At 42.9% G+C, this 67124-nt stretch overlaps 2 protein-coding genes across 2 annotated transcripts in view; one reads left to right on the plus strand and one right to left on the minus strand.

Moving 5' to 3' along the window:
• Positions 1–5369: 5369 nt before the first annotated feature.
• ITPKA (inositol-trisphosphate 3-kinase A) lies at positions 5370–41751 on the plus strand (the record flags this gene model as incomplete). Its single annotated transcript, XM_082282853.1, has 7 exons — positions 5370–5873; positions 29872–29968; positions 32132–32345; positions 33934–34138; positions 39187–39288; positions 40358–40429; positions 41330–41751. The coding sequence occupies 7 exons, from the start codon at positions 5370–5372 to the stop codon at positions 41531–41533; spliced, it is 1398 nt and encodes a 465-aa protein (XP_082138979.1). The 3' UTR covers positions 41534–41751.
• Positions 41752–50932: 9181 nt separating this feature from the next.
• The window catches only part of LTK (leukocyte receptor tyrosine kinase), a gene marked incomplete at both ends in the record, with an annotated part of 90165 nt that continues 73973 nt past the window's right edge, over positions 50933–67124 (minus strand). The window contains 14 exons of the mRNA XM_082284214.1: positions 50933–51706; positions 52335–52425; positions 52774–52908; positions 54813–54914; positions 55512–55604; positions 57915–58012; positions 59248–59377; positions 61367–61431; positions 62674–62764; positions 63470–63656; positions 64306–64416; positions 65160–65312; positions 65818–65916; positions 66421–66663. Of these exons, the coding sequence (XP_082140340.1) occupies positions 50933–51706; positions 52335–52425; positions 52774–52908; positions 54813–54914; positions 55512–55604; positions 57915–58012; positions 59248–59377; positions 61367–61431; positions 62674–62764; positions 63470–63656; positions 64306–64416; positions 65160–65312; positions 65818–65916; positions 66421–66663 (2372 nt within the window). The remainder of the gene's footprint in view (positions 51707–52334; positions 52426–52773; positions 52909–54812; positions 54915–55511; positions 55605–57914; positions 58013–59247; positions 59378–61366; positions 61432–62673; positions 62765–63469; positions 63657–64305; positions 64417–65159; positions 65313–65817; positions 65917–66420; positions 66664–67124) is intronic.

Here is a 67124-nt window from a genome sequence, read left to right on the forward strand (position 1 = left end):
TTCACAGGGAACTAAGAGGAACATGTTTGTTAGGGAGTGTTACCTGTAATCATCTCAAACACATGACAGCAAGAATTCCTTTTATTTTGTTACAACATTTTTGTGTGGATTTTCTGCTAAAATGCCAGCTGTGGAAGATAAATCCTTTATTTAAGGCAAGAACAGGGAAAACATAAGCAGAAACCATGAGAGAATCTCAGATGCTCTTCTGCGGATCTACGGGGACTTTGAGGAGGGAGCACACAATTCACATGCCAAACCAACAACCTGCAGCCAGTGATGCTGCTACCTGGTTGCTCCTTTCAGCACAGGTTTCCCATCATGAATACTATACCTGGGGCCCTTTCTCCTTACCCATTTTACTTTATTCCCTGGATATGTTGGCCCCCAGGCCAGCGGTAAGAATGTGAGGGATGAAAGTAGTGAGAGGGAAGTGAGAAGAAAAGGCCTTTCTCTTCCTCTTTCATGGTGAAGAACAGCAACTGCCTGCAGCACCAGCTGGTGCAGATGTGGGAGAAAAATATTTTTTCTCCCAAGTTTTCCCTCTGTTGTAATCTTCACCTCCTGTGTAGCTGTTTCTTCCCAGAGTACTTCCCTATCCTTCCTTATAGAGTAACCCTGTGCTCTATACACCAGCAGACCACTGTGAGTCATTTGTTGAGTGTGCTGTGCACACTCCTTCCTCCCCTCCAGCCTCGTCCTTTGTGTCTTTTCTCACTGATACGGTGCTATCACCTCATGATCTCAAACACTTGCAACCATTTTTCCCCGGGGGCAGTGGAATCTGGCTGTACCTGAGGTGTGTTGTCTCCCTCTCTTCGGTTTAAGTATGTGAGGCAGCTGAATAGTCGGGGGTACTTTGTGCAGGCATGACTTGGAAATGTAATTTTAATTCCAGCCACGAGGGGACCTTCATAGTTTATTGTCTCTTTCCTGCAGGTTCGTCTGATCCTTAGATCAGTTAAACTTAGATCAGTTAATGTTTTGCTGCTTCTTAGGTAAAAAGACATTCTTTTTTTTTTTTTTTTTTTTTTTTTTAATATGGCTTTCATTTCTTAGGTGACGAGAATTAATATCAAAAAGACCCCATGCCTTGCACAGAGAAATTTGGCAAATAACCTACAAAAATTAATCCCAGAAATAAGGAGCTCCCACTTATTGCAGCAATTGTTTTCACATCATATGACCCGTGTTTGGAGTCTCCTCTTGCATGCAGCAGCTGAGTACTTGAATAATTTGATCTGGCTGTGTTTGTATGACAAAAAGAGGATGTGATTGTAACATGCACTAACTTGCTCACTTAGCAAGGAGCAGCAAAGAGAGAACAACTAAAACACACAGCCAGGATTCCCAGCCCCTTTGGAGCTGGTGTTGAGCCTCTGAAGCTGCCTGCTGTCCCTGCTGCTGCTCCTCTGCCAGCTCCACTGGGCTGGCCACCCCATCACCTGCTCTGCTCCCACCTCCTCTGTGCAGAGAAGCAACATCCCTCGGCACAGCTGCTCCTGACACCACTCCTGAGAGGCAGCCCACCCACCGCTTTCCCTCTTGGCTTCCCAGGAAGAGATGTGCTCTTCTTCTCAGCCACGGAGGGGAACCTCTGCCTCAGGCATGAAGGGCTGTGGGTGAGTTGGGATCTTGCCTTAGGCACAGCCAGCACTCGGGCCATGTGCCTTTCTTCCAGTTTTGGGAAAAGGGCCTTCCTGTATAAAAACACACCCAACTCCTTTTCCCCCCAGTTATATGTCTTTCAGAGATATTACACCTAGGAATAAATGCTTGTGTTTGTTGCATCCAAGAGAGACTTGCAAATTGCAGCTCTCCAGTACTTCCTAGGCATTCTGAGGTCATGCTCAGCACAGAATTCAAGAAGGTGGCGCTTCTCAGCTGTCATGCTCTAAGGTCTCCAAGAAATCTCATGTGGGTGGTGAACAACTATGTATGTACTGCACAGGCCAAGTTAAACCCAAAGCCCCCCTCTAGATCATATTTAAACTGCTGTCTTCGTGAAATCTTTCTAATCTGTTTAGAATTGTCCATCGCATCTTTGCCTCCGTATTGTCAAGGCTTAGACACCCTATGGGAATGCAAACTGAAAGGAAGTAGAAATAAGCAATATGTTAAGGATAAGAATGTTTAGAAAGGGATTTCATGGGAATGAAATAGACCTTTATTTTTGCCAATATAAATAAAGGCAGAAAGCTGTTTTTGTAGCAGGCGTGTGTGAAATGTGAAACCCTGGCAGTGCGCAGCAGTACCGATATGAATCAGAATGACTGCGATAAGCAAAACGCTTCACCCCTGGAGCTGGGAAAGTGATCTGGCAGTTACAGTAGCACAGAGAAAATTCGAAGCTCCCCGTTCCTGCCCCTGACTAGCTGTATGTCTGTAGCCAACTCATGTATTGTCTATCAGTTTACCCACCTGTAAAACAGGGACATACTTATCTGTATCTTATCAGAGCCAACTCTTGGCAAGCATCACTAGTGGACGCTGGCAGCCCTGTCCTGTCAGGAGTGCAGGATTTCACAAGTGAAAAGTACAAGTCACTAGCACTTTGCTGGGACACACAGTACCATTCCTTTTGTTAAAACAGCTGTACACTTAAAAGGAAATTTGGTGATACTGACTGAAGAATCTCTTTATTTTCCAGGTAGCCTTGAAAGACTTTGAGTTAGATCTTATGCGGACTTCAGAGGTCAGTAGCTCTCTACAGCTGCTATGCTATAAAAGAAGTCAATTATACCTATCTAATCTTATCCAAGCAATCATCACTAATCAATATTATTAAAAGAACAAATTTTATACATATATTTATTAAAACAAAAATGCATTGCATGTTTTTGTTTCCATCTTCATTAGTTGAAAGTAAAATCTTAAAAATGGTATTTTATAACTGAACTGAGTTGGTAGTCCCAGAACCGTTGCCAAGGTTAAGGTTTCCTAAATAAGGTTTCTTAATCATAGACCACATATAATCTTGTAATTGCAGAATCAGCAGACAGAGCAACGGCTAAAAGAGACTGGAAACTGAAATGTCCTTCCACATGCAGCAGGGCTCTCCTGGAGGGTTCCTGTTTGACATGTGAAAGCTCATACGTAACCCCTCTCCTGTGAATAAATATATTTTTCCAGCTTGCTTATCTAGAGATAGAAGCTGCCACAGTGACATAAATGAGTTGTGTGGGTCCAACCCGTGTGTGTGCATATAATCTTGGATACCCATTTAAAAATGCCCCCTGCATTTTCTGTTCTATCTATAAATTTATCACTGAGTATTCTTATTAAACCATCAATTATAAAGTCATGGTTTTGATTAAACAGTTATGACTTTAGGTATATACTAGGTCTAATCAATTTTCATGTTTTGAGACTGTCTTTCTGCTACGTGTAATTTGAAACTAATTGCAAAAACTAATAATAAAAGTGCTGACTATCTTCTTTCAGAAAGGACTTAAATCCATTACAGTCTACCATGAAGGAATACCCTCCTACAGGTGCTTTGGTTTTCTCTCTGCCTGTTGGAGAAAAGTTGCACTGCCAACCATTTTACTCTGCACTTTACTGGTTGTGTTTTCACATATTTGGCAGCAGCTGTCAGCCCTGCCTTCCCCGCCACCTTGGGAGAACTCCCACAACTGCTTCTACACAAGACTACGTCCACCACAAGAATGGGCCATTTCAGCTGAAATTTCAGACTGCCCAAACTCCTGTCTAGGCACCACTTAATTCCAGAAAAGTATCCAAAGGTGACTGATTATTTATTAAGTTTCCCAGCTGCCTTCCTGTCTGCTCCTGAACATTCACAAGCTGTGGGCCCCGTGAGAGGCACAGCAGCCACCTCAGGAGAAGGCGTGTTGTGTGGTGCCTTTTGGAACAGGCTTTTTCAAAGGTAACCTGCAACATCAGGCTCTAAAATAATCAGCTGCAGTCAAATAATCTGACCGAATCACAAAACAGGTTAACAAATTATTTATAGCATCACCAGAGGGAGGAGTCCCAGCCGTGGCTGGGACTGTGTTGCGTGTGGAGCTCCACAGCCCCTTCTCCAAGGAGCTCCCAACCCAAGCACCAGGCAAGAGAGAGCAGATGGTGAGAGGCAGATGGGAGAGTACAAGGAAACAATGAGATAAATGAGCAAAAACTCAGCTGAAGACTTTAGCATTTGGTTCCAAAATTATTAATTTTAGTAATCATTTCAACTGATGTAATCCTACGGTAGAACGCCTTTCCTGTTCCAAAGGTCTTAATAGCTACAATTACAACACATGCCGCAGCCCAGCACGGGTTGCATTTTAGGTAAAGAGTGGGAGTTAAGCAGGCAAGAAGTACCAAGGCAGGGGGTGTCAAACGCTGAAATTCATTCGTAGAGGGGGCTGGGGTATCGCAGCAACCGGCGGCTTAAGGCAACCTGATTAAGGACTGCTCAGTAGGTGTGACGGACAAGTCGGGCTTTCCGAGAGGCCCCAAGCCCCTGTCACACGCTCTCGCAGCCCGCCGGGGATGCTACAGCGAGGCGTGGGGACGCCCAGCGCGGCCGGGGGAACACCCTCAGCTGCTGGCACCGCGAGGTCACTCACGCACTGCCACCCGGTCCCCGCGGGCTGGTGACAGCCCAGTCACACCCCCGCGCCCGCGGGGTGCGCCGAGCCACCCCGGGATGCCGCGGTCCCGCGACGGCAGTCCCGGAGGCCTGGAGGTGCCCCCCGGTGTCACGCGAACGGAGGGGAGGGTCACACACGGCCCCCACAACGCCACGGGCAGCCCTGAGGGGGTCGAGATCCCCAGACAGCACCAAAGGCCACCTCCCCCGCGTCCCAGCCGGGGCTGGGCTGGGCGGACCGCGCCGCCCCTCCGGCCCGCGGGCGGCCGGGGCGCGCCGCGCTGCGCAGCCGCCGTGCCCGGGGAGCCGCGGCCCGGCGAGGGGCGGCGGGCGGGAGCGGCGGCGTGCCGAGGTAAGGCGGGCGCGGGCGCCGGCGCCACACCCGGGCACGCACCGGGACACCCCCAGGCCGCTCCCAGGGGGCCGCCGCAGGGAAAGCGAAACCAAAAGGGTGGTGGCGGTGGCGACAGCGGGAAGGGGCGGGCAGGGGCTCCCGCGGCGCGGCTCGACTCTATTCGCTCCTCCCCTCAGCGCCGAGGCGGAGCGGGGCGGTGGCGGCGGGCGGGCGATCGGGCGGGCTCAGCGCGCCCCCATGGCCCTGGCGCCCGGTCAGCGGGCACGGTAGCAGCCTCGGGCTGTCGCCGCGGGTGACTCAGAGCTGCCCGGGCAGGGCGGGCTGGAGATGCGCCTCTCCGCCGGGCTCCGGGCAGCCGCGGGAGACTGACTGAGCCACAAAGAAGTTTCCCCGGCGGCGGCGCGGCGCTCCCCCATGCACGCCTCCGGCCGCCGGTCCTGGAGCGCTACTCGGCAGGAGCCCGGCGCCGAGCCCGCCATGGAGCCCCGCGCGGGGCTACACAGCAGCCCGGAGCTCAGCCGGGCCAAGCGGCTGACCGTGGGGGAGCTCTGCTCCCTCTTCGAGGCTCGCTGCGCCGCCGTCGCCGCCGCCGCCGCCCGTCAGCTGCCCGACCGGCCGAAGAGGGGCTGCCGACCCCCGAACGGGGTTCTGCCGCCCGTCATCCCCCGGCTCACCGTCACCGCCGAGGAGAGCGAGGAGGCGCAGGGCAGCCCCCAGGCGCGGCCGGCGCGGCCGGAGGGCGGCGGGCTGAGGACGGGCAGCTCGCTGCACCTGCAGTCCCGCAGGCTGTCTAACTCCTCGGTCTCCTCTACCGGCTCCTCGTCCCTCCTGGAGGACTCGGAGGACGATGTGCTGAGCGACACGGAGTGTAGGAGCCAGGGCATCGTGCACTTGGAGCACGGCGAGGACACCAGCCAGGTAGGGGCGCGGGGTGAGCGGTTCGCCCGGGACGCACTGCCCCCTCCCCGGGCCAGCCTGGCCGGGCAGCTGGGCTCCTGCGGGGCTCCTCAGGGGCCACTAGTTGCTCCTACTTGGAGTGAGGTTTCTGTGACCCAACTCCACGCAAACTCCGGGAAACTCCTGTCCTGGGTCGGCAGCAGTGCGCTGCGGTGCACAGGCTGCTGCGCCTGTTGGAAAAGCGCGTCTGCACGTGGGCTCCTCAAAAACCCGGCCAGGTGTGCGCTATTTCTTTCTGCTGTGGAATTGTACTTGATGTCCCAGGAATATGGGGAGATGTTTTTTGGTCATAAGTGGGTTGTTTTTTCTTTTTTCCAGTCTCCTGTGTCAGATGCTCAAAATAAAAATTTTCCAGGCATTTCCCAGCAGGTATTTTTTGTCTCTTTCAGTCCTGAGTCTGTGGTTGTCAAGTTTTGAGCCGCTTCTTGCTGTGAGCATGACAGGAGATGGGGAGGAGCTTGGAATGGATAGAATGCATGCTTTTGTCCATTCTGGCAGCAGCACATTCTTCTCAGTAAATCCCCTCTGTAATTTGGCTGCTTTCATCCACGAAGTGGATGAAAGGCATATGCTTAGTTGCTTTTTCGTGATCTTTGATGTGTATTTGCCTGACTCCATTCAGCGTGCTTCTCAGGCTTTTGTACCTGAAAAATGTAGCTTTAGTGAATTCCCCCTCCCACCTTCATTGACACCGCAGCTTAAATTGTTGTTCTACTGCCAACTCATTGGTGCTGAATTGTTTTCAAGCAGAACATATGTTTTGATAAAAAATGTATAATGAAGACGTAATGCAACTTGTAGGTGATACCTCCAGCTGGACTTTTCTCATGGTAATTGTGGGTTTGCTACTTTAGAGGACACATGGTACAGGAACTAAAATGCTGTGCACAATATTGGTTTTGTTTGCATCAACTTGTGGCCTCATTTTGGTAGAGAAGAAAACTCCAAGGTTTTGTACTTCGTCATGTTGAGTATCAAGAAACCTGTAATAATAATACTTAATTTGTACTTTTGATTCTGAGATAGAATCTGGTTTTCAGGGGAAAAAATTACTGGTTTTTTTGCTTTCTTTTCTAAAATATATGCTATGGAATTTTGCGGAAATAGCAGGAGAATAGAAATTAAAGATAATAAAGGGCCATAGGATCATTTTATTCAATATCCCTGCTATTGCATTATGTTTGCTTAATGGGGAGCAAGAATTAAGTGATGACACTTCAGCAGTAAGAGAACTCTGAGGTGGCATCATGGCATCTGATTAAACTGTGAATATAGACTGAAGCAAAACTGATTCTTCAGATAAGAAGCTGTGCTATCTCAAAGATTATGCTTCTGCGTCTTTGAAGTCATTGGTACTGAGGGCAATATTGAGACCTAAATGATTGGGAGTGTATCCTTCCCTGTAGTCTGACATGCATGTATGTAATACAGCATAAGTGGATGTGAGTGGTACTCCTTTCTTTTAGGAGGTCTTTATAGCCACCTTTTAATTACAAGAAAATAAAATATTAAAATAAGAAGATCTTTAACACTGATTTATAGACAAACTAAAAATACCTGTATTATAAATGTTTTAAACTCTGAGAGACTGTCCTGTTCATTTAGGTGCGTGTGAAATTGAGAACTTTGATAGTATTGTAATAACTCAGTTTTTGAAAAGGTTTTTGCAGTTTTCTAAAGTTTAGTGCAGGACTGGTTAATGCCTCCTTGGTAAAGTAGGTATTCCCTCAACTCAAGTAAAATACTTGATGTTTTAAAAGGCTGAGTTACATTTTCATACCTGCAGTGTAGGGGAAGATGGGGCAAACTTGCATTCTTGCATTCTGACTGATTTTCTTTACCTCATTATCCCTTCTCTGGCAAGTTGTCAAACCGGAGCAGGGACTGGTACCTAGGACTCCAAACCAGCAGAATTTCATGGCACTACCTAATAAATTAAGTGGGCTCACCTGCTCAGTGACTGCTTATGTGGTTCATCCCTCCCTTCCTTTCTGCATTACCCACCAAGAGCTCAAATCCCAGGAATCTGCTGTTTCTCCTGTGGTCAGGTGCTCTGCCTGTCATCTCAGGTGGCCGCACTGTTTGCTCCCCAATGCCTGGAGGCATCCAGGACAGTTCTTGTGATTGATGTCTTTTGTTACTGGGCAAGGCTGTGACCCCTGCACTCAGCTGTCCACGCTTGTTTCTTTAGCAAAGCAGTGACTTCATACCATGCCAAAGTTGGAGTCTATGCTTTGAAACTCTGGGGGTTCAGCTTTACAGGATGTGTCCTTTCAGCTTGTAAATCTTGAGGCAGGATGAATGTTTAGTTTAGAATGGAAGGCTTTGGGTTCAAGGTAGGCACATGCAAGTGAAAGTAACTGCAAATTTTAGGATAACCTAAGGAACGGTTTTATATTTTGAAGATTTTATTTAGAGGCAATTTGGAACATTTTGTTCATATTTATTGTTTTCAGTGTATTTTAATAGTTGAAGGCTTGTTCAAAGAATGGAACAAAAAGGATAGAGACTTTTCTGAAGGAAACTGAAATCAGAGGTGGGCCAAAGTTACTGTTTCCTAATTCATGGGAAATTTTGACATTTTAAAATTTCTCTTCTGTTGGGGAATTCCCTGAGACTTTTCTCTGGAAATGTTAGAAGTTAATTTGGAGCCTGGCACCTTACGATTAAGCTCAGACCAGTGCTCAGAGAACTGCTGGGCTGTCAAGCCTGCCAGGCTCCCCAGTGCCTACCAGGGACCTTGGAAACTTGCCCAGGTCTTCAACTGTGGGAGTAGAAGTTCTGATAATGTTCCTGTTATCAGAGCTTCAAGGCTTCCATCTGGAGACCCAGGAACCTGAGACCTAAGCTGAAGAAGGCCCTCCCAGGCCTCTCTGCTGTTGACCTGGAGATCAAGACCCAGGTGAGTCTGAAATATTGTGGGCTCTCAAGCTACCTGTGCAGGACTGTGTGTGAGATGGGAAGCTCAGGAGCCTCTGTGTTCAGGGCTTGCTGCCCTGGAGTTCTCAAGCCTTAAACCCCAGGATGGTGCCTGGGTGTGCTGTCTCTCTGACTGTATTCCTTGGAGGACAGTTCTCCTTGGCAGTTCACCTGGCAAACAACTTTCCCAGAGGATGAGTGATTCAGTTAAGTGTTTCACAGAGCATTCTGGGTTGGATGGATTGACACTTCATGACAATGTTAAATTTTTGTTTCTTTTTGAGCACAGTACGTGGGCATGTCCCTTGAGTGTTAGGGCCCGTGTGGGGGCAGTGAATACCTTGGGACCGATGGCTGACGGTGTGACAGCGCAGTCCCAGCCTGGCTCCGCTGGGACCGCGTGCCGTTTGCATCTGGGCAGGCCCACCTTTGAGAGAAGCTCAGTGGGTGGTGTTCCAGTTTCTCTGCATAAGTTATTCATGCCATTTTGCAGTAATTAGCAGAGGCTTGGAAATTGGGCTGTCCTGGCTTTCCTGAAGGAAGCCCCTTCCAACAATGAAGGGATAGAAGTATGAGAGAAGCCTATTCTGCTGCTGTCCTGTTTGTTCAGCTTGGGGTTCAGTGAAAACCAGTTGTGCAAAGCTGTGCTAATGGAAATGCCTTATTTGGAGCTCTGTAAATCTTGGCAGTTAACTTAAAAGAAAAAATATTGGTTATTTTTTAAATAGCCGATTGACAGAATAGATTTTACCCTATGGCAAAAGCTAACATTCCTGCCTTCGCTTGCATTTAAATGGGAAGCACTTCTGTAGCCTTGCTTCATGCCATCTGGGAGGTGTATATACACAGCTGAATCTTGCAGTGAAAACACCAGTGGTGCGTTTATAGTAATGGAGAGAGTACAAGAGTTACATATTTTTGTCTTCACTCTGTGAATGAGCAGTTTTAAGAAACACGAAGTCTGGTTAGCACCTTCTTTGTTGGGACAGAGGCTTTAAAAAGTGATTTTCACAGAGAATGAACACACTGATAATGTACAGCAGCCTCTTGTCCTCTTTATAGGAGAATGTTATTTACTAGATAGAAAGATGCCAAATAAGTCTACTCATTTTCATAACTGTGACCTGTCATTCCAAATTCCTAGAACTGTAACCATGAGAACAGCTGACAGTTTGCTAGAGAAAAAGCAGTTCAGTTCTTGCCTGCAATGATACCAGTCTGGTAACTTTGGGGGGATATTCATTAATGAAGTGCATTTGGTTTGGTTTCACTGATCTTCTTGATGTTATTTTTCGTAACATCAAGTACCTTAAAATGGACAAGTGTGTAGAAAGGCACACACACTTAATAGCTAACTAGCTAAATAATTTAATAAATACAGAATGAAAGTTTCAACTACTTTGGCTCAGGGGTGGGTTACATAAGCTAATGCAGTAGAATAAAACCGTTATTTTTAAATGAAGAATAGGAATGACGGGATGACATAAGTAAGACTGTTAATGGGATTTTAGCCTACTCTACAAAGGAAAGAAAGCTTGTGTAATCACTCTATCAATTCCATTTCAACAGCTTTAGTAGGTTTCAGCCAAATTTGGCAATGGCATAGACATCTCAAAGTTTCTTCAAGAGCTCTTTAAAGTTTCACAAAGGTCAGACTGGGTGGGAGAGAGGAAACCAAAATAAGTGCCTACCACTTCTTCTCTGGGGGAGAAGGTGCCAGAGGAGCTAAACAGCTGTCTTCTGTTTTGTGTGTTGACTGGAAAATTGGCATGTGCATACTGGCTAGTCCATAGGTGCTTCCATGCTGCATCGAGCTGCAGTAGGTAGTGTCTCCTGTCCTGAGGGTAATTAGGAGAAAGTGTACAGTGCTGTGGGCTGGTGAGGTTAGGGAATGTGGAAGGCACTAGCTGAGGCACAGGGGAGAAAGGGAGGAATTTATGAAGAGGTGTGGAAATATTAGGGAGGTTGGAGGGCTTTTGGAATGAGTTTATAGAGGACAGTGGCAAGCTGTGGATACTCTGATAAAGAGTGCAGGGATACCAGTCATGTAGAAACAAAGCTTCACTAGTGTGCTGCTCATGAAACAGCTGCTTTTAATGGAATACATTTTATGCTTCTAAAAACATGCAGATTTATAATGACAGTCCCAAATAGTGAAGTCCTCCTATTGTATACTGAACAAATTTGAGGTGAACAGCAGTAATGTTCCACTTCTGCACAGTTCTTGGAACAAAACTCTGAACTGGGAGCCTTCTCTCAGTTTGAGGATGAATTCTTCACCACTGTACATTGCAATGGTGGAGTATATCAAAACATCAGCAGTATCAGGTCTAATGGTGAATGTTTATTAGTAATGTGGATTCTTGTCTGTAAGGAAATTACTTAGCTCTTTCCAAATCAGTTGAGAGGCAATTAAATGTCTTATCAGATAAGAGTTTCTAATCCTGGATATATCTGAAATGGTGACTTAGAGGTTACAAGATTCTTCTTTTCTGAATCAATTTCACTCTGATAGTTTTCATTTTTCATATGTTAAAGGACATGTTGTTTGGGCATACAGTCTAAAATTGAAAGAACCCTGTGATAACTTTTTCCTTATGGACTTGTATTTCCTGCTGTATTGGGTGTGTTGTAGAAGTTTTTCTGTATGTGCATTTTTATAATGCTTGTTACAACTGGAAGGGTGGGAAAAAAGTAACAGCCAACTCCTCATCACTGGGTGATGCATATTTAAAGAGGTCATACCTAAGTATATTTTTCTCAAGCTGTCATTCTCTCACCAGATTTATTTGTGAAAACCCATGTCAGTCTCAAAAGGAATAAGGGTAATGGCTGGAGCAACAGTTTGGAAATTTTGCATGTCTGTATATTTTTTGGGTGCTGATACTGTTACCCTGTTAGACTGGCTTGATTAGAGTGAATATTTTTTAATTTATTAATTTAATTACCACGTGTAATTAATGTGGTAGTTAACATATTCAAAAATTACCTCAACTCACATCTAAAGTTTATTATAAATGGAGTGTGTTAAAGTGGACCAGTTTGATTAACTGCTCACAATGTGGTGCAATTTAATGTTGGAAGCTGAGAATGCACTGTATTTATGTGGTAAATAGCTGTTTTGTTTAGCAGTGGCTGAGAGAAAAACTAAGGATCATCAAATGGCATTTTGTAGTGATTATCTGCAAAATGTGGTGGCAAAAAAAGTAATGTTAACCTTACACATTTTGGAAGGAAAAAGTGATCTTATGTACAGCAGCAGTCGGGTCTGTCTCTCTTCTTCCTTCTCAGTCAGCGTAGTTCTTGCACCAAAATTGGCTTGTCAGTCCATGTTAATTTGGATCTTGCATAGTGTAGGTTTAAATTGAATTTTTAAGTGCTTTTCTCTACCAGCAGAGCTTCATCTCAAAAGCTCACAAGTTGGGTAAGACGGCATTGTCTGTCCAAAGCATAGCATACCTGGGGAAAAATATCACAAAAAAAAGGAGGGGAGTGGGAGCAGGTGTTACACTCCATCAACTCATTCTGAACAATAGGGAAGGGGGAGAGGCTACCTGCTCATCCAGTGTCAGACTAGCAAATACTTTGGCATGTTGTTTCCAGTGCTTAACTGATTCATTCCTGTCAGTAATGGAGAATGCTTTCTGGGATAACACATAACCAGCAGCATTTGAGTGGGTTTTTGTACTGATGAATGGTGAGCTTCTCACAAGGGATGAAATCTTTTACATTCCAAAACACGGGGGTGTGAGACTGATACTATAGAAACCTGCCCTGAACCCATCAGGCCTGGCTATTGTTGCTCCTTAGCAAATCTTCTATTCCTTGGGAAGAAGTTAGCCAAAGACAAATTGACAGTCATTTGAAGCAGTGATCATAGACTTGGCGTGATCCAGATTTAGAGCTTGGGACAGACTCTCCAAGCCAGAGTGACTGTAGGAAGCATGACACAAACACTACTTTATGGGAGCTTGGCATTAACCCAGAATCCAGGAACACTCCATATTCACAGGCTGAAGTATCCAAGTAAGGTGATGCAGTGATGCAAACACTTTAAACTGTTTATGTCAGCCCACTAATACCACCTTTATTTTACTCACATTCAACTTCAGTCTGCCATTCTTATTCAGCCTTCTGACCTCATCTGTAACATGAGCCACATTTGTAACGGAGGTGTGGTTACAGGTGATAAAGAATACGTATAGAAACATGTTATGTCTGTCATTGGTACTGAAATGTGTCTGATTCATCCAGAGGATTAACAGGAAGCTGGGATGTTGCTGAACTCTGTAAGTTAGTGGGAATGGCACAGTTCACTTGGGATGTATCAGCAGAAACTGCTTCATACAGCTTCATACATACTTCATACAGTGATAGTAGAAAATCATCATTCATTATCAATATAACTGATTTTGTCTCCTGGTCTCTGCCACATCCCAGCATAAAGTGATTCACTCTTAGTTATAGCTGCATTCACTACTCTGAGCTGCTACAGAGAACACAGCTTTCTTTGTGTCTCAGCTCTTTTCAAGCAGCTCCATACAGTTGAGAACACTGCAGCGGTTCTTTCTAGTGATGTTCACTCGAGACAGCACATCTTTTCTGTGCTCTACTTTGTTTGCTTCCTGTGGTGGAGTGCTGAATCAAATGCAGGCTTCTACTTCTCACCTTTGAAGTGCTGGTGCTAGTCAAAGTCTGTGTTGTGGGCACACAAGGGATCAGTGGAGCTCAGCTGGAAGGGATGTGTGCAGCCATCCCACTCCAGGCGCAGGAGGTGAGCTTGAGGAGGCTCAGCTGTGCACGAGGCAGCTGTGAACTGGGTTTTGCCATACAAGAAGGCATTTCTCACCAGCACCAGCCAGTGCTGGCTCACTCTGCAGCACACACTTTGGAAATGGAGGGAGCATCGTTGCCATGTGTCAGCACCTTCCACTACTGGAACCTCTTCAGATGCTCTGAAATCACCACTCTGCTGAAAAATCTTCAAAGATCCTCTGAGCACGTGGCACAGGTAGTGGTACTGTCTGGTGCTTTCAGATGACCAGTCTTATGGGTACACACATTGCAAAGGGTAGCTGCAAGCTTCTAATGCAGGCTACTCAAGGGCAAAACTTTGGAGAGGAGGGAAGTAAGAGGATTGTGATAGGTACAGGTTATGTACAGGCAGACAGAAGGGGAGTGGCTGGGAGTGGTTGGGAAGGCTACTGGAAATGCAAGAGGAAGGACTAGAGGGAAGAGCAAAACTTAATGGGCAAGCAGACTATTGCTTTAAAAGTCAAGGAAAATACATTCTCAAAAAAGCAGGAGAACATGTGACAACTGTGTTAAGAAATCATCAGTCAAACACTGAAAGTATATGTAATGAAAGAACTCGCGTGCCTGCAGTGTGGGTATGTTAATGTTCTGCTGTCTTTCATTACAAGCAGGCATAGCACTTGATGCACAGAATTAATGACTTTCAACTGTTTTATATTTCCAATCAACTCAAAGGACAAGTTACAGTTCCACAGTGACTGATGATATGTATTGCAGAACCTCTGTTTATTCATAGATAGCTCTGCAGCAGATCACAGGAAGGGGAAGACTGGCTTCCCAATTTAATGCTGCTGAATGCCGATGTGGAGAACTGCTGCCTTTCAGAGTTTCACAGTCCCTCTTTGCCTGGGAAGAGCCTAGGCAAGTTATTTATGCAGACTTTCACCATAGAAAATAACGTATTTTTCTCATTTTCCTTTTGACTGACTTGAAAGTGAGCCTTACTAGCAGAAACACGGAACATTTGTACATGCAACCAAAGTTAATGGGAGCTGTTCTACAACACTGTTCTATAGTATTGTATAACACTGGGTATTAGGAAAAGCAAAAATCGACACCTTAGATTAAGCTTTCAAAATTAGTGGGTACTTTTCATATTAACCTATCTTTCCTTCAGTATTTTTCCCTGTAAGATATGACTAAAACACTTCACTTAACAGGTTGTGAAAACAAATTCACTAAAATTTGGAAAACAGTCTATTACTGCAGTAACGGTTGCCTTTAAGTTTATCCCAAAAACTTCAATTCTGAAAATTCCTAACTTCTGAGTACTCAGTTTTGCATTTAAGACATTATTAAAGATCCATCACAGATGTAATTTTGGATCTGAACGTGTTCCAGGGCGGAAGGCACTGACATCTGGCAGTGATGTTTCATCCTCTCTCTGTTCCCAAAGTGCTTGCTGTGGAGCAAGGTGGCACTGCCTGACCTGGGTAGTGTGCCAGTGCTAGAGAGGGCACTCACAGGAAGGCTGCACTTGGACAGGCTCTGCAGGCCCTGTGACAGGTGTCCTCTGGTATGGGGAAAACCTGGTTCACAGCTGAGCCTCCTCGAGCTTATCTCCTGTGTATGGCTGAACACATCCCTCACAGCTGAGCTACACTGATCCCTTGTGTGTGCTGTATCCAGCAGTCTCCACAGAAGGTAATTAAATCCTAACGTGATTCTACTGCAAATTAATTTGAGGTTCTTACAATTTGCTAGACTTTGTCAGGTTGACTTCTGCTCTTCCCATTGCTTACTCCTCCTTTGAAAACTCTCCTCTTCCTAGATTTCGGGTTCCTTCCTCAAAACTCAAGGTTAAAAAGCTTTTGAGAGGATTCATTAGAAATTTTGTTGTGGGGTCAATATGAATCTTCTTCTAGCCTTGGGAACAGCTCAAGTTTTGTTAGAGTTGTTCAATCTGAAGCAAACCAAACAGTTTTAGATCTTTTTTGAGGTGGGTAACTTAGAGCAAATCACCAGAGAATGAAACATATAAAGAATTCTGGTGCTTTGGTGGTTTTGCAGGAAATCTGGGTTTTGAGACCCTGATCTTCTGAAAGAGGCAGGGCTGGAGCAAGCCTGTATGGCCTTTGTACTCTTCTCCATCGTTGTATGCTTACGTGATGCAGCAGAAAGGATAAAAATCTGTGTGAACAGTGTTTTTGCATGCAGATCAGCTGTTATCTTGTGCAGGGTTTGAGTGGGTTGTTGGCTAAGTGCACTTGACCTGAATATTCTAATCATGATAAGCTCTGCTTGGTGTGGGCTCCCTCCTTTGCCACCCGTGTATGTTCTGTAGGAACAGCATCGCTGACCCCACAAAGGGTCAGCTTTGTTTAGAGGAAAATGTAATCTGAAGAAACTAAGAAACCTTCCTATGCTTCAGCTCTCACTTTTAATAGTGCAGAATCCTGAGTATCAGAATTTTGAGCTGATGATTTGATACAGTTTGTATTGTCTTGCTCTGTGGAATTTAAAGAAGGACCCTGTTTGCCTTCTTTGTACCAACCCAGAAGGAGTAAGCAATTAAATCCTGAGGTACTCATTTCAGGACAGATCTTGCCATTCTGTTGAAAAATCTATGGAAGGATTTTAAAATAGAGACTCCTGACTTTCAGGTGCTTTTGCCTTTAACTTGCTCATGCTGCCAGCAGGATTACCAAAGGCAGTCAGTATTAGAAATCATGAAGCCATATTTTATATGTTAGGAAGAAGTAAGCCTCTAGAGTTCTTTCTGGCCTAATGGTCTGCCTGGATTTGGGCACTAATCGGGCCCCTATAACAGTTTCATGAGTTGTTTTCCAAAAATTTTTAGCAAGACCAAAGAGAATTATGTGCCTTCAGCAAAGACACCAAGAAAGGGAGCAAGTCCTGAGCTCTCTAACAGTCCAGTGCTTATTAATCACTATGCCAACAGTCTCCAAGTCTTTTTCCAGTGTAGGACTGGCTGATATCTTGAGTATGGTTTCTCATTCCAATATTAAAACTGGAGTGACAGATAACTAATCATCTTTCTTCTGTCCCTGTTTATACATTGGGGTTTTCTGCGTCATCTCTAGAAATATGTCCTCTTCCATTGCTGTAGTTCTGTGTCTTGATCCTAGTCTGCTTTTTCAGTCCTCTGATTTTATAGCCAACAGTCCTGTCTGGGACTATAGGATGAATGTAGCCAAGTCACCAATATTCTTTTTACATTGCATTCTTGAAGAAAAAGAGTAGATGGGCAGCAAAATCAGTCTTGGCTTGTGAAGTAACTTCTCTACATGACCTGCATAGGTCATCACCCATCTGCAAATGACATTTCAATGTCTGTCTTCTCTTTGTTGAGCCCTGGTAAATGGATATTGGTCGCTCTTGGTTTTGCTACCTATGTCCAATCTGGCACGGAAGCTGCTGCCTGCTCCATATTTCAGGAGGCTGGTGTAGGTGGTTGTGCAAGATACGGGAATGTGGCTTGCAGTTCTGTTGCTAGGAGCCAACAGTATGAAGTTCTTTGAAGTTTTATGGGGGTTTTTTATCTCTTTTACTATGAGATAAAAATTTTGGTAGATAAATTGTCTTTATAAACTACACCCTGTTCATTTTACTTTATTTTTAGGCGGGTTTGCATCTTAATAATTGGCAATTGAGGTTTGTGCTTCTACAGAGGTGGAATCTCCAGTATCCTGATGGAGAACACACGTTTACCTTCAGGGCAGAGGAAACATGCTCCATAAAACACATACACTATTGTTCAAACACCCACAGCTCTTCAGGAAGACAGATGCCTTGTTTCAGTTTCAGTCTTTAGTTGAGTCACTCATGCTTATGTAAGGTCTGAATTTGGTTCCCTTTCTTAAGGCTACATTATGGAAATTAAAATCTTAAATAATCCTTTGTCTCTGGGACTACCTGCTACTGATACAGAGGAGGAATTCAGCTCGCCTCTCTTATCTTGCTGTTAACAGAAAGTCTTTTTTGAGCCTGTAGTTTTGCTCAAGGGATAAGTCATCTTTTCTCTGGATTCCTTACATAGTTCTTAGGGCTGACTTGGGGAAGGACGAGTTTCTCTAATCTTAGGTTTGCTTCAAAAACAAACAACTACCTTGTAAGCCTCTCACTCCAGTGGGATAAGGTGAAGGGTACTCATTTCCATAGAAGTACAGGTTTCTTCATCATTCCATTAATAGGAGTGTGGGTTTTTGTTTGGTTGGGGTTGTTATTTTTTTGTTTATTTGTTTCAAAATCCTTTCAACAGAGTGGTTTGGAATAATCTCATGGTTACCAGGTTGAAGCTCGGAGGTACTAAAGTGGTTGAAGGATGTGGCTTTCCCCTAGGTAAATACCACACCCCGCTCAGTAACAGTGCCTGTCGCATGTTGACACTTGCATTCCTTTGCAAGGGGTGGGCCCTGTTTGAACAGTGCAATGCACCACAGGTGAAGCAGTCACTCCTTATGCTTCTTTAGAGGATAATGGAAGAGGCAGTTCAGAGGAAACAAGGAAGGAGAGGTGGACTACTGGACTTTGTCTTGTGATAGATAGAAGAACAGATGGCAAACTGCTACCAGTTTATGTCCAGTCTGTTTTTTACATGACATATTTTTAGACTCTAATAATCTGTTTCACTTAACACTGTATTACTGCTTGACTGTCTTATTTGAGTGCCTCGAATTTAGTTTACAAGCACTAATTACTTAAATTATTCAGCAGTGTTCTGAAGTAGAGTTGTTACAACCTGCAGTTGTGGGAACTGGAGCAGAGAAAGGGCACATATCTGGACCTAGATTCCATACTGAAGCAGTGAAATTTGCTCAGATCTTCAGCAAGTGAGTGGCTGACAGTTTAGGATGTTAGAAGCTAAATTATCATGGTAGGAAAGAAAAGTTATGTAAAAACATTTCTAAAATCAATACCTGTCAGTAACCTCTCTCTATATATGTAGATATATACCTGCATGTGTACAATAATTTTAGAAACCCTGATTTGCAGACAAGTATTGGTATGAGGAACTTAATTTTCTAATAGAATGTTTTAATATTTTTAGGAAATGGAAATACAGAGCAAAAAGGGTTCATGTAACTTTCTTCACAGTCCTGCAGGACTTTAGTGTCATAAGACCATTGATGATGAGCCATCTTGGTGCTTATGACAAGGACTCCTTTAAAAGTATTGCAGCTCACTGACAGTGGGAGCAGCCCACTTCTGTCTTGCTGGCAGGTCTCTCCTGTGACTGAGTTAGACCATGATTTTACACTCATTTGTCAAGCTTGTTTTAAAACTCATTGATACCTCAGAAAGCCCTTTTCTTAAACCTTGCCTGAATATTTTGGGTTTGTTGCAAATAAAAGCCATTTGTTCTTGTCCTTCCCAGTGGTCATGGAGAACAATTGACTGCTCTTATAATTATGAAACCTTGTTGCGTGTTAGAAGACAGTTGCCATGCTCTCAGGATAAACAGTTATTTTTACCTCAGCAATATATTTGTTATTTGTCCCTGAATTTTCCCTCAGTATGTCCAAACTTTCTTGGAAGAGTGACTAAAATGGAGCACAATCATCTCAGGTAACCAATAGGTACTTACAGCAACTTTAATTCTGTCCTTGTTCTTCCTATCCTTTTCTATAGAAAAACTGAATTACCATGTAGTAGTCTTCTGCTGTTACATTTCTTTCAGGCAGAATCTCAAAGCTGTGTGGGATGCAGCTCCTGGGGCCCTTATACGAGGATGTATTGAAAGCAGGGTAGGCTTTCAACGTGTCCACTAACTCAAACTGCCAGGGATATGAAGAGAGGGGTCTTTGACCAGTTAGTAGAAAACAATTTTGCAATTTCTGTTGGATGGTAGTGGTTTCTGGAAAATAGGAAAGTGTAAAAAGGGATAAGCATTAAAATTTTCTTTATTTCTCTTTGTCTGTTCAGACTGGAGATTCTGCTGTGGCCACTGAGTCACTGGGATGTTAAAGTGGTGGTAAGCCGAGCCCTGAACTGCTGGGCAGAGCTGTGTCTCCAGGTAACAGACTGCACCACCATTGCAAATAAGATGAAGCACATGCTCAGCTTCCTTCCCAAGTTCACTCTCGGGAGATTAGCTTCTTGAAGTTATTTCCTGGCTTCTTGCCAGAACACAGTCTCACTTGATGTTATGCAGAAACCACACCTGATGTAAATGGATTGGCACTTGGCAATACATTTGGATTTGAGGTCATGTACAGTTCACAAATGACACATTCGCGCCTTAACAAGTTGCAGTTATGTTTTAGGCTAAACTATTTATTGGTCTGTGCACAGAGAAATGTGGATCTGTTTGGGTTTTAAGTATTCCCAAATATTCATCCTCTTTGGAACTGATAATTCTGTGTCCTACCTGATAGGATATTTGGTTTATTTTATCATGTAAAGAGTGTTGTCTTTCTAGATGTCCCCTTCTCATGACTGGAGATGTCAATCAGTGACCCGTGAGATGTGGAGGACGGGCAGAGAATTGTCAAATTACTAGACTTTCTGAAGATTTAAACTGCAGTTGTTTTGGAGGTTAAGAAAGCTTTCTTTCCTTCTGCCACACCATCTGCTAAAGTGGTATTTGATTTACCACATATCTGTTCTGGGTGATGGACAGCCTGAATAAATCTTGAATGCTGGGGCTCTGAGTCAACTTTCGTAGTGAGGAACTTTCCATTTACTTCTTGGATAATAACATTTCAGTTTCCAGCAAGACTGATGTTTTGGCAGAACCCTGGTAGGGGCAGAATGCCGTTGGTTCAGCTTTCCTGTGCTCAGTACGGACAGGTGGCAGAGCTCCATCCTGTTAGAGAACCAGTGTCTTTCAGAGCAGACCAGAAGCTGTGAAAAGAGGGATAATGGCCATGTTTAATACCTGCTATGGAAGGTGGACAGTTTAGTATCCCTTAGGACAGGTAACATTTATTCTTATTGAAGTGAAATCTGTCTTTTAGTCAACAGTGTCGGATTTTACAACATATCTGTGAGGTAAATGAAGGAAACCCTTGTGACAGTGCAGCTTTGAAGCCATCTAATTACTTTATTATTTTGTCTTTTGCCCCAGGAATAATGTAGAGGTTGTAGATATTTCTAACATTTGGTAATAACCAGAAACAAAATGCTGACATAGATTCCTGCAGAATAGTTAGCAGACTGTGGCTCTTGATGCTGTTTGCACCAAGGAAGGCAAGCAAGACTTTTGCTTCTTTGTAGTTCATTTTCCTCTGATTTGGCAGGGAGCGGCTCCTGGAGTGTACAAGTAGAATCCAGCTAAGGAGTGGGACATGGGATTTTGTGCTCCTGGTAATTGAGTCCGATACTGACCATCCATTTCTCTTCCCTTCCCTGCTGCCTTTAGTCCAAACGTAATGAACACTCAGCAAGCTTACCAAGTGTCCTAAAGGGTAGCAAAGCCAAATTACAAATACATCTCACTGCCTGGTGAGGCACCACAGGGGAGAAAACACAGGAACCTGAGGCTTCTGACTTGCAGTGTCGTTTCTGCTTATTGCATTAAGTGTTTCTCATGACTCTGAAGGTTTAGCCCAGCCCATCATGAGTGCAGCACAAACAGGAAATGGAAACCCTGCAGTCAGAGGATACACCTGCCAAAAGCTGGTTGAGCAGCTGTGGCCCTCACCCATGGCTGAGTGCAAAGCCAGAAGCATCAAGGGCTAAGTACAGACTGAGCACTGTTTCTCCTCTAAGGTTTGGAGGCTGGAGGGTGAAAGAGAGGGAGGGAGGGAGAGATGAAGGTGTAGTCACAGTTTGCCTGGCAGTCTGATGAGAGGTGCTGATCAGGAGGCTGCTTGTGTAGCATGCAAACTGCTGCTCTTTAGGAGTGCAAATTCTCCCTTGGTGTTGATTATCAGTCTTACAGCTCCAGCTGGCACTCGTACATCCCAGGAAGATCAACTGTGTGACAGAGCAGGGAGTGTTAAGTTCCCCTGGGGACTTAGGTACAAGGATGGTCAGGGCTGCCAAGGCATCCAGCGTGCTCAGGGATATCCTTGACCAGGGACGTGATTACACTCTTTTTATTCCTTGAGCAAGAGCTTACAACATTTGAAGTAACACAGCTGCCCTGGCAGAAGGCCAGTTGCTGTGATTTGGCCAAATTATCAGTTGGCACTGGTTGGCATAGACCTCAGACAGCGTGAAGAATGATGCTGTTACATGTCAGGGCACAGACTTTCTCAAGCCGATGCTCTCAGCTCCGGACTCTGGACCAGGCTGCCCAGATATCAGTTAGCACAGCGCAGCATTCTGGCCCTAAGTAGCTTTTTGTCTAGTCATAAACACTGACTCCTGTGCAGATTAGTGTTTGGTGCTTCAGGAACCTGTTTCCTGGCCAGGACCAAGAGAAGGTGAAACGTGGTAACAGCAGGTCTAAGTGAGTTGCTGTAGGAGCCTTACCATACCTTGGGAGCTGAATTAAGTGTTGCACTCAGGAGCTCAGTGATAAAGGTTTGTGTGAGGGTTTGCTTGCATACACTTGAGGAGCATTCGTCTTCTTAACTTGCTCTTTCACCTCCCACCCATTGAGATCTTTGTCTCGATTTGTGATTCATGTCTGATTCAGCCAAGTGGGTAGTAGACTTGGCAGCAAGAATCTCCTGAGCTTGAGGATTCCAGGAACCTTTAATAAGGGGTAAGAGCACAGAAGCTGGCTGCTGAAAGTATGAAGTGCCTTCAATGGCAAATTCAGGGTTTTGTTTTTGTTGTTGTTATTATTTGGGGCATTTTTATTTTAGCTATGGGAAAATCTTCCACCTTGCTTCCCTACACAGAACATTTGTGGATATTTAAGTTATATTTCTCCCAACAAATAGGGGGAAAATATTAAGTATTCCTCACTTGGTCCGTGTCTTGTTAGGTGTTTTAAGCTTCTTCAAATACCAGATGATGCCAAAGCCTAGGAGTTGTTATAGTCTGGACAATTAAAAAAAAAGTAATAGAATTTTGATCACCTGCAATCAAAGGCTTTTACTATCTGCTTTAGGTATTTTAGATGCCGGCATTTATGTGTACGTATATATCTGTATATAGTAGTAGAAGAAACACTGAGGATAATTATAATTTGCTTACATTTGGCATAAAAAATGTCAGCTGTTTCAGGATCTGGATCTGACCAAGACAACTGCCTGCCTGTTTCAGATTTGCAAAGGCAACTACACTCAGCCTCAAACTGAAAGAACTGAAAACCAGAATCCCTTGGTAGGCAGATTTTGTGACTGTAACTGGAAAGATACTGTGTTGCTCAGCAACTCTTACTATCTTTTTAAATTTTTGTTTTCTTATATAACATCACTCAAATCCCCAGTTCTCTCCATGAGGTGAAACCATATGGTGAACTGTCCCAGAGCTGTACTCCTTGAAAAAATTAAACTCCTAATAACCATTGAAGCTGGCTGCTGGGAAGCTGCACCCATGGAAAAGTCATCAGTTTGGGGGAAATTGTGCTGATAACAACTTGTCTTGGTAGAGTATTGTGATTTTGACAAAGCAGTAGACACTTTGCTTAGGTATTGTGTGATTATTTTTTTAGTAGGTAGTAATTACAGAACTGTTATTATTGACTACATTCACACAGAGAAAGAAGCATATCTAATTACACAGTACAGTAATTACATTAGGCCAGTAATTTTCTTGGTTGTGGTTGGCTCAAAATTATTTCTTACGGAAGCTTTTTATAGTAGTGGCAGGTATTGACTGCATTGAAACAGATGAGAACGAAGTTTTGTTTGGGCTAGGTTTAGTCCATTAAAATAATATGGTGAATAGCTTTAGACCTACACTTAAGTTCTTTACCTATGTAGGTACAATATGTAAGGTCAAAGCCAATTCAAATAAAGTGGCAAACACTAATGAAAGCAGAGAAGAAGTATATTCATTTCATTTTCCAAAATATTTAAATAATTGAATAAAATGGGATAATTAAGAAAACAAATTAGCTTTCAAACTGATTTCTGTTTTAATAAACTATGGTAGAGAAAGCAGTCAAGGGTTTTGTAAATAAAATTAACTCAGAGGTTTTAAAAAATATTTTAAGTAAGTGTATATACTATAAAAAGTAAAACTGGAGGCCCAGAAGGCCAATGGTATCCTGGAATGCATTAGGAAGAGCATTGCCAGCAGGTCTTGGGAGGTGATTCTACCCTTCTGCTTAACCCTTGTGAGGCTGCATCTGTGCTCCTCAGTACAAGAGAGACATGGAGCTCCTGGAGCAGGTCCAGAGAAGGGCTTTGAAGAAGATTAGGAGACTGGAGCAACTCTTATGAGGAAAGGCTGAGGGAGCTGGGCCTGTTCAGCCTCAAGAAGAGACAACTGAGAGGGGACTCATCAATGTCAATCAATATCTGAAGGGAGGGTGTCAGAGGATGGAGCCAGGCTCTGCTCGGTTGTGCCAAGCAACAGGACAAGAGGCAACAGGCAGAAACGGATGCACAGGAAGTTTCACCTGAACATGGAGAAAACTTCTTTACTGTTCTGGGGGCCATGCACTGGAACAGGTTGCCCAGAGAGGTTGTGGAGTCTCCCTCACTGGAGATAGTCCAGAGCCATCTGGGTGCAATCCTGTGCTGTGTGCTCTGGAATGACCCTGCTTGAGCAGAGAGGTTGGACCAAATGACCCACTGTGATCCCTTCCAACCTGACGTATTCTGTGAAGCAATAATAAACCTGTAAAAGATACACAGAGTTTAGAAGGAACAGTTATGAACAGAAAGTGACCACCTGCTCACACTGATACTTAAGACACCCATGTGAGTAATATGGACCTTGTGAGGACTTGTTGTGTCACTCAGAGTAATATGCATGCTAGTGTGTGACAAGGAAGGAAGAGAAGAGGGGCAAAAAAACCAACCCAGCAGAAAGGTGAGCCACTGGAGAATGACTAATACTGTGCCTGGATAAGTCATAACTGATACCCAGTTTAGTAATTCTTAGTGTTATTTTTGGGCCTGCTCATAGAAGGCAGTTCCAGTTACTGACTGGTCTGATGGGTTCCCAGACACTTGTTTACTTTTCCAGGCACTATTGCTGTGGTTACTGTGCCCCAAACGAGGCCAACACCCATCACCTTCTCATGTGCCCGCTGCTCACTGCGTTGGCCAAGATCCCTGGGCAAGGTGTTGCTCAGTGCTCCTGCATTTTGGGCACATGGCTCTTACAGGATTATTTTGAAATGCGTATAGTAACTTTTTGATAATTATAGTTTTCTGTACTCCGTACAAGTCCCTGTGGAGGAACTTTGTTCCTTCTAGGAGTTGGTGAGACACTGAGTAGGCAGTGGCAACCAGCATTATGGATTAGATTTCAGCCCCCATGTCCCAGAGTGGCAGAATTTAGCCTAAATGATGTAAAGACTTTAAAAGAACGGTGGATAATGATGACTGACAATTAAGTACTCTTTCTTAAAGCCTTTTAGGGAAAAAAAAAGGATTACTAAAAAAAATTCTCATAATCCTTTTGTTTCTTGCTGTCATAATAGCTTTCTTGTGCAGGCTTTGTACTAGTGCACAGGATCTTGGATAAAGAAACAGCTGAAATGTACCTGTTAAAAGGATTCAAGGGTCATTGTTTACAATAGTCTAGCAGAATATCCGTGGTGATTTACCAGCTCAGGCAAGAAACAACTCCTTCACTCTGCTGCTGATGGAATCATGGATGTTTTTAAAGATCCTGTTGATTTCTATTGAATTTTAGTGTTCTTTTGTTCTTTAACTCATTATAGTTTCAATATGCTAGAATTATGAAAGCTGAATTACTTCATTTTTCTGAAGAAAAGGGTTTTCTTATTCCCCCTACCCACAATGTGTCCTAATTTAAGTGTGACTGGTGATTTTATTTATTGTAATTGCTGAAAAGTCCTAAGTAGAACAAATTCTTGTGTATGTTACCTGTTTGTTATTGTTATTTATTGCCTGAGGGTAGTTACATATGTTTCAGGCATTCACAGAACTGGGATATTATTGTTTTCTTTTTACCCTTAAATAAGTGAGAGATTTTATTTATTTTTCCACAGAACAGCAGAGGAAGGTTCAGCTGCCTATCCCCTGTTCCCTTTAGGAATTAGAGTGGCTCTCCTATTCCTGAGGGAGTCAGCATATGCTCATAGAGATGTTAGTTGTTCTGTACTGCCTGTAAAGCAACAACAGCAACCAAAAAAACCCCATCCAATGCAGGGAGTTTGCACTAATATCTTCAGTGTGCTTGCGTATTAGGATGTTATAGCCCTTGTCCTGAAGTGATGGGAGAGTTTCAGGAAAGCCTGGTAGTTCCTGGAGATGAATTCTTGGGGACAGTGGGGTCTGAGCCCAAATCCCTTGAAACGGATGAAATGCCTCCCAGAGAGTTTAATGGATTTTTGTCAGGCAAGCCATCCCGGTGTGTTTGTGCGGGCTCATCATGGCTGTGCCTCTGCACACTGGTCACGTGTGAAGTTGTGTGCTCATCGTGAGAAAAGCCCTGGAGAAAGCTGTGCTCACACAAACCAGTGGCGCTCAGTTACTGCTGCTCTTCCTTAATGGATGGACACAATGGCAGCAACTGCCTTTGTCCAGGGTTGAATAGGGTGGGAATACCTCACCTGGCCAGCATCTTGTCTGCATATGCACAGAGCAGGTCTCCACATCTGCTGCATGGATGTGTTCTTCTCTTCAGAGCTGTGCTTCAAATTCAGGAAAGTGAGTCAAGAGAGTAATTCAGGTAACAGATCAGACGCCGAACCAGAGCTCCTTTGCGTGCATTGTGGCTGCATTGTGTGAATGGGTTTTCCCATTCTCTTCACTGAAATTTTGTCCATTTGCTGCCAGGGACACACTTGCCGTGGCACAGAGTGTCACATGGCCTGCCCCATTGGCAGAAAGCTTGTTTTTCCCTCTTTAGTGCCCCACACCTTTTATTGCTCAGGGGGGTTTATATCATGTGTCACTTAAAGGTCACATTGAATAACTTACATGCTGAGTCTAAGAATGTTAATATTTTTCATGTTTGCTTCTTGACTCCTTTGGAATGCCTTTGTTTTTACTGTTGGAAAACTCTCGAGCATATTGAGGCATATAAAACAGCATCAGTGATGTCAAGAGCATCTGATTAAGGCAATCCTGAATACAGATACAATACAGAGATACCCAAGTTTCCCCTGGGAATCTAGAAGAAGTGAGGTCTTGGAGAAACCCAGGCAGAGCAAAACATCAAGGAAGACTGAGCAGGAGTCTAGAAGAAACAGTGACAGAGGGAGATAAGACTGCGAATACAGATGGGCAGTGGTAGAAGCCCTCTTTGCCATGACAGCATAAAGCAGTGATTTGAAAAGCACGTAATGCCATTGCTAACAAAGAAGAGATCTTGCTTTAGAAATAGAAGTGAGAATGATTCCTCCTACAGCAAGCACACAAAGTTTTCATCTTCCCACTCACACCACTGCTCTACCAGCATGCAGCCCTGCTTGCATCCTGGCAATTTGTACCCTTGGCTGCGTGAGCTGGGAGGCTAGAAATTGAGGTAGAGGAAAGTGAAACTGCTGAACCCCTGCTGCTGGCAGCACTCCCCACAGGATGGGTCAGAAGGCGGTCCTTTCTCTCCTAGTTTGAACCTTCTGCTTTCCCTGTTTTGAGGGGGAGGAAAGGTTTGTGAAGAGATTATTTAAAATTTAAAAAGGTAAATAAAAATTGTCGGTGTCTATTTATTGGATGAGTAACTTAAACATACTTATCCAGGGCAGCTGTAACCTAAGCGGCCAAAGTCCACTTGAGCTGGGGCTGAATTTGGCCCATTGTCTCTCCTTCACGCCCACAATACAAATAAAAGCTTCAGCTTCTTAGCGTTAGGTGGGAGGGAGGAGGTAGGAGAGCCACTGGAGTGTGATGTTGCATTGACAGTTGATGTGCATTCGTTGAGAATCTGTGCTTCTCGTTACTGATGCATATAACAGTATGACAAGTCACTGGGAGACAGGATGCAGCTTGTTAGGAGTGGAACATTATGATGTGGGATCTTTATGGGAGAATTATGGAGCAATGTTGACTTCTGATTAAGGGATGGGGAAAAAGCAGTGTTGCCCTGAAAACTGGTCTGGAATCTTAAAAAAACTAAATCTTTGGCAGGAGCTACATTCAAAGAGGTCATTTTACTTCATAACAATGTTTATTTTCAACTGTTGTTTAAATAACTTGGGACTCTGTCCTTCTGAAGTAGAAACAGCTGAGTAGACTGAAGAGCTTCTGCTATCGGTGAAATCTGACAAATAAATATACAAAAATAATTTCTTTGCTACTTGAAAAACAGTATTTACATTGCACTTTCCTCCAGAAGGAGGCTACAGACATGTTTAAGTGGTGTACAAGAGTCTCTCTCATCCTCACAGAACAGCGGCTGGGTCTGCAATAGACACAAGTCACTGTTCAGCACTGCAAGGCTGCAGTTTGGAACAGCTTAAGGCAAATAATAAGAAATGTCAAATCCAAATAATACAGCATATGAACCTGCAGAAGTTAGTTATGAAATTGGAGTTTAGCTAGAGCTAGTAACATCTGTGGAGTTCTAGTAAGTGTGGCTGAGTCTTCAGAATTCTCAAACATCCAGGATTTTCTCTGGATGCTTCCTCTCACTGGCATAGTGTGTTTTCAAAAGGACTGTCACTGCATGGGGCACATATCTGACCAAGACTTAATTTCAGCTTGAACTCCATTAAGAAACAAAGTTAAATAGGTAGAAGCAACCTCATTTCAGAGTAAGTATGCTCATATGGTAATTATATTGTTATGTCCAGTTTAATTTGAAGCGTAACTTAAAGCTTTCTTGTGAAGACAAATCTTTAAAAAAGAAATTGCATGTGTCTGTGGGTTCATATATCCTCTTGATACATTCTAAGATCGCTGCAAGCTTTTGCCCTCACATGATGACCAGTGTTGCTGAAGGGTACCTTATAAGAAATGTGGTATAAGTTAATAAATTTGGGGAAGCTGGCCAGGTCAGAGTGTGTTCTGGAGAGCAACATTTTTGCCTGTGTATTATTGCCTGCAATTTCACATTTTCTGTTTTTCACTTAGACTGTAGAAGACAATAAAAATTAGGTATCCTAAGCACCCCAATCTCCAGGTCAATATCCCTGCTAGAGAAGACACAGTTGTTTTGAATGTGTGTTTTTCAGTTGATGACCAAGCACTTAAACTTGTTTTCAGTGACATTAATGCCTCCTGTTGATTTTGGTGAACTCCAGTTGGACCATTGATAAACACTTCTGTAAATGCAGCCTAATCGTCAGCTACACTTGATCTCAACAAAACTCCCTCAGCACTAAATTGTCATGCATAAGTATCATCCAGCTCCATTTTTCTTCTCCAGCAGGGTATTGTGTTCTAGTGATAGAAGAACTGAGCCTGCTCTCCTTCTTTGTAAGGCACTTTGGGATCGCTCCAACTGTAACATGAACGCTGGTGGGCTGTGGTTCTCTCCCACCTGGTTTTCAGTTCCAGAGCATGAGACTTTTTCACTTTCTACTTTTTTTTTTCCTTCTGTCTTTGCAACAGAGCACTCAGCTGCTCTTTGTGAGCAGCTGTTCTGTTTCCCTGTCTGCCTGCAGGGGTACCCAGGCAGCTGCACTCAAAGGTCGCCAGAGCAATGCCCAGGTTTGTTAAACAGTAACAGGATTGGGAAGGAGGGGAGGGATTAGGAAAATTCATGACCTGGAGTAGATTCTACAGCAGGCTGTCTGAGGTGCTGAGGGACTTGGGTGAGCTCTGTGTCCAACTAGAGAAGCGCTTTCTATGCATGTATCACAGTAAGATTCACCTGCTGACTCAGGGAAAGCTGTTAATCATGAGGTGATGCTGAAGTTCCCTGGGAAAGGAAGTGTTGCTGACAGTGACAGGCAGTTTATGTGCATGTCTCATGGAAACTTAAATGTGCGTATGTGTGCATGTGTGTGTTCGTTCAGCGTCTGCTGTCCACATACTGGGTGACTCACACACAGAGGGCGAGGTGTGGCTAAGAACAGGCCTGTGACGTGCAGTCTGACTTTTTTTTTCTTACAGGCAGCTTTCTTGTGTATGGCAGAGTGTTATCTTTATTTGTCCATTCTTGGGTTTGTGTGCATATTTTCCCAACGATGATGATAATGTTTGGTTTGTGGTTCCACCTTTGAGCACTTACAAATTAGTGAGGAGCAACTCAATGTGCATGAAACTATGTAATATATTTGTGGCATGCCAGGATTTCAGCTTTTGCCCAACTTAAGATTTCTTTTCTTTTCCAGAAAAAGGCATGGCATACAATTAAAACCATGGTAAACTTACCAGTCATCAGCCCCTTCAAGAAACGCTACTCATGGGTGCAGCTGGCTGGGCATACAGGTGAGAGGGGTATCTTCAATGTGTTTGTCTCTGGAGTGAGGATGACTGCAGCAAGGAGAACAGTCTTTCTCTGTTTCCTTCCTTCCTTCAGGTAAAAAGGAAGCAGACAATATCACATAAATCTGTGACCTAAAACATATTTCAGTTGTGGTGTGGATAGGGAAGTGGAAGTGATATACCTGAATAATGAGATGAGCAGGGAAGCAGTGGTCAGACTCTGGAGAAGGGCCAGGCTTGTAAGGTGATATGTGTAAAATACATAGGGAAGCAAGAGATCGGGGAATTAAAGCCGTAATCTGTCTGATGCTGTTGGTTGTGGTATGGGATCATTTTTCTTGACTTAGTAGCCAGTAGTTAGTTCTCTAGTGAGAAGGATTACTGTTCATGACTGTATGTGCTTCAGCCTGGAGAAGGGCAGTGTTTCTAATACCACTCCAAACCCCTCATCTGAATGTAGGTCCTTGGGTGGAAAACAAATACGAAAATTGCCTTGCTGACCAGGTGTTTGCATTGTCAATCTGTTGTTGTTCACTGTATGAGTGCAAGGAGCAGCTCAGTTGGTTGGTTCTAGTTTTGTGTCTGTAAAAATTGGTAAGTGTGTTCCTGATGTAGCACACCAGGCTGATGCAGGCTTAGTTTCATTTATCAGGCAGAAAAACAACAAAGGGAAGTGATCAGGTTTGTGTCTCTCCTGCTTCATGTAATTCCTGTGCGGTGCTAGTGGGGGTTTATTAGTACACATGTGGGCAGGCACCTACGCTGCATCGTGCTGTAATGCAGTGCGTGAACCACCTCTGTGTATGCTAATGCACTAATACAGTGCATTTCAAAGCTGTGCTGAGAAATTTACTGAGCCCTCGAAACTGAGTAGCTGCAATTTGCACAGTGTTGTTGTTGGGTCTGATTTGTATCAAAGTGCCAAGATGACCCAGTCTTAATGCAGTTTTTGTCACAGATGTATGGAGTTGGCTTCATCTGTGTGGAGCGATACACTGGTCATGTAATCATAACCCTTCTGGAGACTGCTGTAGTAGGGTGGAAGAGGAGGGTTAAGAGTTTACTAGAAGCTGATTAGGAGAGATACTGTTCCAGTTTCCTTTTAGTAGTTTTCTGTGGTTGGGTTTACTCCATCCTTTCTGCAGCTGTTCTTCTCTGATACGACAGTGTTTTTCTGAACTAGAACCTGGGCTGTTACCAGCCTTGCCCTTGTGCCGAGGCAGTGCTAGTTCTAGGATTTGTCAGAGGAGAACCAGTTGGCAATGGCGGAAGGATTCTGCTGTGGTAAAGGTTGAGTGTTATCCCCAGGATTAGTGAGGCTTCTACTTTGGTGCCCAATTTATTTCATATAGATCTAAAGGATACCTCTGAATGAAACGTGTACTTTCCTCAGATGCTGTCGGCAGGCTGCAAGACAGGAGAGCATTTGGAAACTCTGGGCAGGTGGAGTCTGATTACTGCTAATTGTGGCCTCTGCAGATGTCATTTGTCCTAGATACCATTCAGACACAGGGCTGTAAAAAGCACCATCGCCCTCCAGACTGTACCTGCAGGGCATTAGCAGATTAGCAGGTTTCCAGAGGAGAGGCAGTACCTGCAGGCAGACAGAGGGGCAGTCACAGCCTGTGTGTGTGTGGTTGGAAAGGGCAGTGCTTGGCTTCTGGCCTGTTCTGGCTGTTTAACTATCACTGATTGACTGCGCTGCCTCTGTCCGGACACGCTCAGCAGGTGTATATAACTTGTGTGAGGATTAAGGACAAAGCCAGCACTGGCAGTGTTATGCAGCTTTAAAATAGCCTGTCAGAGGATTAATGAATTCTGGTTCATGGCTTCTTCCTGTGCATTTTAGTAAGTATAGTACTGTTTAATAACCTAGCAAAGATTAACATAGAAAAAAAACCCAAACAGCCCAATGGCCTGAAGCAACTGCACTGCTTAAAGCTATAAATTCTGACATGGGAATCTATCCAAACGGACTTTAACTGCTAACAGCTGTTTGTCCTGTATGTTTTATTTTTTATGAAAAGCAACCTATCTCTTCTCTTCAGGGGAAGTCTTTAACTGCTGCCATGAGACTGAGATAGATGAAACTGAAATGGTGGGGGAAGGGGTTTTTCTTTTTTGCACGTCAATCTTGTCAGCAAATGTTTGATTTTCTTTTTTTAGGGAGTTTCAAGGCAGCTGATAGTGGGAAGATTCTCAAACGCTTCTCAGAGAATGAAAAGGAGTGTTTTGAGCGACTGATGAAAGACCCACTACGCTCCTGCGTCCCTTGCTTCCATGGTGTGGTGGAGAGAGATGGCGAGAGCTACATCCAGCTGGATGACTTGCTTACTGATTTTGAAGGGCCAAGTGTGATGGACTGCAAGATGGGGATCAGGTGGGGTGAATGAAAGAGAATGTGCTTTCTCTGCATTTGAAGGAGGGGGGACATATGGTCCTGCTCACAAGTCATCTTGGACAACCTGAGGACAGTATGTCCCATTATTGCCAGATTGTACATGGATTCTGGAAACTATCTGATCTATAGGCTCAAAAACTATCACATCAAGAAATTTTCAGGGGTGATTTAAGACAAAGTTTCTCTGCAGTGGCCTGATAATACATGGGAAAAAAATGTCATGATTTATTCACCTCCAGTTCATTGAATCCTTGTGTGTGCAGTGATTCAGAAGGCCTCACAAAGAGTAAAATTTCCATCTCCCAATGTAAATGACTGAATAGCAGTGTGAAAGCCCATTTCCAGTGCTTGAATGTATCTTCACTGGTATTGATCTTTTCTGTAAAGAGTTGACAATTTGCTCAGGACTGACCTGTTTTTTTCCCTACTCTGACATCTTGAAGTGTTGCCATCGTTTTGTTCTCCAGATTCCCACTTTCTTTTCCATTCATTGTGATTAAGATGAAAACATCAAAAGTACTATCTAAGCATAACAACCAGATAGGGATCTGTTGAGATCCTGGAGTAAGGTAACAGTACACAGAAGTATGAGCTGTCATAGTAATCTTTTGGGTGTCAGCTCAGATGCTCAAGAGTTATTGTCATAAATTAGTTACTCTACTTACAGGAATGCAGATACACCTTTTCAAATAGATGCAAAATTTTAAATGAATTAGAAATATGTAGCACTGGTATGTTCAGAAGAAAGAAAAGGATTTGCAACAGTACACATTTTGTTGAAAGTAGGTGACATTCTGGCAGTGAGTGACATCATCTCCTAAATGCTATCCTGGTTTGTTACTCTATGATGAAGAAAGTAACATTCAGGCAGCTGACAAAGTAGCAAGCTTTACAAAACCAGTGGAATGTAGAGAACATGGATTGTGCCTTTCCAATGGCTGCTGGCTTAACAGATTGAGTGATAAGAGCAAAATGTGGAAGTTTTGTGTCCCTTCACCTTCCTGTTCTTAGTTACCTCTTCTGGTTTGGAACTGCTCTGATAATCTGCTTTACTCTTTAGTTTTTTCTATATGAAGAGTGATTCTGTCTTTCACTGAGATGCATTAAGTAAAACTTAAACTTTCTGAGGCCTAAAAAAATTGCCAATGACTGATGTCAAGTTTTTTGAAGAGAGAGAATGCAGTAAGTCTTCAATAGCCCTATTTGTTTTTTTGATTGCATGTTAAGTGATCTTTCCTAACTGTCGTCTGAAAACGCAGTTCTATTTTATGGCACAGTGGGAATTCAGCTTTCTCCTATTCTATAACCAGGAAATAACAATAAGTTGTAACAGTAAGTAAAGGTATAGTTAGAACAAGAAGTGAATTACAATTCCTGATTCCTGGGGCTGTTTCACTAAATATGCCTGCACAGTCATTGCTCTGTGTACTTTGGTTTCCCCATGTGCAAAACTGGGGCAATGATAAGGCTTACTTTCCTGGTTGATGTTTCTTGAGGCTGGTTTGTAAGCTGTAAAAAGAAATGTTGGGGCAGTTCTTAAGGTCATGTTGGGATGTGATGTTTGCAGAACATATTTGGAGGAAGAGTTGACTAAGGCACGAGAGAAGCCAAAGCTGCGTAAGGACATGTACAAGAAAATGATTGAAGTGGATCCTCTTGCTCCCACGGCTGAAGAGAATGCCCAGCATGCTGTCACCAAACCCCGGTACATGCAGTGGAGAGAAACCATCAGCTCTAGTGCCAACCTGGGCTTCAGGATTGAAGGGATTAAGGTAATTGTTTCACCTCTGCCTGTTCCTGGAGACTGAACTTTGTTGGATGTGTTGATTAATCAAAAATTAATCAAAATTAAATCAAAAAGCTTGTGCACATCAGTCTCCAGCTTTTCCAAAGGATTATGTGAAAATGCACTGACTGAAACCACAGAGTTCACTCTATTGTAGTTTTAAAGCATTCATTGTAATTGTAACAGAGTTTCAATGAATTTAAGCTTCAAATATACGTCAGCCATACTTGAATCAAGTATATATCACAGAGACCTTGCAGGAAGGACTCAAGGAGGTACGCAGTGCAGATAGAATGAAAATGAGACTGTTGTCAGGAGGAATTCAGAACAGAAGTATTGACTCCCTCTCTGCATGCAATTACTTTTTTTATCCAGGAACTATACATATTTATTCCAAGTGAATCACAGTAGAGTGGTTTTGTTGCAGTTATGTTTATTGGCAAGGCATGTTAAAAGCATTTGCTTAGATACCCATGGGATCAAGGAAACCACTTTTCATTTTAAATACATGATGAGATCCAGTATGAATGGAGCTGGAATAAAGCCAGAACAATACAAAATGAAATTTCTCCATCAGCCAAGTCCATCTGCTGTTCTTGATGGATAAGTTTGTGTCCCTGTACCATTCCTAGGATACTACCTTAAGCCACAGTGGAACCTGGGCAATTTTCTTTCCTACTTATTACTTACTTACCTTTTGTAGAATCATAGAATGGCCTGGGTTGGAAAGGACCTTAAAGATCATGTAGTACCAACCCCTGTGCTGTGGGCAGGGGCACCCTCCACTAGACCAGATTGCTCAGAGCTCCATCCAACCTGGTCTTGAACAATTCCAGGGATAGGGCACCTACAACTTCTCTGGGCAACCTGTTGAGTGCCTCACCACACTTGCAGTGAAGAATCTTTTTCTAATACCTAATCTAAACCTACTCCCACTTAGAAAGGACCCCTTGTCCTGTCACTACCTGCTCTTGTAAAAAATCCCTCTCCATCTTTCTTGTAGGCTTCCTTCAGGTACTGGAAAACCACAATTAGGTCACCCCAAAGCCTTTTCTTTTCCAGGCTGAATAATCCCAATTCCCTCAGCCTTTCCTCATAGGAGAGGTTTTCCATCCCTCTAATCATTTGGTGGCCTCCTCTGGACACACTCCACCAGGTCCATGTCCTTTCTGTGCTGAGGACCCAAGAGCTGGATGCAGCACTCCAGGGGGGGTCCCATGAGAGAGGAGCAGAGGGGCAGAACCCCTTCCCTTGCCCTGCTGGCCACGCTGCTTCGGATACAGCCCAGGACACAGCTGGCTTTCTGGGCTGTGAGCACACATTGCTGGGTCATGTCCAGCCTCCTATCCACCAGCACTCCCAGGTCCTTTTTGGCAGGGCTGCTCTTGATCTGTTCATCCCCCAGCTTGGATTGATACTGGGGGTTGCCCCTGCCCCAGGTGCAGCACCTTGCACTTAAACTGCATGAGATTTCCATCGGCCTACATTTGAGCCTACCCATGCCCTTCTGGATGGCATCCCATCCTTCAGGTGTGTCAACTGCACCACTCCAGAACCTGGATTACTTTTGTTTCTATTTCACAGTTCAAGCACATAGAAATAAGAAAGGGATAAAAGAGGGCGATGCTGATGAACAGAGGCTCTTTAAATACTTCTTTCTTCTCTGCTTCCCTGTGTGTCTTCTCTCTTCCTTATTCATAGATTCTCCTGCTGTGATACAGGAACTGGGGCTTCCAGCTCATGCAGTGCTGGCCCCGTGTGCTGTGCCACCCACTCCTGGCTGTTAGACACAGGCACCCTCATGCAAGAGGTGTCTGGGTGGTAGATGAGTAGATGATCTGTCTCCAGTGCAGCCCAAACATGTGATCTGTCTTGCCCTTTAGCCAGCTAATGATGTTATCAAGATACTTGTTTTATTCCTATACACCTTAGGTCTTTGTATGCTTCTCTGTGTAATGGAATCAGAAACCCAGATGATCTTGAGGCCTTTCAAGTATGTTCTTGGAAAGATCGTTGGTGAGTGAAGATGTACAGATTTGAGTCCTGGAGAGTGACTGAGATAAGGGAGCACAGGGGAGCTTCAGAAAAACTTCCTGGCTTGTACTTGTGTGGATTTGTTGGTTGTCAGAGGTAGGTAGGAGCAGTATGACACACAGACTGTGTAGTGTTTCCCACTGTGGAGACACTGCTGTAACTGTGCAAAACATGAATACTTAATCCTTGATTAAGCACAGGAAGTACTTTGGAGCACATTCCCTTTATCTCCCTGTGCTGTGAGGCATGTAGGTATCATTTTCTTAAATGATTTTTTTAAATGGAGAAAAGGTGGCAGAAACTGAATTGTTCAGGCACTACAGGTAGTCAGTACTCCCTACACTGTTCCACTGGAGGTGAACAGTGCATCCTGTTCTGTATTGTTGCAGAAAAGCAAAGCCATTCTGCAGGGATCCCCATTTTGGTAGGAAAGCCTGTAAGAGTCAGTGGTGCCAGCTAGTGGTTGATGGTTATAAGGGGATGTTCTCCCTAACTGCACTGGTAACTTCTGGAGTTAGCTGATAAGGTATGTTGGCTGTGGTCATTCAGAAATTTTCCTGGCCTGTGGCTGCTTGAATAAGAAGCAAAAGCAAAGAAAGTGAAATCATATAAGCCCTTCTGTGAACCAGCTGCTGATAAATGAGATCTGATTCACCATATGCACTCCTTCAGTAGTGGGGTACCTGTTCTCTTTAGGTTGATCCATTTCTTTTCCTTGCCTTGCTTCTGGATCTCTGAAATCAAGTCAAGTTCATTTATGGGATTTGTCACTTTTCCCCCTATCAAAAATACTTTGAACCATTTGATGTCCCTACAGTTGAAACCTGTTGCTCAGTATCTTGTGGCTGCCTGATTCCAAATGCACATTTCCTCTCTGGCAGAGGCTGTCTGAAGGCCAGGCATCACAAATATTTTGTCTACAATACTAAGCTAATGTTTTGCAGAGCAGAGATGCCTGGGGCTCAGATTTGGGATTTCTGTCTTCCCATTCTGACAGTGAATGTCTGTGCAGTTTGAAAAGTTACTCTTCCTTTGGTACCATTTCTTTAGTTGTAGATCAGGGATAGCTATTTTCCCAGGAGGACATCAGATTTGATTCATAAATCTTTGTGAATCCATTAAGTTAACTCAGAGCCCTTTAAGGGAAGTCTGCAGAGGGCTCTGAGCAAGACCTCATGGTTTAAGATAGATAGCACTGTTTTTATGGAGCTGTGACACCTGCCCTCCTGTGAGCCGTGTCACTGTCACATCTAATGAGAAGTACTGCAAACGGCCCACAGGCTGCACTGTGTGACAGACTGCCCTGCTGTGCGGGAACGTATGCGGAGTCTTTAGCAAAGGCGTGACTTCAAGGAGTGAGTCAGGCAAGTGCTTCTTGAGGATCAACTACATCCAGAGTTGTTGCAGATCCCTGGTTTAGAATACTGGCATGGTGCCATTCAAAATCTGGATATTGTTTACAGCAAGTAAAGACAGGCAGTAATTATGTTTTCTGCCAACCACTGGAAAGGAGCAAAATCATAAAAGTGTTTCTCAACCACAGGGAAGCAAGCAACTGGTTTGTCCAGACACAAAAGGTTAGAAAGGGAACACTGAGCAGCTATTCCAGACTTTGCTCTACAGTCCGCAGCATAGCGAGAAATTATTTTTAAAACAACCTTACTCCAGTGAAGAGGTACGAGATGAAGTTCCAGATTTGTGTGTGCTATTGAGTATTGTCACACATCAAATCAGATGGCTTCTAACTTTCACTGCCTACCTGCTGAACTGATCTGGCATAACGCGCGCTCTGTTGCATGAGCACTCTGGAGTTTTAGCATTATTGAATTTTTTTCATGTATACTTTAGAAACCAAGTTCAGCTGTGGAATAAATAGTGTTTCACCTGCTGAGACTGGACCTGAATTTGTCATTTTGGTGCAGTGATTTAACATGTAGGAGAGAACATATTGTATTAACCTGCTGATTTACTCATAATGAAAATAGGGGATTGGACTGATAAAATGGAGAGGAAAACAGTTTGATAATCCTGCAGGCTTTTAGTGGATTTTTGTTACCAACTGTAATAATTGCTGTATTTTACATGCACATCATAAAATCTCCTGTTTGTGTCTCTTGAAGCAGCAGGGATGCTCTTGGAGACATGCATATTCATATATTCTATGTTTACAGATACCTCCAATTCATGCACTGCTCTTATTTACTTGTAGCTCCAGAAGCACATAAAAATACTCATTTTTTTCAGTAGCAGGGTGCTTCTGTACTGAATCTTACTGCTAGCACAAAAGTACTCTGAATTTCTCCAGGACACACTTGGAACAAGCATGCCTACAGTGTCCTTTGCCAAAATTCACTCACCTGCTTTGTCACTGCTAGCACTGTGAATCCCAAGTTGTTCCTGCCTGCAACAGATTTCTGTTCTGTGTCTTCTGGGACAGATTGTATGTTCAAAGGTATGTTTGGAACTGAATCCTAACTGTGATTCTTTGATTTCCCATTGAAAAACAGAAACAACAACAAAAACCACCACCACCACCAACCCCCTCCCAATAACAATAAAAAAAAATCCTCACCAAAACCCAAAAGAAACCCCAAACTAAAAGGACTAGTAAAATTGTTTTTGGAAATGTTCCCTTACACCCTCAGCCAGGGTTTCACTAGCTAGACAAGAGTACAACCAAAGAGGTCTCTGTGGTTTGCCCCACTGAACTGCTAGCACTGACGTGAGAAAACCCTCCTGCAAGCTGGTAATATCATGAATTGTTTTTTTTAAACTTGCACTCAACAGGAAATGAGCTGCCAGTGCCATTTAAAGTTATCCAATCAGCTTTTGTATTTCTTCTCTTCTCTTGCTTGGTTTATCTGTTCTCTTCCGGTTCAACGACTTGCTTTCATCTGGTTAGCGAGGGCTGAGCTGTTGGTGGTTCAAGAGGATTGACTGATGAGGGGAATGATATGGGTGCAGTATAAATAATCTCTGTCTGTGTGCGGTTTTGTGCAGAAGGCGGATGGAACATGTAACACAAACTTCAAAACTACAAAGACACAGGAGCAAGTTCTACAGGTTTTTGTGGAATTCATTGAGGGCAACACAATTATTCTGGTGAGTCTGAGCTCTTCACGTGCACTGATCTTGGACCAATGCGCTTGTTTCAGGTCCATGCTTTCTTTGGTACATGAAATATGAGTTAGACTACCAAGGAGGTAAGTGGTCTTGACTTCCAGTTGCTCTCAGGAGGTGGGGTGGATATGGGGACTTGGTGGATTGCTGAGGAGAAGTTGACTGAGACCAGTCATGTCAGCTCTTGGCATGAGTTGACTCCAAGTGCCTTATGCTATCAACATGGTATTCCAACTAACTTATGGCTTGCCATCAGCTTCAACCATGGATGTTAGATGCATTAGATGGGTGATATCTAAGCAAGGATTGTGTTGGCAGGAAAACTTGTGATTTGGGAATTCAGTCTGGAGAGGATAAAATCAGAGCGTGGAGGCAGGAAGTGAGATTGGTGACTAGCTGTGCTCCATGTGTGAAACTTATCTCAAAGAGGAATTCCTGTCTGCTAATTCATGGGCAGCACAGCTGGCATGTGGTAGATGGCATAACACATGTCTTGTCTTTGGAACTTCAAAGGATGCTGTAATGTTTTGCTGCACTGTGGAAGCCATTATGAAGGCAGATTAGCACTTCAGGAGGAGTGTGCTTGGTAGTTCAGGGCAGCATTAAAATCTGCACCAGAGCTTTATACATTAGGCCTTGATTCTTTTTATCTCCTCTCTGCCTCCACCATGGTTGGAGCCCCTTATTTTTCTAACACAATTTCTTTCTTTTCACTTTGGGGAACTGGAAGATTTTTAATTCCTTGAAACTTTTTCTCTTTATTATAAAGAAAAAAAAAATTTTGCAGAAAGCCTCATGACATCCAAATCAAGGCAGATAAATATTCTTGGTGTAACACATGCAGCAGATGAACTCCAGTCTGTTAATTCACTATGAAAGCTTGAAATGTATTTTCATATTGACTTTCAAATGATGAACCTGTTGTTTTGAAGGACTTCTAGCCTAAAATGGTCTCTTCATTATATTGAGTCTTGTAAACAGATTATCTTTATTCAGTTTTCAATGAAATGTTTATGGGTTGGTTTGGGTTTTTTTTTTCTTCTTCCTCCAGAAAAAATACCTCAAGCGTCTGCAGGAAATTAATGTCATTCTTGAATCCTCAGACTTCTTCAAGCGACATGAGGTGAGCAGGGAGTGTAAAGCTGTGGAGGTGCTTTGCTTCTTTGTTTGGTCATTCACGTGTACTTCGGAACAGCCTGCTGTATCAGTAGAAGGTGGTTTGTAGAAGAAAGCTAATGCATGTTGACAACACAGACACCACAAAGCCTCTGTCACAGTGATACAGAAGATTAAACTAGTTGAGGAATAGTAAATCCTCCTATCTTTATGACATCCCAGCACTTACAGCTCTGGGTCACTTCATGGAATAGTTTATTAGTACCAGTTTCCTGTGGTTTCTCTAATCTTGATGTGCTCCAATGGAATATTTACAGGGGAATGGTAACATGGAAGCTTGCATTTGGTACAGTAGCAGTACAGTAGCATTCAGTTGTAGTTTGACAATGAAGGCTGTGTTAATTATAAGGGATTTATGTTGAAATACCATTTAATTCTGCTGTGCATGTTCTCTGTGTGCTTTGCTGTGCAGAAGGCATCATTAGCATTGTAACTTCTGCTTGTTAACAGCTCAAGATTTTGAGATTAGACATTTTATTTTGCCTTGTTGCTGTTGCCTTATCAATAGAGATATTTTTGTTAATTATGGGTCATGATCTGTCTTTGAAAGGAGTTACTGGCCTTTGCTGAATTGTTCAAATTGAGACCTGATGCTAAGTAAGATGAAGAATTACTTTTCTTCCTGTTTTTTATTGAGTCCCGTTTCTTATCTACACGCCCATTTATACCTTACTGATTGATATAGTTGTGCAAATGGGGCATGTAAATCATCAATGTATAAGTGCAGCCCAAAAGTCTGTTGGGTCACAGGTGAGCTGAGGAGATCATCTTCTTAGCAGGAAGTGCTAAGTGATGGGGGAGGGCTGAAGGTGTATTTTTAACCACACTGTCTCAATCTGTGTTCCAGGTCGTAGGAAGTTCACTACTCTTTGTACATGATGGCAGTGGGAATGCTAATGTGTGGCTGATCGACTTTGGAAAGACTACCCTTCTTCCTGATGGGCAGACACTGGATCACAGGATCCCCTGGCAAGAAGGCAACAGGGAGGATGGGTACTTGCTGGGATTGGACAATTTGATTGGCATCTTGGAAAGCATCACTGAAAGATGAGTTGAGAAAGGCAAAAAACTTGCAGGGCTTCTCTGTAACTTTCTGCTTTACTGAAGTAGAAGGAAACTCAGCAGGAAACCTTTAACTCTTAAACTCCTGAGGTCGTCAGTGCAGAGGGAGCTGCATCCAGAACCCAGCAGTCAGTGATCAAAGTTAACTTTGCGTCAGCCCTCTATGAACCTAAATAAATCACTCCAGATTGGTCTGTGTTGCACCAGACGAACTTGAGACTGGTCCTCAGAGAATGAAGACCTCCATACTCGGGAATCACACCAGCATGAGTCTGTGTGATAAACCAGAATGATTCTGATTTCTGGCAAAATGGGACTCCAGATTACTTCTTAGTGAACCAGGGCAAATGCTTGGGAACTCAGGGCAGGAAAAACACATTTTCAGGGAACTGTATCGTTTTGAAACCAGATTGGTTTTTTTCCTCTCTAATTCCAAGTCCTCTTGCTCCTGTGTACACTATAGGTTGGACCAACGACTTCTGCTGCATTATGTTACAGTGTGAACAAGGTGCAAATGGGTGATATTCACAAGAAACTGGGAGCAAAGAGAGACAGCAGTTTGTAGTGGCTTGATGTGACTAACTGCTGTTGACCATTCCTCCTCTTCCCTACCCTAGCCTTGCTTCTATCCAAGAACAGCCTTGGCTTTTTCTGTAGCCACTCAGGAGATTACAAATACTCTAGGGAGAGAATAGCAGCCTATTGTCTCCAAAAACTTTTGACTTTCCGACTGGATGGGCTGTTGGAAATGTTACTGACTTGGAGAGTTTGGCCTCTTGCAGCTGAACTGCAGCTCTAAAAATCACTAATGATCTTTCACAAACTGGTCAGGGAGCTAAGTTTTTTTCCAAGGCTTGTTTATCTTTGAAGATAAAACCCCTATACACATGCACACACTAGTAGTCAGCAACCAGTGTGATCTCTTAAGATCATGGTTTGTCTGTCTCCTAATGCACGTGACTTCTTGGCCATGTTCCTGTTCTCAAATATGATGCTGCCACTTAAGCATATAAACTGGCACAGCAATCAGGAGGGTAATGTTTCTGCATTCACAGTGTTACACAATGATGAGATAATTCCCAGGCATCCTTCCTCCAAAGTATCAGCTGTTAACTCCAAGCAGTTTGGGTGAAGGAATATCAATATATTATATCCTCCAGTCCCCATCTGGAATCACAGGGTGATCTGTGCTTCATTGTTTTGCTGTGGTCCAGGCACAGCCACAGAAAATTCAGTTTTTAGGTTAAAATCAAGAAAGATTGAATTGTTTTCTTGCAGTGGCTTCACCTACCTTCTCCGATGGTTGCCTCTAGTCACTGGAACAGTTTTTAAATACTGGCAGTATAAGTACTCTCATTAGTCACACGTTCACTCCCATTTCGGGTTTTAACATCAATAACGTGGTGATGCACTTTTCACAATGCAGGTAAGACTTACATTACCAGTTGATGGTTAAACCCTTTCAACATCTAAAGGTAGTAATGCAGGTTGATTAGAAATTCCTGTCCTTTGCTGGTGTCCTGTGCTCAGGAGACATTCTGAGAACTTTGGATATATGCAGGTGACTCCACATTTGGGAAACTGCTGTTTCAGTAATAATTGTTATCATGAGCAAAAAAAGCCCTATAGAGTCCAGATCTGGAATGAAATCTGTAATATTTGTAATTAGAGAGCCTAAAATAATTTCTAAAAGGAGTTACTTTGGGTAACACACTACTGTTCTAAAAGATCAGTCAGATTTAATTACTTTTTATCACCTCTAAACAAAGCAGCAATGTTGAAAATTGAAGGTCAGTTGTGATGTAAAAGATGACATAGAGTAGGTATCCCATAGGAAGTAATGACGTAGAAATATTTCATCTTAAACCAGAAGTTGTCTGAAACTGGTAATTACTTTTGCAGTTCACTGCAAATTCAGATGACTCCTGTGGCCTCCCAGAGTCTCTCTGTTTTATATTTATGATTGTATGTTAATGAATTTTTCACTTGAAGTTTCAGAGTGTTTACATTAGGTTATTTTGAAGTGACAGTGAGCACAGATTATATCATTCCAGATGCCTCCTAACTTTTGAACTGCTATGAGATCACAAATGAATCCATAGTGAATTCCATACAGTTTAAAAAAATAAAAGTATTTCTCCTTTTCTGCAGCCAACAGGCAAGCCATTGGATAGCAGTGCGTAAAGAGGATAGCAGTGCTTAAGGACAATAGCAAGTAAATAGGTATCACAGTCAGGACTTTAATGACATTGCCTTTTTTATGAGACTGCAATTGCAAGCTGTCCTACCATAATTAAAAAGAATTATAAAAGTAAGAAATAAGATTGTTATGATAGAATCCATTTAGTGGTTTGTCTAATTAATCTTCAGAGTTAAATTTCTTTCTTCTGTTACCGCATATGTGAAGCTTTTGCACCAATGTAATCTATTTTCTGGAGGGGAGATCTAAACAGTAGAGGTTGGTGCTCAAATGTCAGTTGAGATTTTAAGACAAACTTTTAGAATGACTGTCCAGTTCTAAAGGAGAACTGGAAGCAATGTGGTACTAGTAGCTTCAAAAAAACCAACTCCTGATAGCACCTGGATGGTTTGCAGTACGTGGTCTTGGGGGAAAACTTGGAGAAGGTCTGTTCCACTGCAGTAGCTGGAAAGGTCAGAGAAAAAGGAAAATCTCTGCTGTAGTAGACACTGATCTGGAAACTCATTCTGGATGATGTATAGTTCTAGCAAGTTAGTTTTGAAATGGCTCTTTGTCTTGCTAGGGGATTAGAAAGGAAGAAATCACAATCATCTGTTGCTGTTAGGGGAAAGAAGAGAAGGAGGCAGCTTTCCATAGCAAACTGCAGGTGTAGGACTTCAGCTGAGCAATGGAGCTCTAAGGAGCTGAGGCTGTGAGCTCAGGGGCAAACTGCCCCAGGGTACGTTTTAGATTCCTTGTTTCTCATCAGATGGCACAGGTGCCTGTGGATATGCACTTGCTAATGTGAGGAAGCAGCATGGCCTTCTTTCACTATGGGGTGAGTTGTCTTGAATAAGCTTATATTTACCAGAGGGTCAACATGATGCACTTGCACAGGTGTGTAACACAGGAGGAGCTGATGTATGGTAACCGAGGAGTTTGTTCACATGCAAGTCCAGAATGTCATAATGCATCTGCAGAAATAGTGCCTCACTCTGGAGACACTGAGCACGTGTGATTCCACAGCAGGGTCAGAGATGCTGGCCTAGAGGCACTTTGGTGCTGAACAGATGACCTCTGGCTTAGGCTCCAAGGTCTTTAAACTCACTAGTTAGATGCAGCAGTGCTGTAGCTGCTGCATTCCTGTGTGAATCGAGAAGTAGGACTAGGACTTCTCTCCTTCAACTTCATTATTGACTTGGTTTTTTTGGCCTTGGACAACTATCCTAGGCATTGTTTTGTTCCAATTTTACAGATGGGAATAGACCTCCTTACCTCACAGGAATGGTGTGAGGCTGTCTTTCATTATTGCCTGCAAGCTGCTGTGAGATTCTTTGGAGGAAGGTGCAATATAGAAAGAAATGCAGAGAGATAAATCGGATAAAAAAATTATGGGTGTTGAGGCCCCACAGGGATATAAATTTGGCTGAAATTTAACAGATGTGGTAAAAATTAAATCCCTCTAAATTTTGTGCAGGGAGAAATTCACTTGATATCCGATCCCATTCCTGTTAAAGGGAAAGATTTCACTGGGAGTTGGACCAAACCCTTACGTATCTCAGAGGGCTTTTGCTACTTTTTTATTGCTGTTGTTATTATTTGTTATTCTTAAGGTACTGAGATCAAATGGCCTGTATCATCTACATGCATCTGTTCCAAACACTACAATGCAATGCTGACATTGACTGTATTGGATGAGTGTGTTACTCTGAAGTGTGTATGCTACTAAATAAATGAGACTGAAGGGAAAAAGACGTCTGCTGTGATTTGGTCATGTGAGAATAATACCTTTTCTTCAAGAATTTCCTCAGGGAAGGGAGAAAACCAATATATTTCAGTGTTTCTTTTGCTTTTAGTCTTTAGCATTTGGTACTTCCTAAAGCAAAACCAATTCTAAGACATCTAGAAGCCAAATGGTGGAGCTTGGTTCCAAAACCTGTTGTATACATTACCTTTAGAACCTGATTCACACAAAGCTTGTCAGCTTCCTTCATGGTAAGCTCTGTCTCTGAAATCTCAGTGAATAGCCTACAGCATATAAAAAAAAGGCGTCAAGAGGCATTTTTCAGACTCAGAGCACTTAACTGTTCCCCTGGGCAGTTTTGTGTGGACACAGGCAAGAAGCACTCAACATTCTAGTACTGGTAGCACTTCTCAGCAAGAGAGAGTGTATTCTTGCCTGTGTGCAAAGAGTGCTTAGAAGAGAGGGAAACAAATAACCACCGTTAGTGTCTCTTTATTTTGTGTTGCCAATATAGAAGTATACACTTGTCTAGCTTTAAATTGCATAGAAGCAGGCATGTCATCTACTTATGTACAATAGTTACCAGAAAGGTAAGGTGGCAGAAGTGCTGCCATGGTCAGAGGTAATGACAAATCAAAACCTATTCACATAAATGGAAAAGTCATGTGATGTGAGGAGGACAGGTTAGGTATGGCTTCACTTAAGGTCTCTGCATGGGATTGAGAAGGGTGGACAGCCAGGAGGGGAGAGCACAGCCATGCCTACAGAAGAAACTGCCTCACACAGCTCAAGGGTCTAAGGAAGTGTGGTCCCTGGCTGACACAGCTGTGGAGATGCAAATACAGTAGGGGAAACAGTATTCCCAGCAGCAGCATTTTCTTCTCTTTCAGGAAGGTGGGGGAGTGTTTTGGAGGTGGAATAAGTTACACTTGCAAAAGCCCATAACAATTTTATCAGCCTTGGAAAGCTTTCTTAGTGCACACCAGCCCATGGGCAAATCAGCTGAGAACTTAGCTCAGGAAAAGGGTTGATATGACGGGGAACACCTTAAATCTGTGCAATTAAAAATTCTGTTTGTTTAAAGGAAAAAGTGAAGATGCAAAGCATTTACGTTGAGGAGAGAAAGGATAACAAAGCAATCAGAAGCAGGAATATCAACAAATGTGAAAAGAAAGCAGAGAAAGACAAATTGAAATTTCCATTATTGTTTCACCTTTTGTTAATCAGTCCCTTCGTTAAAATGTGAGTACGAGGTTGTATGAAGCAACATAAAGTACTAATGCTAAACACAGTCAAAAAACAACTGTATACACACAATTACAAAACCATTTTGGTAATGTTAAAAGACAGACACCTATCAGGAAGAGCAATTTATAACCCTATAAATGGCTGATTCTGCAGTAGGGAAGTGTTGGAAGACTTTTCATGTTGATTATAGGACCGAATTAATCCCAGATCTCCAGCTCATGTCATTCCTCGAGGAAGCAAAATTGGGTGTTGGCTCCCAGTTGCCAAAGTAATCTAATTTTAACACTATAGTTTTAACTCATTGGTTATGCACTAAAAATGTCTCCTTAAAAAGCAGTTTCAAGTAAGTTATATTTTGCAATGGTAGCAGTTGAACACTATGAAATCTCTGTTTGTACAAACAGTAAGTTTCAGTCTCTGAGTTGAAGGACTGAAGATTGTCGTGTGTATCACTGCAACTGTTATTTTTTCTTTTGAGATAAAATGGTTTGGACAGCATGTAACATTCAGCATCACAACAGGAGCAATATTGACATTATTTCCTCCAGGATATTAATTAAAAATTCATTATCTGTGAGGGTTTTTAAACAGCATCTAAAAAGACTATTACAGGTCAAAGATTCATGGCAATATGTTGACAAGATAATTCCATTTGAGAGAGTTAAGAGCTTGTACAAAATTGAGGTTGCTAATGCAGATTCTTTTAAAATTCCCAGCTCTTTCTTTTAGTGCCCATTTGGTACCTGCAGCTCCAAGTCTTGTCTTGTTAGAAGAGACTGCACCTGGCTCAGTACAGCCGTGAGCTAAATGATGTTGTAAACCTTCAGAGTCTGTCTCAGAAATAAATAATCAATACATGCTTACCCTACTCTTACAGTTGCTCTTCAACACCCCACTCTTGATCACTCTTAGGGATTAGATCCTGGTCAGGATGGAATTCTGTTCAGTCTCAGTGCAGCTTTGTCTATGTGCTTCGTGTAAATGAGTACCTTGATGCAGCTATTCAGTAAAAACAGGTATTTGTCCATCGTGCTGGACTTGCAGTTCGTTTATAAAGTGAAGGCAGAGCTGCAGCCAAGACTGCCCATGGCACTGGTAATAGAACTGTGCTCTCCTCTCACTTCACTTTTCAATGGCTTCCCTGGTTTTATCACTACTGGCCTTTCTAAATTTGTGAATGGCAGTGAAGCAAGTGCTACACAGGGGGAAAACAATGGTAGCTCAGGCTGGGTAACTATCTGGACAGTAGGGATCCTCCTGCTTCTCACTGGAATCTTGGGGTATTATATAGTCATTTCCACATTGAAAATATGAAGAACTGTCTTGTGTCTCCTGCTTCATTAAAAGTCTCTGGGAAGAGAAGGTGGTGTAGTTAGCTTCCCATGGCTTCTGAACAAGCCAGTATTTCACTTCTCTTGCCACCAGTTTCCAGCCCCTGCTAATGGCTAAGGAGAATTGAAAGCAGATTCATAATGGGCCTGCAAAAGCATGGCCATGACCACCAGTGCTCTGCTCAGGACAGACAAGGGCTGAAGAGTGAGCTGGCATCATGTCCACTGCTGCTGAACCAGGATCACTGCACTCTGCTGTGGCCTTATATTCAGGGAGGAAGGGGCCAAGATGCTGGCACCAAGTCAAAACTGCTGTAAAGTTTAATAGGTCACCTTTGGGGGAAAAAAACTATTAATGCATGAACCATAAGAGCAATAAATCTGAAAGGTAAGGATAAACTGATGAAATTCCAATTAGCTAAAAGTAAATGCATTTATTTTTTATTAGCCCATCTGAAATATGACCAAAAATGTTAGCTTTTGCAAGAGGAAAGAATGAGAAAATTTCCAGCTAAATGGGCTTTTCTGCCTCATCTAACTGGGCTATAGCAACTCGTGGATGTAAGACAGGACAGGCAATGAGCTAAATGTGAGAGAAGCTAGAGAGCTAAAGCAAAGGTGAAATGGGAGGAAGGGCATGAGGTAAGGTCATCCATCTCCCTTGGTCACTAAACCCCTCAGCTCACTACTACTGAAATTTGCCCCACACAGAGGGACCCCCTGAGGGACCCCTCTCTTCTGACCATCTGTCATTTTACAACACAATGGATTTGGAATTATTTCCACACCATATGGGTCTTTGCTGAAAGGTGGCCATCATCACCCTTTGTGTCTGGAAGTCACAGAAGGGCTGGTGTGAAAAGGGACCTCCAAAGATCATCTAGTCCAACCTTCCTGCTAAAGTAGGTTCACCTGCAGCAGGTTGCACAGGATCATGTCTGGGTAGGTTTCGAGTGTCTCTGGAGACGGAGACTCCACAGCCTCTCTGGGCTACCTGTTTCAGTGCTCTGTCTCCATCAAAGTAAACAACTTTTTTTTTCTCATACTCAGGTGGAATGTCCTGTGTTTCAGTTTGTGCCTGTTACCCCTTGACCTGTTGCTGGGTACCACTGAAATGAGTCTGCTCCTGTCCTCTTGACACCTGCTCGTAAGATATTTGTATGCTCTGAAATGACATTGTACAAAACTGTCCGTTCTAAAGTCAAAGGTCTAAAACTATAGAAAGCGTGGAGCAAATATCAATTCAGACCAAAAAAGCATAAACCTGTGTCAAAGATGCCTTTCACTGAGGATGGATTCAGACTCTTCATTCTGTGCTTTTCTTTACCACAACTCAGTCGTGTCCACCCTGACTGATGTAAAGGACAGGAACTCCATGTGGTCAAAGCAAATCCTCGCCTGCTGGCCTGCACCTTCAGACTGTACATGCAGCTGATCACTAAGCATAAAGCATGTACCAGAGAACCTCTTGCCTCAGAAAGGAGCCAGAGAATTCTACAACTGGCATCTCTCCACACAACTTGATTACATACAAAGTATGTAATTTGCCACTGTAGGTTGACAGTGTTGACATTCAGGAGTAATACAAGGATAGAATGCTTCCAAGACTGTTCAGACTCAATCCAAACTATTTGCCTTTTCAGTCTCCTTATTTTGCAGCTTTAATCCATAAACACCCATTTAGATCCTAAACAACTGAAGAAAGCTTTAGAAATGAGCTGTTTTGGAAACAAACAACTACATTTACCAGCAAGTCTCTGCACTTGCAAGGCAAGGAACAATTACAACCTGCTCAGCTGTGTGAAGCCAAGTCATGGTTTTGGCTTTCTCAAATGATTTAGCTATTCAACTTTCCTGTATAAAGAACACCCGAAGTAGGGTTTACATTAGATTTCCCTTCACTATTCCTCTCCTTTGCATTACTTTCTACCTCAGAGTATTAAAACCAAGAACTCCAGCACACCAAATGCTAGACAGTTACCCAAGAACTTCAGCTTAGTGCTTACCAACATAGCACAGGGAACTAATGCTGAATATCAAAGTACTTACAAAAATGAGATTCATCTTAAGTAAAGTCCATTAAAAGATAAAGACAGTCCATTTCCATCATGCCATGCAGCTCACCCTTCCTTGAAAAACCACCTGCCCCTTCTATGCCCGGAGCTGTGAGGAAAGCAACACCATGAGGCAAGCAGCACATTTCCTTCAATATTCAAAGGAATACTATCAGCTCCACCAGCAACTGCTTTTTTGATGGTAAATGTTTTCCTCTTCATTGCTTGTTTACAAAGCACATGCTCAGAGGAGCCTGATTTTTTTTTCTTTCGTTCTTCCTACTGCTTCCAATTTGAGCAATAGCTTCCACAAGGTCTACTAATAAAACAGATGCAAATGTGGCTGCTATTTTTTTTTACTTCCCTTATAGTGCATAAGCATTAGTAATTCACCAGAACTGTAAAAAGCTCTTGGGAATGTTGCTGCTTGCAACCAACAGCACACATTTTTGGATTCTTGGTTCAGAAAGAAGCATAAGCTGTGTTGGTCATTATTTCTATCCAAATGCTGCAGCTGGATGGTAGGTCCATTTCTTTTCACCTGAGCAGATTGAGAAGGAATTCTTTCCTTATTAACTGTATTCTGAATCAGACAAGCAATGCCATTGTTCTCCACTTCTAAGCTGGTTCAGTGGAACACATTTGAAGGACAGAGATAGAAATGCAAGTGTCTTTTACAGTCTGGGGATCCAGTAGGTAGACAGAGGAAGCAGAACATTCCTGATGTTGAAACTTCACCCATCTGAAGGAATTAAAGTGGAGGAAGTAAGTGAAACAGGAAGCAGTCCTTTCAGACACACACATTCCCTGATCTTTGGAAGAACCATTTCTACTATACTGGAGTAACACTCAGGTCATCTGATAAAGACAGACCAGAGTCCCTCTCTCTTGACGTTTTCTCTGTTTTACAAAAAGGCTTTTCATCTCTGTGCAGACTGGAGCTCCTTAGCACAGCTGCTCTGACCTCAGCTAAGGCTGATGGCTGGTGCTCAGCGCTATAGCACAGGTCATCATAAGCATAATTTACATTGCCACAGGGGAAAGTCTGGAGTTTCACCAGTTCAATCCCACTGATATCCAGGTGAGGGCAGGTACTTCGACCTGGAGATGCTGGAGATGCCCGAGAGCTAGGAGAACTGCAATTCCCATCAAAACCTGAGTCTTCCCGCTCTGGATTTGCTTTGAGCTTGGAGCTGGGGCTGAAGTGACAGATATTCTCTAGCACCCATGATCCATAGGTTGGGTTCCAAAGATTTTTTGTTTTGTTTTTAAGTCTGTGGGCAGATGGATTGCTGAGCTCCAACTTCTGGTTTGAGGTCTGCTGGAACCACGACCCACTGTTGAAATCACTGAGGCATGGCAGGCTGGGCCCTCGGGCAGTCCAGTTGCTCAGGTTCTCCACCAGTAGCTCTTGTGGACATTGTACAAGTTTGTGCCCAGCATGGTGGGATTCCAGTGTCTTAGGTGTTGTCTGAGGTGTGAGAGAAGGGCTTACCAGCATTGGCACTATCCCACTGGAAATGTTTGGGCGCATGACCGTACTTCCTTCATCCTCTGGTGTGGGGCTACACTCCATGGGCAGCTCAGTGTTGATCACATCAGGGTCCTGAAAAACAGAGACAAGAATCTGTTACACCTTCAGGGTGACTGTCACAGGTTTGGGCAATACTGCGCATCATACAAGGTGCTCCGTTCCGTCTGGGTATCATGTGCTGTTGGGACTCACATGCTTCCTTTGAGAAGAGACTGTGCTTCACTGAAATCAGTGACTAAGATGGGGGCCTGTAGTATAAAATTTCTCTCTTGAGAGGTTGGATCCAGACCTGTAGCTATTAAATGCTACTGGATGGTGAACTCACTGTGCCATTTCATTCCCCCTCTCCACTCCATAACTATTCAGCTGTGGCTTTTGAGAAACATTAGGCAAGGTCAGAATATGGACCTGAAAGAGATCTAAGTACCTTTCCATCACAAGGTGAAGAACATTTTGCTATTGAATAAGCTGAGAGCTAAAAGCATCCATTTGCACAGGTACCGTGTATGCTCATTTTGGCTGGGTGGAAGATGGGAGAGTGAGGATGGACACTGGAAAAGAGCCAACAGAACCATCACACTAGTAGAGTAATTATATCAGTCTGTCGGGACCCTTCACTTGCTTTAAGGACTAAAGCTAATGTCTTTGGATAGTTGGCATTCCATGGATTATCATCCACCTCGATACCAAAGACCACTACCTGTGTGCAATACTTGATCCTTTCCAGGATGGTAGAGAAGTTTGGCCGATACTCTGGGCTGTGCTGCCAGCACTGTGTCATGATCCGGTACCTTAAAGTAAGCAAAAAAATAAAAATTGATCAAGAAAGATTATTTTGTAAAAAGTGTTTCAGTATGAAGTGATCAGGGCTCCAAGGAACCACGCTTGGTACATGGCCCAAAGGAGGAGTGCAAAAGTGGGTATGTAATTTCTATATCCCTGGATCCTGTCTGATTAGGGAACCACTACTTCAAGCAAATCCTGTAGTGCTCTAAGCTGTATACAAGAGGCAGCTCAAGAGATGTTTAGCAATACCCACCTAACACGGAGGGCAATCACCATTCCCTGACTAGAGGTGTCTTTGTCTACTTGTCTGACACCTACTATACCTTGGTTTGTGAGAGAAAAGAAATACTTACACTGGTCCTGGACAGTTTTTTGGTGGATCCATTCTTCCTCCACTGGTAACAAATTCCAGCACCTCCTGATTGGTTTTGCAAGGGTAGGGCATGTAGCCTAGAGAGAAAATTTCCCAAAGCAGCACTCCAAAGGACCTGTGTCAGAAACCAGCCAACAGTACCAATCAGGTTTCATTCGTGCCCCACAAACCTAGCTTGCAGCTGTGTAGGCAACACAACAGCAATGACCTTTCAAAGCTGCAGTTCAACCACAGTAATGTGCAATTAGTGTGATTATGAGTCAATGTCTACATAAAAAGACACCCCAATCATTCAAAACCTTTGCTTAAGCTCCAGAACAAGTTTTGCAGAGGTTTCAAAATATTTAACAACTCTGAAGGTGTTCTTTCTGCTGCATTCATTATTACTACAGCAGGAAATGCCAGAGTGCCCTTGGCTGTGTATGGTCTAACCGAAAAGAACTGTTAGATATGGCATGGATGTTTCTTGCCTTACTTGGGAAAACTTGAGATGTTTGTCTAGACCAATACTTTTGGTGCCAGTAACTTGGCTTCAGGTTGAGCTCTGGGTGGTAGAAGCCCAAGGCAAGAAGCTGTGACCTTGCAAAACAAAGGGGAGGAGGACCTGTGGCACTGCCAGGTGACTGGACACTCAGAGACACAGCAGGAGCCAATGACTCCAGACTGTGGCACGCTTAGACTGTGAGAGTAAAAAGCCCAGGGCTTCCTTTGCTTGGGGTCCCTCCTCAGAGGACCAAGCTCAAGTAGTTGTTTTGTTGTTGCATCTTGATTAAAATATTTTAAGGATCCCGACCTCTGAGCCCCTGCTATGGGAAACCTGTGGCCAAGCTGGTAAGGAAACCTGGCTTGACTGTGAGTGTGGGGGATGTAGCTGTGAAAGGGCCTCTACCCAGCTCAGGTGGTGCGAGTGTGACTGGATGGTCAGGCAGGGACTTTCAATTGTTTCCTTAATATTTGGATCAGTGTTTCAGAACAAGATGCTCAAGTACAACATCAAGGAAGAGACATCCAGTGAAACTGAAAGGCAGCAGCATTTCTGATATGGTTGTGCTTTTTTACATCCACAGGTCAGATAGTCAGTGCCACTAGAAATTATGTGTGACTTAGACGCAAGGAAGTCAAGAGAGTTCTGCCAGGAGATCAGCAGGGTCAGAATTTTCAGAGCCACTTTTTGCTACAAAGGTCAAAGTAATTTTCAGTATATGCATGTTACTTATAATAGCCCATTACAGGAACTGTAGCACTTTCCTTCAAAATATTTAGTGCTGGCTGCTCACAGTTTGGTGCTGATAAGCAATCCCTTGTCTTCCGGCATTGCTAACAACTTCAGGAAACTGGGTCAGTGTGGCATTTGAGGGAATGTCTCAGTACAGCATATTGAAGGATCTACTGTACAGAGAAAGAGGCATTCTTAAGCAACTGGAAAGCTTCCATTCCCCAGCACCTGTGCATGAATGTGCCACTGTTGAGGAAGTGCTTATTTTAAAGAAAGCTCAAGTTGCATGAGAAATCAATTCATAAATATTGCTTCCTCAGCAAACAGCAAGGACTTCTGATTAAATGTGCTGTCATTTTATATGCAGCAAGAAAAAATATACAAAAGAGTAATCATGGGTGGTACAGAGACAGTCATTTACAAGGTATGTAAGCAGACCCTGTCACTGATGGAAACTGGAAGATTCTGAAGGCCAAGGGAAGTATTTGATAATACTTGTCTGGATTTTTAACTGAGATTCTTCAAAATCTAATCCGCTTTTGCTTTTCACTTCTTGATTGGCTTTATATGATACTCTACATTTATGAATAGCAAATTTTTATTACCTCTATTTACATTAGACTTTTAAATTCTTATTCGGGATTCTTTAGCCATACTTCTGAATGCAGTGGGAAGACTTCTCTTATTTTTCTGGGAAATTCTGACATTTTTTAAGGTTCCTGCTCAGCACACTTTTTTCTTGAGCAGTACATTTCTTGATGCTTTTCAGCGAGTAGCAGAAGTGGTTAAAAGACATTTATTACCAGGTATCAGTCTTGGAGGTGAAAATGCCCTCTAGAAAAGCTTCTGGTGGCATCCACTTGACAGGAAGCATGGCTCTTCCTCCCTTGCGGTAGTAACTTGCTCTGGGAAAGACAAAATGCACAGAGAACATCATGCAGCCTGAAAGGGCTTGATACAGAAAAGATCACCACGGTAACAGCAGCTGGGGATTGCATGTAACAGTGGGGGCCAAGTGAGAAAAAGGAAAAGTCATCAACACAAATAGTGCATTGAAGCAGGATTTTATATGCTCTTTGCGACTGAGATGGAAACTGAGGATGTTCTTGTGCGCAGCTGAAGACACCAAACTTGCTAGTGCTTTGCACAGGGTGTTAATGCAGCAAGTCTTCTTGAAAAAAAGTGAGAATTGTGGTTTCTGGGGTTTTTAAATTTTATTTCAATTTGAGATTATTCATGATCAAGTAGCTAATAAATTTGCCTATGCTTGGTTTAGTGTCCACAAGTGTTTGTAGTTTCCTGGGACCACAGTCGAAGTGGATTGGTTCATAAGCGTAGATGTGCTAATTTACAGTCTGTTAACACAAGTTAGTTAACTGGTCATCAAATTCAGACACCTAATGGATGGTTCCACTGCTTCACATGTCATGAGACAGTTCAGACTGACCAAAATTTTACAGATTACTGAGTTACTCACAGAACTGAAATTGCCCTTCACTTACCTGTAAATATCCCTGGCCATTCCAAAGTCACCAATTTTGGCTATTCGTCCTGCTCCAGTACAGGTCAAAAGGCAATTCCTTGCAGCTATATCTCTTAAAAAAAATTTAAGGAATTAATTCTAATTCTAAACTCTTAGGTAGTTAAAGGAATTAAAAAAAAAATATTAGACCCAGTCCTGCAAGTGTTAGTTGAGCAATCTTTATACAAATGAGCAGAGCCCTGTTAAAAAGAGAAAGAATTCCAGTTACATTATAATTTTTATTAACCACAATTCTTAAACTGCATTTGAGTTATATCTTCTACCCAGCATTTGCCAAGCTTTCCCCATTCACACCTTCTTTCACAAAAGCAGAAAACAGCATCAGTAGAAGAGGAACAGATCCAACTTCTTTTGTTTCAACCACATTATGACAGATACCTTTCTTGCTCTATTTTTTTAAAGGGGGACATCTCAGCAATGTCACCATCAGTTACAGATGTGATGCTGTTGGGCAATCTTAGTAAACTGCTTGAAAAGATACATAGAACCAGATTTGGTGATCTGTTGCTTTGCTACTTCTGGATATCTCCCCTGGAATCAAGCAAAGCTCCATATGGAAGCAGCTGTTTGCTGGGTGCAAGTTTAGCTTGTGGGAAATGGAAGTGATGCCTTTGTGGCCAAGGCTAAAAGATTTCTGTTCATTTAAAATATGCATTCTGAAAAGAAACTCATTAAAATCATAGCACTGTGGGGGTCCTGTTGACTGCCAAGATAAATAAGCTCCTTGAACAACTCGTGTTTCTTCGCATTGCCAGCCTTGAAAAATCTCTCAGGATTTGGAAGTCAGGTTCAACTTTCTCTTCCATTATCAGCTGTAATTCCTAGATGACAATTCCTGTGCTGTAGAGACCTCTCTACAGCCCCACTACACTACCTTTTACCCCTAGGATTCCTGATATATGTAATGAAAACATTCATTTCCCAACCCACTCTAAGTAATGCGGACATCCCTAACAAATACTAATACAAAACCTGAGGGAAATTCCTTGTGTTCAGATTTATTGAATTGTTGTCTAAGACAAAATGAATCCATTTCCAGTTGCTTATATTAGAGATCTAACAGTGCAAAGATTGACCCAGAGATTTTTTTTTTTAAAGTGATAAGTTGCTGTTACTATTACAGTAAGGATTCTTAAAAAACAATGCTGTAGTGATTAACTCAGAAGTTTCCAATTAGAATACTGATCCTCTCATGTAATCATTACGAGATCCAAGAGCCAAAACTTGTTGCACATTCTTACTGCTCTCTTTTAACGACAGAAAACTCTAACCCTTTTCCACCGGAACTTCCTTATTGTGGCAATATAAATGAGTCTGAAAACTGTTTCACATGTTCCAATCATAAAGCCATATAACATATTACCATATCTCAGCCTCATGGCTTTGTGCTCCAGCTGCTGCTTGCCATTGTTTGCCTAGGTTTCTGCAGCCCCTGCACACTGTTGCCCATCTCCGTGCTGTGCAGGCCCACACGTAGGTATGCGTGCTGTGCATGTGGGTGAGTTTGTTGCCTGCTTGCTCATCTCCAGGCTGCACCTTGGCTTGGTTGGAGCCTGTGTGTCCCTCTGGTGTGCAAGAGCTCTCCTCTCCTTTACACACAAGGGCTGAACACAGCATGCACTTCATAGTAAGGTATCCAGCTGCCCACTGTGCCTGGGAACATTATGAGCTGAAAAAATTCTTTGTCAAAAACAAAGGATTCAATACCCAACTGGGTAAAAGGATAACTATAACCTTTTTCTCTTCTATAATATTTTGTTTTTATTTGAAGCACGCTATATCAACATTTTTTTGCTCAACAAATGAGTAAAAAGGAGTTTGAAGAGACAAATACAGGCTTCCCAACACCATGCAGCAGTTCAGCCACTGAGCTGGGAAAGAAGCCTGAGATGTGTTTTTATGTCCTGTTATCTCTGCTCTACCCTCCTCTAGTCTTTGGCTCAAATATTGTGTACTGTCCTGTGCTGGTGGAATAGGGAAAGCATTTAAGTCAAGATGGGGAGATAAGGAAGCAAATAAACACCTTATTGTCTTTTGAGCCAACACAGAGTGACACTACCATCTAGTGGACTACAGGGCTCATCTCAATTGTCTTTACATTGCAGGCACCCGAAAATTAATACATAAACCCTCTCACTTGGAACAGAACATTCCTCTCCCTCCAGGAGTGCAAAGAACAGTGCAGAGCCTAACTCCTAACAAAAACCAGGGAGATCCACCTGGACATCTAAGCACAAGCCTGTATTGGTAGAGGAAATAATCTGTCTCCCCTGTGGAGATTAGTCCTGTCTAATCCACTGCAAATAGAAAGTGTATGAGCCTCATGCACCTTGAGACACATCAGAAGAGACTTTTCTCCTACCTGTGGATGAAATGATTCTCTTCCAGATATTTACAGCCACAGGCAATATCCCTAGCTATGTTCAGCAGGTCCTGCATTGTTAACGTGGATGGTTGATTCTGGAAAAGGACAGGAAATGGTAAGGTAGGGATAGTGGAGTAGAAGAATATAGTTCAGGCAGGGGATAATCAGAGAGGGACAGAAGATGGGAAAGGGAGAGACATACATAGAGAATGGGGGAAGGGTTAAATGAGTCAGGAGCAAAGAGGAACATAAAGCAGATCAAAGCAAAGAGTTAGAAAATGAGTAAACTCTTATTTAAAACCCAAAACTTTCAGGAGATTTCACCTCTTTTGAGCACCGTACATGAGTGCAAGCTAGCAAGAGATTTATGGCCTGGTGTGAATAGCCTGTTAAAGGGGGTGGGAGAGAGCTATTCCCTACTGTGTTATGTGAAACCAAAAGACAAGCAGGTTTAAAAGGTGAGATGGAATAGAAAAAAAAGGCACCCACTTCTAAAGAATGAGTCAATAAATTATCAATAGAAATTAGTGCATGAACAAGAGAGAGAGAAAGAGAGATAGTAAAGATGCACAAGTGCACATCTTTACACCAACATCAGCATTCATCAGCTTATCTGTCCTGGTAGAAGAACAGTGATTACCCTCAGGAGCAGTATGCAAAAAAGGGATGCTTTACCACAGGACTCCAGGACTAGTACTAACCCTCCACCATCTGCACTTCCCTAAGAACAATAAAGAAGACTTTTTCCAGGAGTCCTGTTTATTTTCACCCCCTTATATAATTACCCATGGGGAAATTTTCTCAGTTTTTCTCTAGGAACTTATTTATTACTCTCAGGAAGAGTGAGGAGAAATTACTACGCTGCTAATCAAAGCCCGAGATATATCAAATAAATTAGGCTCAGCTCTTCAACTGGTATAAATTTGTGCCTCTCCATATGGTGCCAATGCACACCTGCTGAAGACTTAGTGTTATGAATTCTGATTATAACTTAGCTCCTCACGTGCCATCTCAGTACACTGAAAACAAAGCAGGTACTGAGGAAAGAAAGCCCATTAATTTGTAGTCTAATTAACAGAGAAGTCTGGAATGGTAGGACAAGGTTTTACTATTTCCTCCTCAGTTACTAATAAACTGGAATTTCTGGCCCTGCTTTCATTTTGTCTCAATGCCATCTGCTTGCATCAAGCAGACACAGGTATCCGGAAGTCTGTGGCAGCTGGGACACACGCACAGCCTAGCTTGGCTTCAGTGCCTTTTTCCAATTCATAAAAACATAAAAGCACTCATGCTGAAATCAACCACAAGCCTAGCAAGTAAGTTCTCTCACCATCCTGGGTCGGTTCTGCCGAAGAAAGCTCTTCATGTCTCCTCCAGCCATGAGCTCCAGCAGAATGAAGCGAGGCAGCGTCTGTAGGCTGACACCGATGCACTGCACAATATTCTGGTGATTGAACTTACTGAAAGCCAAGATCACAGCACATGGAAGAGAAACACAGCATTAGTACCTGGCCAACATCTGGCACACTCTCATTATGCCTTGAGATTTGACAACCTGGATTGAAGCAAATCCTGATGTGGTTACCAAAAAAAACTTCAGACATATCAAAATGCCTCTCTGGTTATGACAGCTCCAAGAACAGGGTTATGCCTGGCTTTGCCCATGAAAAGCCTTCAAGAGAAGGTATGAAAAGCTAAAAGCAAAGCAGAGCCTTCTGTCTGTGAAGAGAGAATTTAATGGGCACACTGACTGAAAGATGAGAGTGACATGAGAGGGATAAGAAAGTTAAGCATGCAAATTTCATTGGCATTTGTGATACAAAGTCCTGACTGGTAGGGATTTTAATTCAGCATTGGTTATTTTAGACATAGTGTTGTCTAGCTGGGGGACGCAGTTCAGTGTTTAGTCTGCCAGAGGGACTCCGCTAATACCTTTTTCAGCAGCTGCCTTTGTGATTCTACTTTTTACAAAAGGAAGCTGAGGTTGTCGTGAGGCACAGTAAGACTCAGTCATTAGACAGCAGCATCTTCCCTTAGATAATGATTACCTAGATAATAAAGGAACTAAAAATAGAAAGGAAGTTGGGGAAAAGAAAGAGTCATGTGCTACTAAGTGAATCAAGGCACTCCTTAATTGATTAAAATTGCTCTTTAAAAAAAGCATACATCAGTGTTACCTCCTGTTCAGCTACCAAAGTTCTTGCAGACTGTAGGGAGTCATGAGATTCATGTTTTAATAGCAGAAAACCAGCATCTAAGTATGAGATGGGCCAGACAATGAGAAGAGGAACTTCAAATTGCACAAATTCAAAATGGATTAATTCTGAACACTTACAATCAACCCCGGCTATGCTACCATTTTAAAGTCACCCTTGACCCTACTATTGTTTTAAGGTTATGGATTTCTGTTAATGAAGTAAACTCTAAGACTGGAATACTTAAAGTACAGGTGGTAATAGGAGTGGCTGTCGGTTATCTTTTCCAGGAAGGTTTTATAGATCTTATAATTCACTGTCAGAAGGTCATGCAGATGGGACCTTATAAAGGTTCTGTCAGCTTGCAAAGACATCAAATCAAATGCAGAACACATCTGTACGAAAATGTTTTACCTTCTTACTCCTCTGAACAGGACCAGCAGAACCAATCAACAGAAATCTTTGTTAAATTGTTGTGATGATTTTTGGGTGGGATAGAGTTAATTTTCCTCACAGTAGCTCATATGGTGCTATATTTTGTATTCGTGATCAAAACAGTGTTGATAACACATTGATATTTTAGCTACTGCTGAGCAGTGCTTACACAGCATTAAGGTTTTTCACACACACACCCACACATACACCCACCTCCCCCGCAGTGAGAAGGCTGTGGGGACAAGAGGTTCTGAGAGGACACAGCCAGGACAGCTGGCTCCAGCTGACCAAAGGGACATCCCGTACTGGATGGTGTCATGCTCAGCAATAAAAGCTGGGGAGGAGGGGAAAGGGTCATTCAGAGTTTGGCATTTGTCTCCCCAAGTAGCTGCTGTGCATGATGGAGTCCTGTTTTCCTGGGATAGCTGAACACATGCCTGCTCATGGGAAGTAGGGAACAAATTCTTTAATGCTGCTTGGCTTCCTCACACAGATTTTGCTTTACCTATTAAACTGTTTTTATCTCAACCATGAGCCATCTCGTCCTTCTGATTCTCTTCTCCGTCCCACTGCTGTGCAGCCAAGTTGCCTACTGGCATTAAAGCACCAGAGATGGGCAAAAAAAGAACCTCAGTTACCTTGTTTGAGGTAAACAAGTAGCTAAAACCAGTAACTTATATGCTATCAAAACACCTTCTGGTGAAAAATAAGACTGAATTTTTTTCTGAACACTGGCAAGGGGATAAATGATTCTATGATAACTTGCATTACTCTTTTTCCCCCTGCCCACCATCAGTAAAAAAAACCCTTAAACTATACCTGATAATCAATGCTTCCATCAGGAAATCCATCTCATCCTGCTCAGAGCAGACTTCTGGCAGGGTCTGTTGGGAGGTAAATGCAGTGAGGGCCACCCCACCAAAGAATTGAGAATATTTGCATGTCCACCAGAGAAAAAAGAAAAAAAAAAAGGAAAAAAAAAAGAGTGAGCATGTAACACGTAAATCATCTCAGGAACCTATGAGCAGGGGCTCATCCTTTCAGTGTGCAGTTTGTTGCACTGCATGTGACCCATCTGCTAGTTAAAGTAAGAACAGGAAACCACTGACTTACCTGAAGATTTTTCTGTGTGAATTGAACTCTATGCATACTTCTGGAGCAAAAATAGCTTCAGATACACATCACGAGAAATATTAGGTAGGAGCTTACACACCTAGAAAGCTCTTTATAATGACATTTATTCTCCCTTTTCTTTGTGTCCACATTGCAGCACATGCTTGCATGTCCTATGACACATACAAGCCACTTGATTTAAACACGTGTGTCACACGCCCCTATAGCTTTCTTTCCTACCATCAGATTTGGACAGCATCTTCTGCTGATACAGATGAACTGGACTATCACAAATGAACAACATGCTGATCTTCTTTTGTTTGCCACTGTGCTCTGGTGCTTTTTCCAGTCTGGATAGTGAAACTGAGTTGGGCAGGTCCAACTGCTTATTAATGTCCTGGGTTTTCATCCACAGTGGCACAGGGAAATTCATTACATAAAAGACAGGATTAATAAGAGTAGAACTTCTTTTTATTAACAAAGGCTGTGTTCTTGAGCTGAACTCACAGAAGGAGATTTGGTTCTCTAAGTAACAAGCTTATAAAATAACAGAAGCAGACTATGAGCATCCTTAACTTCAGGGCTGAGTAACTGACAAATCCTGAGGCAATAGCAGTAATTTCAGAGAAAACCAGCCTGTCATCTCTTGCCATTAATGATAGGGAAATTAGTGTGATATAACAATATATATTTACAACAGCATCTTTAACACTGTGCAATATCAAGGGACTACCTGAAAATTTCACATAGAGTAGAAAAACATTACTCTTGGTATAAAGGGAACTGAGAAACTATACAAAATTTTAAATACATCATGTGATAAACTTAGGAGAAAGAAAGCACTCAAATCAAAGCTGATAATGCCTGGATAGAGCAATGTGTGTGAGCCTGCATCACACATATGCATATGACATTAAGCATGTGATCAAAGTGAATTTTCAGCTGGGATAGTGATAAGATAACATGGCTCTTATGGGTAATTATTGCTGTATAAGAAATTTGTGGGTACTGACCTTGATAGCCACTTGTAGAGGGTTGGGATCCCCTGCAATGCCTACCACGGTTCCCTCATAAACCTCACCAAATGCACCATGTCCTAGTGCCCTGCAAGAAAAGAAGAGAGGGAACAGACGTTTTATGTTCTTGGATCCAGTGTTGGCCAAGCTCTTCTCTTCATCCAGTCCAAGACAAATCAACAACAGAGTTTTGGTTTTGTCTCAAAACTTCTGAAAATAGCTTATCAGTATTTCTGTTACTACCACTAAAATAACAAGGTTGGATCCCTGATGGTTCTGAACAAAAAATAGACCTGCTCAGTCCTAGGGCCTATCACCAAGTATGGCAATAGCAAGACAAGAGAAAAATGTAAAACAACAGAATAAAGATGACTCCAGACTGATGTCTTCAGGAGATTCTGTAAGACATAAGATTGATCAAATTTTTCCTTCTGAAGTTTATATAACTTTGATCAGTATCATCTGGATGGCATGGAGTTGAAGAGCAACCTAGTATCTCCTTGTGACAGGAAATTTCCTTGTGATATGAAATGCTGAAACAGACATACTGCTATAGATTTGGAAGGGAGCTACTGCCAGGAGGAAAGTGCAACAAAAACACAATCACAGTAGAGGTGAAATAGCTATGGTTGGGAACACAGAACAGGAGGCTCATGATCTTATACTTCTGCTTGAGAACTTTATGGAATCAAATTATCTTAGAGAACATAGCAAGTATCACGTCTGTTGTATTTTGGCTGACTTGCACTAGGTGCTTTGCAGTTAGTCAGAGAGGCAGCCCTTGTTTTCTCACCGAAGCAGAGATATGTTCTTCCGTGGGATCTCCTTCAGCTCATTCAGAGTGGCAGCCTTCCCTGCAAAGCAGTAGTTGGGGTTGTAATCAGTCATGATGACAGATGTACGAATTTTGCTCAGTTTATATTCTGGGCTCTGCAGTCGTGCTCTGGCTCCTTCCAGCTGCTGCTTCTTCAGGTGGTAAACTGCAGGTGGGGAGACAAATAAAAATGCACAAACAAGATCAACAACTGGATAGAAAAGGTAATGCTGGCCACACAGAACAGAGCAACACAAATCCCATAATTACAAATGGTCTGGAAACATCTTTAGCCTGCCAGTATCATGCTCTTCTTCACACTCTTCAGTGATTTAGTACTGGATATGCAAACAGTCCTGCAGGCACCTAATCACCTAGGAACAACTTAGGTTTCCTATGCTACTTTATGCACTGGCTGAGGAAGAGTCCTCCACAAGACATCTTGCTGACCTAGAGTCCCAAAAATCAAACTGTCTCCCTGAATGAATTATATATTCGATTACAGATTGTGATTGCATCCTGTATTGCAGTGGCTGCTACAGAAACACATGCTAAGAAGGCTTTCCTAGCTCTTGTGTTCTGTGGCAAATACCAGGGAAGAGCAGTCCTTACCCTTTGGGACTATGCTTGTGCCTAATTGTGGGTGGTGATGTTTCCTATCACTTCTTTTTCCCTGTTCCTCCAATCCACTTGGGAGAGCACAACACTTTGGCTCCAAGTATTGAAAGCACTGGCACATGGCCAGGTGGTCTCCTTTTGTCAAATTTAACTGGGAAAAGCCAAGTCAAATGGTGATAAGAAGTAATATATCTTACTGATAGACAGGCTGCCACAAGTGAGGATCATTCCAAGCACCACAATCACAGACACCACAACTAAGAGGAGGGGGAGAGGCAGCTGTCCCTCTGGTATAGGACCCTGGGGCACTGGAAGAATAAAAATAGAGGTGCATTAATCAGAAAACAACAAGAGCTACTGTAAAGCATCCCTCTGATGCTTGTATTTCAGAAAAGAGTACAGAGATCATGGTCAGAGCATCCTATAAAAATTATAGCAAATCCCTCTATAGCCCTGAAAGTTGAAAAAATACCTAAATAATTTAGAAATCATTGTGAAGAAAGAACACTAACTGATAAAACACAGATTTCTTATCCATTCTTCAGTTTTCTATAAATGGGTAACATCACTATTCATAAGTTGAAAATCTCTACAGTCTTGATCTTTTGGAGCTCCAAGAGACTGTGAGAGGAAATAAGTGTGAGTACAAAACATCATCTGACAGGCACAGTGGGAAACTGCTGTGGAAGGAAGTAATTTGTGGCTTAAATAACTCAGCAGTAGGTGGTACGTTATCCTGGAGAGGTATTTATGCTTAAATATCTGATACACTGAGCCCATTCAGGAAATTCACACCATGTCTCTTTACAGATATTTTACCTCCTGCCTAATCCAAATGGGAATGTTGGAAATGGTGGCAGAGATGCAGCTCAGCACATAAGCAAAGGTCATAAGGAATTCTCAGCCCTATGTTTGACTGACATTTCTCACAACACCTTGTCCACTGGAGCCACTCACTCTAACTAGGGAATTGAACATCAAAAAAGCCAGAAGGAGAGATGATATAAAGCACAGAGATGTTATCCAATGAGGCTAAAACGTGTCAACTTACCAGTGCAGGTGACATTGTCGTTGGCCAGCACAGCCCCCATCTCACATTGGCAGACTGGCAGGTTGGTGTCAGGGTCCCGCTTGCAGTTGTCTGAGTGGCAGTGGCTGCAGTTAAGATAGATCTGAACCTCCACCTCACCATGACTCTCCATGGCTGAACAAGGAATCAGACACAACAGGTGGGCTTAGTTCAGTTTTTCCTATCTTGTTCCAGTAAGGTAAAAAAAAACCAACAAAACAAAACCCATCAGGTACCTACAACTTCTCTCCTTCTCTGCAGGAGAGCAGATAGTCCAACACAGTGTGGACTTGTCAGAAGCCTGATGGGGATCAGTAGGGAAGAAGATATTTGGTTCCTTAAGCAAACAGAGAGGCCTTGAAGTGAATTGACCTGGAAAAGTCGGGGACTGAGGATGTGCGGTTGAACCTCATGACTGGTGACTCTCCTGGTTTAGAGATTGAGAGAAAAAAGGACCCAGAGCACTATGGAAATATTTAAAGAAATGACCACAGCTAAAGATCTGACCTGCAGCATGAAGTAAGCTTTAATGAAATGAATAAAAAGCAAAGACAGGAGAAGAGGGAGGAGAAGAGAGGAGATAGAGAGGAAGAAGGAAAAAGGAGGAAGAAAAGAAATGAGAATAAGAACCATATTGTACCTGCCAAGGGATGCAAGAAGATCTCTCCAATGGGGTTCACAAAAGAGATGCCATCCTGCCCACCAGCTGTGATATCATCAGTATCAGAGGCATGTCCTCCTGGGGAGAGAAGAGTACGGCCAGCTGATCAGTGCTGCATGCTGCAAAAAATGTGATGTCTCTGAAGGGTTGCATTCATTCCCATTCACCTGGAGTCACTCTGCAATCTTCCAGTGATATTGGATTCTACAATGTAAAACCCTCACTTGACCCAGCCAGTATCAAAGTTAGTGAAGCGACTTTATCTGATGTAGGTGTCTCAGTTCAGCAAGGTAGAAATATATTTGTTTTGAGCAGAAAAAGGAAATGAAACATTTTCCATGGGTAACTTGGGAATGGGTGAAGGGATGTTTCATCACACCTTCCAAATATTAGATCACATAGGAACACCTTTATAACCTTGATTTCCCCAGCTACAGAGAGATGGTGGAGAATAGGGTAGGTTTCATATCTGTGCCTCACCTCCTGCAGCAGTGTCCTCTGCACTAAGAGCACTAGCCCTGACCTGCAGGTGCGCTGAAGGGCACAAAATTAGTCATCATGACTATTCCCCAGGAGACTTACCTCTGTACCCTCCACCTCCTCCCCCAGAAGTACAAGCTCCTCCTCCCCCACCAAAACCACCAGAGGTGGTCCACTGGAGCTTGGCTAATGCCTGGGGACAGGCTTGACCTCCTTCTCCACCTTCCAGAAGGGACTTCCCAGCCTGAGGAAGCAGACTCTCATCTTGCCAGCCACCACCTCCACCTTCAGCCAGAGAGTGAGAAAAGAAAACAAGAATAGGTGAGGGAAGCACAAGCAGAGATTCTTTGTAGAGAGACAGAGATTAGCCCATATTAATTTCTTAAGTGCCTAGTTCAAGGTAAACCCTTCTTTAAGTTTAAAAGAATTTACAGACAAGCTCCTTGCTGCTATGGACAATAAAAAAGAGGAACTCTAGTGCACAGCCTGTGGTATGTGCTGCATAAACCAACACCTCAGCACCCATTTCTTGTGGCATTAAGAAAATAAAGAGCCGACCGCTCCCCTTCAGGATAACTGGTTAGGGCAGTCAGCCATGTGAGATGCTGAGTTCCCCAGGGAAATAAAAATAAATTGGTTTTCTACATCTCACTTTAGTGACCTCTCTGTAAGCCTACTACAGCAGGAAATGAACAACCACCGGAATTTTTTTTGCCTCTTAGGAATGGATTCTAGGCACAGCCATCACAATATTATAAATAAGCTTCCATTTCTGGTATGATTACCATAATATAATTGTTTTTGTT

The sequence above is a fragment of the Coloeus monedula genome (assembly GCF_965178545.1).
Source record: "Coloeus monedula genome assembly, chromosome: 6".
Lineage (NCBI taxonomy): Eukaryota > Metazoa > Chordata > Aves > Passeriformes > Corvidae > Coloeus > Coloeus monedula.